The sequence below is a fragment of the Wyeomyia smithii genome, chromosome 2 (genome assembly GCF_029784165.1).
Source record: "Wyeomyia smithii strain HCP4-BCI-WySm-NY-G18 chromosome 2, ASM2978416v1, whole genome shotgun sequence".
Lineage (NCBI taxonomy): Eukaryota > Metazoa > Arthropoda > Insecta > Diptera > Culicidae > Wyeomyia > Wyeomyia smithii.
The window spans coordinates 115,496,097-115,546,640 of NC_073695.1; the positions used below are offsets into that span (position 1 = coordinate 115,496,097).

The 50,544-nt window shown below is 37.4% G+C and overlaps 4 protein-coding genes across 5 annotated transcripts; 2 read left to right on the forward strand and 2 right to left on the reverse strand.

Moving 5' to 3' along the window:
- Positions 1 to 5,725: 5,725 nt before the first annotated feature.
- On the reverse strand, positions 5,726 to 26,091 carry LOC129725167 (acyl-coenzyme A diphosphatase FITM2). 2 transcript variants are annotated; one of them, XM_055680675.1, is made up of 4 exons: positions 25,871 to 26,091; positions 24,435 to 25,657; positions 19,957 to 19,988; positions 13,447 to 19,569 (listed from the first exon to the last, which is right to left on the reverse strand). In XM_055680675.1, exons 2-4 carry the CDS (start codon positions 25,629 to 25,631, stop codon positions 19,401 to 19,403), a joined length of 1,398 nt encoding a protein of 465 aa, XP_055536650.1. In that variant the 5' UTR covers positions 25,632 to 25,657; positions 25,871 to 26,091; the 3' UTR covers positions 13,447 to 19,400. The 2 variants fall into 2 exon arrangements, with proteins under 2 accessions (XP_055536651.1, XP_055536650.1); XM_055680676.1 differs by lacking the exon at positions 19,957 to 19,988 and having other exon boundaries at positions 5,726 to 13,526.
- Positions 14,446 to 21,430, forward strand: LOC129725168 (ganglioside-induced differentiation-associated protein 1). Its single transcript, XM_055680677.1, has 3 exons — positions 14,446 to 14,977; positions 20,289 to 20,481; positions 20,644 to 21,430. Exons 1-3 carry the CDS (start codon positions 14,888 to 14,890, stop codon positions 21,306 to 21,308), a joined length of 948 nt encoding a protein of 315 aa, XP_055536652.1. The 5' UTR covers positions 14,446 to 14,887; the 3' UTR covers positions 21,309 to 21,430.
- A 6,718-nt stretch (positions 26,092 to 32,809) lies between the features above and the next one.
- Positions 32,810 to 34,789, forward strand: LOC129722086 (eukaryotic translation initiation factor 3 subunit L). The gene is made up of 2 exons (XM_055675316.1): positions 32,810 to 32,968; positions 33,068 to 34,789. Exons 1-2 carry the CDS (start codon positions 32,939 to 32,941, stop codon positions 34,655 to 34,657), a joined length of 1,620 nt encoding a protein of 539 aa, XP_055531291.1. The 5' UTR covers positions 32,810 to 32,938; the 3' UTR covers positions 34,658 to 34,789.
- Positions 34,790 to 35,029: 240 nt separating this feature from the next.
- On the reverse strand, positions 35,030 to 40,197 carry LOC129722085 (uncharacterized). Its single transcript, XM_055675315.1, has 5 exons — positions 40,057 to 40,197; positions 38,085 to 39,984; positions 37,826 to 38,022; positions 37,616 to 37,753; positions 35,030 to 36,962 (listed from the first exon to the last, which is right to left on the reverse strand). The coding sequence occupies exons 1-5, from the start codon at positions 40,057 to 40,059 to the stop codon at positions 35,136 to 35,138; spliced, it is 4,065 nt and encodes a 1,354-aa protein (XP_055531290.1). The 5' UTR covers positions 40,060 to 40,197; the 3' UTR covers positions 35,030 to 35,135.
- Between the last annotated feature and the right edge of the window lie 10,347 nt (positions 40,198 to 50,544).

Sequence of the window (50,544 nt, forward strand, 5' to 3'; positions counted from 1 at the left end):
AATTTCTTGTGCCGGTAGGGTTGCTGAAGAGAAGTGATTTCACATGGTTGTCGTCCGGCATTCTTACGATGTGACCGGCCCACCGCAACCTAATGTCTTTCGCCAGGTGTGCAATAGGGTTCTCTCCAAGCAGCGCTTGTAGCTCATGGTTCATGCGCTGTAGCCATTATCCGTCGTCCGCTTGTGCTCCACCGTAGATAGTCACCTTCTGTTCGCCGATAGGCACCTTCTGTTCGAAAATATCAAAAGGACTTCCGTAGAGGACTACCGGTTATCAGGGTTTTGTAGTTTTTTGTATCGAAGTGGTCATGTCCGATCATCACCGTGATTGGTGCGTACGTTTGTAATGTCTGAGAAGAACGGGCCGTCGTTGAGAACGTGGTCAATTTGTTTTGCTGTACATTGGTCGAGGTAAGAAGGGACTTTGGACTGCTAATCCGCGGGAAGCTGCGAAGTTGGTGCATAGCAGGCTGTGCGGGCCGATAACCGGCTTATATAAGTCTATCCTTCCGTTCATGTCCCCAACGACGATCTTGATATCTCTACGCGAGCAGCTATCGTAGAGTTTCTCCAGCTGTGCGTAGAACGCTTCTTTCCCTGTATCAGGTCTTCCTTCGTGAGGGCAGTGCACATTGGGAATAGTGTAGTTGTGGAACCGGCCTTTAATTCTCAACAAACACAACCTGTCGCTGATTGCCTGCCGCTTTGGTGGTACTGTGCCTTGCGGCCACAAATCCACCGTACCTTCTCTCCTTTCAGGCAAAGCTCCTGGAGCGCAACGATGTCGAAATGGCGGGGTTCTAGCTGATCCAGCAGAATCCGGTCGACATCCGGGTCATTACGATCTACTGTTACATGTACTAAGCTTCTAATCGTCGTCCTTATTTCGTCGGCTGGGTCATTGCTGATTGTTCCGGTTCGTTTTGAATTCTTGATTCTCCGTAGTATGTTTATTTCAGTATGCTGCCTTACTAGGGCTGCGATGCCTAGTCTTGCGACGGAGCTGCCGCCATGGATGTAGCCGGCGAGACACCGCATTTCATAGTTCAACCGTCCGGTCCGGATCAGTGGCTGTTTGAGCCGCCCCTAGCCTGTGGGGTAGACGCGCAGACAACCTGCTCTCTAAGGAGAACAACTACCCCACCGGTTCACCGGTTTTTTCTTGGTTGCTCCTATCCCAGTCGGTACCACGTGGAGGTAGGAATAGGGCATTATGCCTTGAACCACAGTGGGGTCTATTTTATTCTAACTAGTACGGGTGAACTGTTAAAAAGCACTGCCCAGCCGTTTACCAAATCTAGCTCTCCTCAATATCGAATCATTGTTGCTGAAAGAGCTTGGCGTTGACGATGTGTTCAAGATATTCAGTACATCTTCGGAGATTCTATCCCGAAGTGATTTTTTTCTGCTTTTCCGATACTATTTTAAGCGTCATTAAAGAAGCATATTCAAACTCTTTTTTCTTTTTTTTAAAATGACATACATGAAAACTAGCCCCCCCTAGAAATTTTCCTTAGTTGCGCCCATGATTTTATTGATGATCATGGAGAAACAAAAACTAAAAATTCTTCAGAAAAAATCCTAATCAGGATTTGGGAAAATTTCGGGAAACTTTTTTTTTTCTTGAAAAGTTTAAAAGAAGTTAAAAATAAATTTATTTCTTTTTCAACGGTTTCTGCAAGACAGTTCGTGCAGCCTTTTAGTTTGAAAAATAATAATTTAAGATCATTTTTCTGATTTCCAGGTTATTTTTCAAGTTTCGAAATCACTTATTTTGAAATGTTGGCCCCTAATATCATTTTTTTATCAGCTTGGCCATTTTGAGCGCTGGATGCAAACAAGTTGAAGATGTTGACAGATAACCAGAGAGATGTAACTTTGATGAACTAGCAAATCAAAATACTGAAAAAGTTGTGGATGCACTTCTGAAGTTTTCAGAATCTATGTAATGTTCCCCTCATAGGTTTTTATGCGTTGATGGGTGCTTATATCAAATTTTTTAGGAGACAGATAGACAAACTTAATGAATATAATAAACAAAATAGCTAACACGATTATTGACTGCTTAATGGAAAATTTGCAAATTTGAGAAACCGCAAAAACTGTATTTAACCTGTCTACCATGGGAAGGCAAAGGTTGCATTTTATGTAACTAATCAACTGTTTGTGTAGAATGTCCCGAGCAAATTCAGTTGAAATGATATGAGCTATTACTTCCGATTTAGGGTCCAAAAATTGACGTTCAGCCGTTGATAGAACATAACCTAGTTACCGTTTCTGACAATCGGGAATTTCTTGCAATCATGCGGGAAAAAGTCGGGAAAAATGTGGGAACTCGAAAATGTAAAATGAGTGGCCACCCTGACCTCACGTTCATCCGTCAAGATTCCTCCGTCCTTATCCCGACACATTTCGGCTCGCGGCACAAAGCTGCGCGAGATGCGTTCAGTTTCTTGTAGAACTTACGCATTTCTTGCGAACGATACAGCTGCTCCATTTCCTCACGCTCCATCTCTTTCAGACGGCGCTCATTGTCCCGGAACAGATAAGTCTGCTGTCTTCGCTTCAGTTTACATCGCATCGCGCTGCATTCTTCTCGTCTAGAACCGTCTGACACTCCTAGTTGAACCAGCCGTTACGTCGATTCCTCTCGACGAACCCTATGGTACCTTCCGCTATGCTGTTAATGGCTGCTTTTACATTACTCCAGGAGTCCTCTAGAGGGGCTTCGATGAGTTCACCCTCTTCCGGCAGTGCTGCCTCAAGGCAGTCTGATTCAGTCTGTTGTGGTGATCTCCAGGTGTACCGATATGGGAGGGTATGCTGAAAGTAGGTACCACGTATGGCCATGTTCTTGGAGGCGGCGAAGTCAATTTGTCGAAGGCCATTTTCGTTTGTTAGCCAGTGAACGCAGAACTACCCAATAACCGGTCTAAATTTTTCCTCCTAGCCTAACTGAGCGTTAAGATCTCCGATAACGATTTTGACGCCATGCTTGGGCAGCTATCGTATGCACGCTCCAGCTGCGCGTAAAAGGCGTTCTTATCGTCATCGTTACTTCCTAGGTGAGGGCTGTGCACGTTAATTATGCTCACGTTGAAGAAACGGCCTCTAATCCTCAACTTGCACATTCTGTTGTCGATTGGCCACCAACCAATCACGCGCTTCTGCATTTCACCCATCACAATAAAAGCTGTGTCCAGCTCGTGTGTGTTGCCGCAGCTCTGGTAGATGGTATAACCATCTATGTACGTGTGCACCGATACTCCCTCCCATCATACCTCCTGCAGCACTACAATGTCGAACTTGCGGACCCTCAATAAGTCGGAAAGAATACGGGTGCTTCCTAAAAAATTAAGGGACTTGCAGTTCCATGATCCGAGTTTCCAGTTGTTTGTCCGTTTCCGTTGCCTGGGTCCATTTATTTATTTATTTATTTATTTATTTACTATTACCAACAGACATAAAATAAATTGTCCTACACACTTAACTGCGTAATGCTTTCTCGGTAAAGTAAAATACCGAACTACTTGAAAATATTTTGGTTTACCGTTGTTCGGTAAAAAATATATTGAGAAATCGGAAACTCAACGTGTTTACCGCAATATCGTAAATTTGTTTACCGAAAAAATCCGTAAAACCGAAAATTTCCGTGTTCAGTAAACAGTAAACACCCGAACTGTTTCGCCGTGTCGCTTCCATTTACTTTCTTATAACATCGGGCTTAGGGAAGTACCGTCTGCACCAACCGCTGAGGCTGTTAGCATACTGCTACTGGTACCCAAAGCTATTAACTCTTCAAATTAAATGTTTTATTTGTCCTCAAAAGAACAATTGTTCAATTCCATATCGGATATGATGCAATCGCATCTGTGTAATATTACCGACAGTGATATTCTTCTGAACAAAATGATACAACTTTTCCATTAGAGCAAGTGCCGACTGATGTACCGCAAAAATCTCGCCCGATCGCTCGCGCTGGCGTTCAGCCTGGCAGAGGCATGAGACGTGGTGACCAACCACAGGGCAAGTGACTTGTTTAATTTGAAGGCAGCCACAGGCGCAACCCGCTGATATTGTCTGTTACTGCAGAGAGCTGATATCTGCTGCTACTGCTGTCAACGTTGTGGACGGTCCATCCAGCTCACTTTCCGACTAATGAATGTAGCTAGTTTTCCCTGAAACACTTTTTTATAGTCGAAGGGTGCTACGAAATAGGCCACGCCTTTCAGTTCAGTCTTTCCATTCCCTAATGTTCTTCAGACGAATGATTCCACAATTCGCATATGATTTTTGTATCCAGCGAATAAACACCGATGGTGCTCTCACACACGCAACGGTTTTAACCCGTATCTTATTGCGGTTTGTAACATCAAGCGATTTCGTTTGCTCGCTGTTGCGTGTTGCATCATGTTGCAACTTGGCAGCTGGGAGACGACGAAATTCTGTTCATGCTGATTGATTGAATCGACTTCATATTAGCGCTGTATAGTCGAACTAACTGCTTTTGTGAATGCGTTCTAACAGGGCAGTTTGTTATTCAAAGTCGGTTATGCTGATCGCAGCCTTTGCGCTGCCCCTACAGTGGGGAGTTTACTAAATAAAGTAAAAATTAGACAACTACAACAGAATTTGATTGCATCCCGCACAGAATGTCTGCTTGTGTTGATGCCAGAAAATTATTAACCTTCAATTACTTGTTTATTTGCCTTGAAAAAGGCATTTTGCGATTCAAAATCGGTTGCTGTTCGCAACCTTTGAGCTGCCCTAACAGTGGGGGAATTAAGATGCACGGACAACAGGCACTGTGTGAATTAGACGGGCGCGACAGATTCAAATTGCTAGGATCCAACACAGAAAGCTTGCTTGCGTTGTCAAAAATTATTAACTTTCAATGACTTGTTTATTTGCCTTGAAAAAGGCATTTTGATGTTTAAAATGGGATTTCCTGATGGCAATCTTCATGTTGCCCCAACACGGGGGAATAATGGCAGTCTGGCGACACACGCTGAGAAGAACCGCGTTGCTCCTGAGACGCGGTGACCAACTGAAGGGCTAGTGCTGCTGCTAAGGAAGGATGACTGCTGTTGTCGCTGTCTAGAACTATTATAAGCGGCTTCGGCTGAAACAGGCTCTTATATAGGCCAAATAGCATGCTTTCAATTGCAAGGTATATGATTCTGTCGACCGTGCTTGGGAAGCAATCATATAACGACCAATCAGAGGTCGAATTTTTCGTTTTGACAAGGCTTGACTATTTTCAATAGTACAATAGTGTGAATAATAAAATTACAATTATCTTCTTTTGGGAAGAATCTTAGAAGTTTTTTCAATCTATTGCTACAAGAACGAAAGAAATCCATCGAATACTAACCGATTTATTAGCATTTGAAATTGGACATATTTTTCACTTTTTTCGGTTTTAGATTTTCATTTCACATCCCTATGTAGCCGAACTTCCTGAGAGAAGTATTCTACTTCAAAAAGGAGCAGGTTTTGCGGCTGCTTATTATTATCTAAAGAAATCTACAAAGATCTGATTAACTAAAATATTGAGTGAGTATACACTATTTTTCTCAGAGCTTGTTTTTTTGCTGCAAAGAAAATTCGAAGAAAACGATTAATTCTTTCTTCACTCAATTTTGCAGGTTAACAACTCTCTTCGCAGGATGGAAGTTGCAGAGTGATAGATGTTTCTTTATTCCTTGGAAGCAATAAAACTCTCCAGTTTTTACAATGCTGTATTTAGTTGAATCAGTTGACTTAGCAAATAATAAATTAATTTGTATATTTAATCGTTTTGATCATACTCTGGGTTGTCTAAAAAAATCGCAAAATATGTACCTCAGTGAATTTTATCGAAGTTCTCGTAATAATTTGACAGTTTAAATTTCAGAGTAGCTCGGCGAAACATTACCGAGAATCTCGTTAAAGTTTGACAGGTTTTTGATTTTTGCTTTTACAGAATCTCGGTGTTTTGATGTATTGCCGAGATTTTTACCGAGATCTCAGCTGTTGAAATCTCGGTAATTTGTTTTACCGCATTCGGTGATAATATCTAAGTGTGTAATGGTTACTGATACAAATATCTCCGGAACAGTGACAAAAATTTCTAACGTATAACTCTATATGATAAATGGAAGTCGAAAACATATGACACTTTGTTGAAAGCACGTTGGATACCTGTGATGGCACTGTTTGAGCTATAGTTGGTTCGGCGAAAGGGCAAGTGCAGAACAGACATCCTTCACAGGGTTCTAGTTGGAGCATGTAGATTGATTTGACGCAGAATGGCAGGGCAGTCGACCCGTGACGTCAAGATATCGGTGACGAGCATAGCGCGTGCGGTTTCCCGACGTAGTTGGAGAGTATCGATCTGGAGCAGCTGACACCGGTCCTCATGTCTTGTATTACGCATGGGCTGTAGCCAGGGAAGCATACGAAGGGCATAACGTACAAACCGGCGCTGGATGTTTTCGATTCGGTAGATGGCATTATTATATTGAGGTACCCAGACTGTTGAACAGTACTTCAATGAAGACCGAACAACCGAACAGTAGAGCGTGACTAAGCAGTGGATGTTTTTGAAATCACGTGTCATTCGGAAAATGAGTCCTAGTTGTCTAAAAGCCTTCGCAACGATAAAAAAAAATAAAATAAGGATATATGTTGTTTGAAGGTGAGTTTTTCGTCCAGAAGTACTCCGAAATCCTTTATGAAATCGACTCGCTGTACTGGAGAACCATTGAGGATGTAGACAATTTGTAGTGGCATGTGCTTCCTCGTAAATGTTATAACGGAGCATTTGGACGGGTTTAGTACCATACGATTTATCTCGCACCAGGAAGCGAATATGTTGAGTTGTTCCTGAAGAAAAACAGTAGTAAGTGTTGTGCGTGAAATTACGTAACTAGTTTGATTTACTCGCCTTAAATTGACTGTTCTCTCCTGGTTTCCCTGATAAAAACAGGACTAGCAAATTTCGAAGCTATATTCAGCATTCTCGTCTTTGAATCTCAATTTGATGGATACTTAGCAATGCAAGCAAACACGTGAAATCTAATAATAAATTGGTTCCATGCATACATACTTACAACCATTTCCGATTTATTTCTACGAGAACCAATCATCCCCTTTCCAAAAGTTCAACTAATGCATGCTTTCATGACTTTAGATTAATACGATGTCTCGAAAGTAATGTGTTTCAGTGTTTATTGACTTACTGTTAGAACCCAATCATGGCTGAAGTCTTGAAGGAAAACATGTTGGTATAAGCAACAGCACTGCTGCAAGCTAAGTAGAGCCGAGTGATGGTCATGGATCCGTAATACCTTTTTTATGAGGTGGCGGGAAAATTTGCTTACAGACACCTGAGAAGATAGCTCAGGAAGTGTGGTTGAACGTAACTACCGAACCCACTAAAATGCCTTCCAGTCCACATACCTTATCTTCCCGGAACTACAGTTAAGTATTAAGTCGGGAAGTAGCTTTTTGTGCTTCGGCACCTTCTTTACTCTTAATGTTGGCGGTTGACCCACACACACGTTGTAAGGGTAAAGGTGCACGAAGCGCAATCCAGATGTCCGGATCTTCGCACATTCTCCGCCCGCTCACTACCATCATGACGAACGAGGGCAAACGAAGAAGACATGCTCAGTGATCTCCTCCACATCCACTGTGTACTTATTACTGGTACCGTAAACTGGGGTGACTTTGATCACTTTTTTGATTGTATCTCAAATATTTTCAGAATATACTGAAAACAATATTATTCGATATTTTTAAAATAAGTACTGGCATGCATTGAAAAAGATTCAGTCACTACTTCAAAAGTTTAACAACATTTTCTGTTTCTAAATATGCTCTAAAAATTTTACACCAATCATCATTCCGGGGTGACTTTGATCACTTCATTATTTTGATGGATTTGGTGTAACACTTTGCTACTTTCACTAAATTGAACAGCCTTAAACGGCTTAAACGAGTTTATAGATATGGAAAGTAATTTGGGGGCCATTCACATTCTACGTGAACAGTTTATAATGGCGAATGTACAAGATTCATACAAAATTTTTAGAATATATATGAATTGTTATCCACTGAGAGAGAAGGTGGTCTAAAATCATCAAAAACTAGTCCACGAGGAATATGACTTATGAAATTGGCCAAATTTGCATGTTACTTCACGTCTTGGGTTTTTGTTAAGAAGAAATATGTAATACGCTGTGGAGAATATTGGGAGTCAACATTGCCTATTAGGAAAAACTTGCAAAAATAACAATAAAATGTATTGTTATAATATTTGTTCATCTTAAGAACTAATCTGGGAGCAAAATAAAAAAACTTTACGTATTGCAACTTGTTGTTTTGAATCTGCTTGAACCGATTGTTTGTATGCAACAAGAATCGCCAAAAATACACTTTATTTTCAATTAATATTTTAGCATGAAAAACACTCTTTAAATAGTAGGAAATGCATGAGTAGTAGCAATGCGAACATATATCCACGCATTCAGTGAAGATTACGACAAGTCCCAAGCACTACGAGCGCTTTTTTACCACATTTTCAAAAAAGAGATACAGAGATCAAAGTCACCCCGGTGATCAAAGTCACCCCAATCGTTAAAAAACTGTCCACGTGGTATGTGGATGGCCCCCTATTTAATTTCTCAAATCGACTGGCAATTTTGGGAAAGTGGTCCTTCCCTCGATGATACAATTAGTTATTTCAATGATACCTCTATTTTGTCGTGTTCAACGTACAGATAGGACATCGCAGTATTCAGCAATTGTTTTTCTTTTAAAATTTTCCACAACTTTACTGAAGGAAGCAATCCGGTATATTGAAAGTTAGAAAAAATATTCTTTTTATCTATCTGTTAGGTGGATTGATCGAAAAACCAAAAACGCCAAAAGTAAGGCCTTGTTCTATGGAGCAATTTTGCTGAAGACATTGAGTACATAAAATCAATTATTCATAGTCAAATCTAGAACGATCACGATTTTTCGAATTTAGACCACTGTGCACTGTGGGATTTTCAAATAAATCTTTCCACCAATTGTAAATGTCTTGAAATATAATACTTGGAATGTGTAGAAACTATTTTGGAAGTTGTTTTATGAAATTGTGGCTGAAAAACGTGCTTTACATTGAGTATTTCGTCGTTTTAATATCATTTTCTTGTACTTTACGGCCTTCGAAAGGGTATTACTCAAAAATGTACCATACGATGATTTTGAAATTTTAACCAGAGGTTCTGGACGTCATAACGAATCGAATGGTGTACTCAGATTCTTTGGTGCATTTTTTTATAATAACGGTCTGTGGGAGCACCGTGATGGGCAACACGACCCCATTCGATTCAGGTCAGCTAGCTTCAACGTCGTAGCAGATTCATTCCATTTTAACAACTCTGTAACAACATTCAAACAAATTTTTTGTAGACGACAGGTTTAATTGTTTTTAAAGTGTGTCTTATCGTTCGTCAATATTAATTAGCATTTAGTTAGTAATCTATATTATCATTAAGACCACCATTGTGTCAGATGCTTTAACAACAATAACATATTCACGGTGCTCCCACAGACCGTTATTATAAAAAAATGTACCAGAGAATCTGAGTACACCATTCGACTCGTTATGACGTCCAAAATCTCTGGTCAAAATTTCAAAATCATCGTACGGTACATTTTTGAGTAATGCCCTTTTGAAGGTCGTAAAGTACAGAAACGTGATATAGAAACGACGAAATACTTATTGTAAAGCACGTATTTCAACCACCATTTCATGAGATAACTTCCAAAATAGTTTCTACACATTCCAAGGGTTATATTTCAAGCCATTAACAATTGATGAAAAGATTTATTTGAAAATCCCACAGTGCACAGTGGTATTAACTCGAAAAATCGTGATCGTTCTAGATTTAACTGTGAAAAATTGATTTTATGTACTCAATGTCTTCAGCAATTTTTTTTCGTAGAACAAGGACTTACTTCTGGCGTTTTTTGTTTTCCGATCAGTCCATCTAACAGCTAGATAAAAATAATATTTTTTCTAATTTCCAATATAATAGATTGCTTTCTTCAGCAAAGTTGTATAAAATTTTAAAAGAAAAACAATTGCTGAACATTGCGATGTCCTATCTGTACGTTGGACACGACAAAATAGAGTTTTTTGTGGAACACCCCTCCTTAAAATCAGTTTTTTGTACTTTACGAACTTCAAAAGGGCATTACTCAAAAATGTACCATACGATGATTTTGAAATTTTGACCAGAGATTCTGGACGTCATAACGAATCGAATGATGTACTCAGATTCTTTGGTGCATTTTTTATAATAACGGTCTGTGGGAGCACCGTGATATTACTTGGCCCCCGGGCCTCCACAACCCTTAATGCGGCCCTGTATGAGAGCGAACGTATATCAGAAAAAAGGGGCTAATCACGTTCGTAAAAATATATCGAAAAGTCATATTACCGTTTAAATTAGTTAATGCCATTTCCAAATTTGTTCAAAGTGATTTTTTCCTAAGAATCACAGATGTAGCTTAGGATGTAGCCGTAGCAAACAAGAATAAGAATGAGTCAATTTTAAGAATTATTTTATTGAAACTTCTTCAGGAAAACTTCTAGCTCAATAAGGTGGATTGTGAATAGAAATAGGCGTTTGAATGACTTTTTACAAATGAGGCTTATCTGTTTCCTGACGCTAGTAATATAAGCTTTTACCTATAATTAGTTGTATCCAAAACCCGAAGCACAACCCCCACGGTGACGACTCTTCCAAAACCGTTCGCAATATGTGAAAGCCTGACAATGGTTCTCATTTCTCAATATACCAATTATTCAATTATTATTTTATTAGCGCTTCTTTTTGTTCAAATGATTCTGTAAAGAAAATGGTTAGGCATCTGGCGATAGCGTACAGACCAGCTGAACCCTCCCAGGGTGGCGAAAAAACTTTTAAAATCAAATTCCCTGATTTCCCTGAAATATAACAACAATTTCCCTGATACTTTCCAGCATTCGGCACATAAAAGTGCAACGTAGATGAACGCAATTATTAAATCTCAGTGGAAAAAGTATTCGATCAGATATGAATCCGAACAGTAGCGGTTCCAAATTAGCCTTTTATGCTGAAGGTCAGTTTTTGCGCTAAAGAGCCGTTTAAAAAGGATTCGTGTACCTATCGGTTAAAAAAATTATCTGTTCATTTTTCAGTTTATAGTCAAACTGGCCACGGACATGTTTTTGAGGTTTCTTCAGGGAAATGTAATTGGCGATATTGGCAGGTGGAAGGTGGCTCGGTATAGTAGTACAGCATCCTTGAAATGGAAGGGTAGAAACACACACACACACATGCACATACATAAACGGAAAGCATGCTACCTACTCCCAATAGTTTTTTTAAATGGGGGGATTTGTTTGTAGCTTAAGTATTTATGATAAATATTATTAAATAGTGAGTATGTGTGTCCAATAACAAATGGTGATTTCTCAACACTGTTAGAAATTCGTAATTTTAATTGTTAAGATTTGTTTGCTTTCGCAATTAGGACTTATCATTCGTAGGGATTTAAACCTACTTTTCAAGTAAGGAATACTCCCAATAGTGATATTACCAATTATATGAAGTGCGGAATTAGAGCCGGATTTATGAGGGGCCCAGGGGGCCCGGGCCCCCACCTTTTTAGGGCCCCCACAAATCACAAAATGATTTTTTCTCTTTAAAAAAGAGATTTAATCAAAAGTTCGATTTACAGTAAGAAAATTTGAACAGACCATTTCAATCTGACACTTTCCTTCAGTGTTATTTTTTTGCGAGCGCCAATATCGCAACTACATCCATAAGAGTTCACCTTGGATTCTCTTGAAATGACACACATTAACACACCATTTGAATCGAACCAGCGCGCATTAAACGCCTAGAGTTAAAGTTTGGCCGACTGTCACTAAAAGCGCCAATCGAACTGTCACAACTCGTTCCAATCGAACATCAGCAATGTTAAAACTATGATGAAAAAACTGTTGACTGTTTGATTGGAACTTTTCAGTGACAGTCGGCCAAACTTTAACTCCAGGGCTTTAGCGCGCATGGGAGGTAAAGCAGAGAAAGAAAATAACCCACAAGTTTTTTAATGCATTGCTTTTGCTAACTTGTCCGAATCAGGGATACCAGATGTGCTTTGCAAAATGCAGATTTTCTGAGCTCGTGTGCAGATTAAATTGTCCTGCAGATATGTGTAGTTTTTTCCTAGTTTCTATTATTGTCAGAGTCGTCTTATATTTGTGCAGTCTTTCTCAAATTGTGTGCAAATTTTTGCCTGTGGATCGCATTTTTTTCAAATTGCGGTAGTTTTTTTTCAGGTATCAAGAAAAAAATGTGAAGATGAAACTTATTAAAAATAGGTTGCGTGCGACTGTGAAGAATGAAAGGCAGTCAAACTTAGCATTATTAAGTTTCGAGTACTAGTATACTGAAGAAGTTGAATGTTGATTATTTAATTAATAAGTTTTCTGCTAAAAAACTCGTAAAGCATAGTTTACAGTTCCAAGCGAAGTGAAAAATTTGACAAGTGAAAAAGCGTAAATTTTCGCTTGCGAAATCTGTCGTGAAAACCCGTTTGTGGAACACGCCGGCATTTCACCACCCTGCAGTTTACAGTTTAGGTGAAACGAAACTCACGAGTTTACAATCCGAGCGAAGTGAAAATTGGCTGCAACTGACAGAATAGAAACGCACGCAAGTTTTTGCTTGCTGCTCCTTTTTTCACTAACGCTTGCATGCGTGAAAGAAATAAACCCAAGTGAAAAAGATAAGATCCACAACCATGGATTTTGCTGGATCGAATTTGTTTACAGTTCCAAGCGAATGAGATTTTTGCAGGTTGCATTTTTCACGAGCGTGAAAAAATTAACATGTTGTATGAGATTTTCACTTCGCTTGGAACTCTAAATAGGGCTTAAAGCATAGTTTACAGTTCCAAGCGAAGTGAAAAATTTGACAAGTGAAAAAGCGTAAATTTTCGCTTGCGAAATCTGTCGTGAAAACCCGTTTGTGGAACACACGGGTTTACGATAAAACGTACGATAAAAAACAATTTTGTTTTATTTTGGGGCCCCCACAATCGTAAATCCGGCCCTGTGCGGAATACAGAAAACACCTGGGCAATATAAGTCCCTGGATGGTAAAGGCCTGGATTGCACCATGCGATCTCTTCTAAAAAGCGGAAATGTATCATAGGTGTAACACAAGTCTGTTCTCATGTTGGACATAATAAGAACTAAGTCAAGTTTCTAGTTTCACTCAAATTTAAGCATAAGTAAGGTAATCAAACAAAAGGAATCGTGTGCGAGTAGGTCAGTTTTGGGCCTTAGATGCAAACATTTATGATTCGGATGGCTTTTGGATATGCATGTTTAAAAATTTCACATGTTTTTGGAGGTTTCTTAGGGGAAAAAACTTTGCTCAGCTCAATTGATGGCGAACGTTCTGAATCATTTTTGGTTTTTTATCAGCATTTTTCTGGAATGAAATGGAAAAAGGTGCTTATCTAATGATAAATAGTTGATAAAAAAAGTTGGAATAGTAAATCATTTTGCAATAAGCACATAGGACAAATTCTACTTTAAGGTATGCTACACTAACACACAATCAGACATACAAATTAGTATCTAAACAAATGTACACAGTTATAGTTATTCCTTTCTCAGACGAGAAAACTGTGATTTCGCAAAAACAGATCAACTGTGTATGCATGCATGCGTTGGCATTAGTCTGTGTTGACTAAGCTTGCTTGGATTTTATCAGCTTAGAATGATTTTAGTATAACTGGTGTGAGATGATAAGTATTGCAGTTTTATTTGCGCAAAAATATGTAGTTGTTTAATCTAGTTTCATTTTGTTTTGAGCAATAGCTTTGCGAAGTTATATTGAAAAGCTGTTACATTCATTTCAGCAGTAAGGTAATTTACAGATGTTGTATTGTTTTTCATAGTTTAGTTTTCAAGAGATTTTTGATTGATTTCAAACATACGAGTGTATATAGAATGCTTTCTTTGAAAATGTTCCCAGATATCAAAATACCTTCCATCAGTTTTGCATAGATTAATATGGTAACAAAAATAACGGAATTATTCATGTATTTTGCACAGGAAGCATATTTTTTCGTCATGATGAAATAACGCAATGAACTCTATCTATTCAAAAAAATCTGTACATTTCTTCATTTCTCCAAGAAAGGTGTAGCAATGTACAGAAAAAACCGAAAATCTAAAAATAATCCAACAGGCTGAATGTTATATACCACTCGACTAAGTTCAACAAGTTGAGCAATTCATGTATGTGTGAGAATGTAACCATCTTCAATCTCTGTAATAGTCTTTATGAAGAGCATCGATTATATATGTAAAATTCTATTTCTTTATGCTTCATAACCTTAAATGACTGCTAAGGCTCATTTTCAATAAGTATTAAGTGTCGTTAATTTAATAAACTAGTAATGAGCATAAATCAAGCTAATAAGCCTGAACTTTGGTTATCGAAGAAATCATGAGGCACATTGGGAAGTACACAAAACTACTAATAGGTGATCTAAAGTTACTTTTTATCCATATACAGCTCAGCAATCACTACCGGGAGCGATTAGTAATGATTAAAATCTCGGCTACACCGAATCTCTGAACGATCATCATCTAACACCTACTACAATATATTACTGCAAACATTTTTAAAGAGCGACGTACAACGAGTGACAATCGAGCATGATAATTACATGTGATAACATGTGACCGAAAAGGGTAGAGTAGCGTGTCGTCAGTCTGGATAGCTCAATAAAACTGTAACGCAACAAATCGTAGCGATCTTCAGTGTTTGATTGATTAAAAATGGAAGAAACGGGAACCAAACGCCCAGAATTTGTTGACGACGGATCGGTTATTCTGTATTGCAACCAGTACAACTATTATTGCCAAAAGGTAAGCTTGAATCAAACTTTTACCGATTATTGGAATGTCGAAGCCAAGTTCAAAATGAATGATGATGATACTTACATAAGTTTTGATCTGGCTTCTCATAGTTGAACGCACAGATTGTTTTACAACCTTTGGCAGTGTCATTGATGTGCGTAAAGCACATGATTTGTTATGTTGTGATAACTCAAATTGATCCATTAGTTGCGCTACATCAAATCCCAGCGATAATTTATTGATGTTATTTACGGTTTATTTTTACGGTTTATTTATTGCAATAAATTTGTTTATAAGTTCTAATATTTTCAGGAAAATGAGCGGAAAAAGATTTCTAATTTGTTATACGGATAAACTATACCTTAAATAAGCATTGTGTATGGATTTTGTTTCGTTTTTATTCGGATAAAATATTGATCAATATTAGGGGTAATCTTGTAGCGTTTGTATACAAATATTTAGTCAGCCGTAAAAAAAATACTCAACTCCGTTAACGTGTATTGGGAGATACATTGGTTGTTAACGTTGAAGAAAAAATAAGCCTTATTCATATATACTTCCATCTGACCTTTTTGGTCTCCATAAATGTTAGTGGATGAGGAAAAACCTGTGCTCGATCGAATGCTCGAACACATGCATTGGTTTCGCTCATGCTCATTAGGCTGTATTTTGTTTCGCTCTTTGAATGCTCATTAGGCTGTATTTTGTCAAGGAGGCAGAATTCGAACAAGTCATATATGAAGCACTTGTAGGGATACTCTATCTCTACAATTTGTCCAAACATTGTATTGTTGAAATTGAAATAGGTACAGCGTAAAGATGAAAATGTTAACGTGTCTACAAATCTATGGAAAAAGTGACGTTTCAAATTTAAATTAAACTACAGTCGCCGGTCGATAACTGCAAGTCTTTTAACTGCAACGCTTTTTAACTGCAAGACCGATAACTGCAACAACTTTGCAGTTATCGGACCGCAATCCGTCAAATCTGAAGTCAAAGTCATATTTGACATTGAAGTGACAAATCTCGCGGGGGGATTCTAAATGCATTCGAAAATAAAAATTGTTGAATCTCTAGAAACATTTCAAAAGGACTTTAAATTTTTCTCGATTTTGTTCGATTCCGTTTACTTGTTGTCTCTTCATTCTAGATGGGAGATTATAGATCTCCACTATTAATCAATGAAGCCAAATCACCATGTTATGTGGTCCACTTTCCGTAATTATTATAAGAGAAAAAAAAATCCTTGTGCATTGTTTGGCTAGCTTTCACGTCACGGATCCTGCTGACATTGATGTTGCTTTTACTTGCGTTATGTCAGCGGTTCCGAGCTTTCTGTCAAAATTTCATTCATGAATTGAGTTCAGAATCGTCTCGTAAAATGGTCTTCTGTAGTGATGAACTTTATCTTCGCCTACATATTGGTTATGTAAAGTAGTTACTAAAACGCAATAAATTATGATGCGGAAATATGACTATCAAATTGATTAATCAAAAAGCTTACTATTTTTAGTTTTCTGCTATTTTTTGCTACTATGTACTTCATTAAAAAAATACATTTCGACATCATTGAAAACAAAAATGGTAGTGACGGACCCTCCTCTAAATTTTGGCATGTGTCAAGTGTTGCGAACGGCATTCGATAACTGCAATGTAAACATGTTGCAGTTAGCGAACGACGACTGTACCACAATCCTTCCATAAGCATTTTTTTGACATATTTTTCCAATGACATATTCCTTTAATGAAATTTTGACAGCAGAAAAGCAGTTGATATAGTTGCAACTATTCGGTGTAAGTGATATGCTTATTATTTATCCGTGCTGATGTTGTGGTATCCTGCCTATTAAGTTTACTCTGCCGTGAGATGACAAAGTGACGTAAAGGCCATATTTTCGAAAATGGGTTTTTCATGCCAATTTGTTCATTATTCGCAGACCTATCGTTTGGTATCTTCCTTTTCGTTGTAACTTATTCGTGCGTTGCATAAAATAAAAAAAAACAAGTGTCCTTGGACATTAGCCTATTTCTACTAAGATTTGAACCCACGTTCACCCGCTGTCGTACTCTGTAATGTTGGGTCTACGCAACTCTTATAGTGTTCGTTTCGACTGGGAGAGTCTTTACGAAGTTATTGCTGTTGACGATCCAGGCACAAACAAACAGACGTGCCACTCGATAACGATTTCATCGACCAGAACAATAACGATTATTTTGAAATTTTGCATTGTGGGTAGTAATGCCGCTAGTGTCGCTATAAGCATGCGTGCACATTTATTATCAAAGACAAAAACCGTCAGTAATGCCGCGGGTGTTGATTTAAGCTAGCGTGCACACCCCGCACACCCATTAGAAAAGACAAAAACCGTTTTACGGAAATAAGTTAGAACCCGCATAATCAACAACCATAAAACGTGCCTAACAACTAGTTCGGGATATAGTCACGACTATATGGGCTATCGTTAAACGATATGGATTATCATCCGTTTATGGTAATTGATTATGCGGGAAGGCAATGGTGGTGCATGAGTGTGACGTTTCGAATAAGGACGATTATTTTTCAGGATTTTTTTATAAAGAGGCACGACTGCTTGTCTGTGATCCAGGTAACTCGTTTAGTGAAACTTTATGCCAGTAGTCTCATTTTTAGACATTTTAAACTTTGTTTAAAGAATAATTTGATTTACAAACACATATTTAAGACCAGCAATGCTATAGGCTGTTTCAACAAAGAAGAAACCGCTTCAAAAAAGCACTCGAATCACGTAGATTGTCTGGCGTTAAAACATTAGAAGCTATGTCAAATAGAGTTATTACCAAACATTTACAAAAATCGTTGCAATCCTCAATTGCCATGATAAGCTATAGCCAATAAGGGACCATCCATTAATGATGTCACGCGTTTAGGGGGGGAGGGGGTTTCGATTATTGTGACATTTTGAAACATATGGAGAAGGGGGGGGGGGATTAGATTGAGTGTGACATCTCAATTCAAGTCTAAAAATAAAAATAAAAAATAAAAAAGTCACATACCTAACCACAGAGTTTAACTCAAAACTATTTATGATATTTGCATCATTAATTTATAGTTTTACGATCCCTTTTTTGTTAGGACTTGCTAAAGATAAAATAAATGACAATTTTTTTTGTCGTTAAAAAGCATAATGTTCGTTGATTCTGTTTTACGGTGCATGTTCGTTTATGAATGACAGCGCAATTTTATTAATTTTTAGTGTCTCTCAGTCCAATCAATTCAAAAATTGTGACAAAACGTAAAAAAGAATGCTTAGCTATTGTAACATGTGTAGAAGATTTGAATTGCAAAATGATTAAAGAAGAGGAACTAAATGTTGATGTTCTTTCAAAAATCAGCAATGATGCTGCTGTTACTATCTCGGCTTTTTATGTCGTAGATATGCGACTCCGTCAACAGCATCCTTGGACTAAGAACTAAACGCCTTTTCTAGTTATCTTCTATAATCTTCTTTTCCTTTTAGTTTCAGTTTTTCTTTCAGTAAAATCGTTCTTGTTAAGAAAAAATGCATTCCTCACAATTTCCCGATTTCTAATCAATTATTGCCAAACGAGGGGAGGGGAGGCTATAAAAACGTGACGTCATTAAGGGGGGGGGGGGGTCAAGAAAGTTGTGCTTGTGACAGCTTGTGACAAGGGGGAGGGGGGGAGTTAGTTTTTTCCAAATTTTGCGTGACATCATTAATGGATCGTCCCTAAAGCCTGTAGTACACTCTTTGTCTAATGGTCAAATATTTGACCTTCTGACATAATGGTCAATAGTTTGCCCGTGTTTGCCCCATGTTAAAATCGGAGAGTGACAAATAATTATCTTTACCAAATTTTTATCTGTCAAAAAGAGACAAATATTTGACGCTCGGTCAAAGAGTGTACTACAGGCTTAAGATAGCAATTAAGGTGGTTGAAACTGCATGCTTGGTTTCGCTCTTTTGCTTTTTGAATGCTCATTAGGCTATATTTTGTCAAGGAGGCAGAATTCGAACAAGTCATACATGAAGCACTTTTAGAGACACTCTATCTTTTCAATTTGTCTGAATATTGTAATGTTGAAATTGCTATAGTTCCATAGCCAGAGTTTTTTTTATTTTCGTAGGTACCAAAAACGAAACTTTTCCGGTTTTGCAAGCTCGGCCTCGGTGTCGGTGTCCCAATATTTTTTGTGTTTAGTCATGAGTCATGAGAAGTGAACTTTCGGTGGAGCCCTCGAAGTGTGAGGACCTGGAGGCTATGACCCCTAAGGGGTCCCGCTCCCCCATAATCTAGCTATTGTTGTGTTGTTAATAATAGAAGTGCAAAATACAGTAAATCATATCGAAAAAAAATGCCGAAGATTTACAATGAATGAAGGGGAACTTCCTTAAGAAGGATCTTTATTGGTTACTCCTGAGTATATATGACCTTATACATACAGTAACGATTGGCTACTATTTAAACTTTCGGAAGGAAACAACAAAATGATTACCAAGCATAACTTATAGCGAACTTCCACTTTCGAACAAACTTTCTTCATTCCCAGATCCCACCTGGGCTTGCATCGTAAATCGCAATATCGTTTCTCTATTCCCGCGTTGATTTCTACTGATCCAGTGGAATGAAGAAATTTGTTATTAGACTTTGCTGCATCAGTTTATGTTATTATTCTTGTAACCTCTAGTTTGTAATAGGCTCCAATTGCTGTATCCTGTATGTATGGTGTGTAGGTATGTTTTTTTTTCAGAAGTTGTATCTAGGTGCATTCTCACACGAAGAATATACACTAAGGTCGTTTTTTTTACGCGGGGGATGCGTTCCAAATTTGTATGGGCCCACGTAAAAAACGACTTTTTTGAGTTGCAAATATAACAAAGAAAACCGTCCTAAAACGTTTAATCTTCGTTTGAATATGATAGTGGCCAACCTAGAGACCAAAATGCAATATTTTAAATTTTGAGTATTTACACTAAAAATTGTGATTTTTTTTGAAAACTGATATATGATCACTCGTGGCCTAAAACGGAAAACGTGATTGAAATTAGGTCGATATCTTGTACCGTTTTCGAATAATTGAGGAAAGCAACCCGCGTAAAAAAACCGCGTAAAAAACGACCTTACTGTATAACGAAGAACATTCTCTCCCCAGCAGCAATAACTATTACGAGATGTAAAATTCAAAGCTCGAATTTCGGTTTTTTTTTTCAATCACATGATTGAAAAAGGTTCAGACTTGTAATTTTGTTATAAATTATTTTTACAGTTACAAATTTGAATTCACTTGATACTTTAACTGCAGCTTTAACTACCGTTTCAGGTTAAATGGGCACTCCTGGAAAAAGATATCAAGTTTAACAAGTACGAAATAGATGTGTCGAATGACGAACATTTTTCTGATTGGTTTCTGAAAATGAACCCCCGCGGAGAACTACCAGTGTTGCAGAACGGTTTGCTAGTTGTAAATGGATCAACCAGAATTTTAGATTATTTAGAGGAAAATTTTCCAAAAGGTAACTTATAAGAATTTAATATAATATAATATTATAATACAATATGATATTTTAAACTATTGTACTCAAATTAGCAACGTAAAATTTGAACAGAATGTATCCTAAATTTCATTATTCCTTTTAATATTTAGAGTTCTCAATAACGGAAGTTTGTTTTTCTAGCTAAATCCTTGGCTGTACCCAGTAACGCAGAAAAGAAGATACAGTTTTTCAAAAGTACGATAGACAAAATACCGATCGGAGTAATAACAATCGGTTCCTTTTTGCATCCTAAGTCAGTAGTTTCTCCTAAATCACCCTTCGTACAACCAGTTCGTTACACAATTCTAGAACGCGATGAAACAATTAGCAATCGATTGCGAGCCTGCGCTGCTAAATTTCCGGCATTCAGTGACGTGTTGTTGAAGAAAGCTGAATTCCACGACAGAAAAAGAGAAATTTTGATGACTGAAGAGTCTTATTGCTCCATGCTGAATAGATTGGACGAGCTTATGTGTGAGCTAGAATTCCATTTAGCAAAGATCAACATCGTGCACAGCTGGATAGCAGGCGAGAATATTACCCTAGTTGATGTCGGTTTGGGATGTTTATTGTACAGATTGTACGTGTTGGGATTGGAAGATCGATTTTGGGCTGGCGGAAAGAAGCCGGAGTTGGCTAAATATTTCGAAAAAATAATGATGACCAGTAGTTTTCAAAACACACTGCCCACAAAAACTTCTCTTTTGAAAACCATTTGGCTTAACACTCCCTCAACGTATAAGGCTGGAATTGCTGCGTTCTCCTTTTCATCGATGATAATAGGATCTACGTTGCTGAAGAGATAAAACTGAGTAATGCAATAAAATAAATATACCAGCGATTGTTTAGAAATTAAGATATATAACCTTTTGCTCGGCACAAAAAATAAAAACGTAAAATACGAAAACTTCTACCTAAAAATCTCAAATATATTGCAATGTTTTAAATTGTAATTGTAATTGTAATTGATCGATTATCACTCTGGCTGGCCGCTGCCTGCCCATCTGCTTTCGCTGAGTGATAACCTACTAAGCCTATCCGTTATCCTAGGCAACGATGAGCATCGTTACTTTGGATATGCGCTAGACCGTGTAGCGCACCGGCTTCTTCCACTAGCAGGCGCAGGTTTGACGCTGTCCCACTAGTTTCAGATACATTGCAGAGAGAAGGTGGAAGATGAAATCATATGACAATGTATTTGGTTGCAAATTTCTTTTTAAAAATCAATAGGTGTTCATGTAATGTGAGAGTGATGGTAGCGTATTACGCTGTTTTGATAGTTATGAATTGGTAGTGACAAGTGTGCTCGCAATGATAATCATGGTCGTTGTTATGATCATGACTTTCAAATTGTGAATATGATATAATAATAATAATAATGATAATAATAATAAAAATAATAATAATAATAACAATAATGATTATAATAATGATAACAATAATAATGATAGCAGTACAGGTCGAACTCAATTATCCGGAAGATCAAAAAAAAAATTCATTCCTGATAATCGAGTTTTCCGGATAATCGAATCACAGAAAAAAATATTCAAATTTGCCATTAACGAACATAAAACAAACATTTTCTTATATCTATTTTACTTGTACAATGTAGTGGCTCAACCAGAAATTATTTCTGTGACGAAAACGGGTAAAATCTTGAGAAGCGAAAAAAAATTGGACATTGATTATTTTCACTCAATTCGAACATGTTCCAAACATGCAGTGAGTGACACAAATGGTCACAAATATGCCAGGAGGTAAAGGCAAAATTTCGAAATGAAAATTAACAACGAACAATAAAAAAAAACAAATAAATAAAATAAAATTCCAGGTTATCGAGACTAAAATTCCGGATAATCGAGTCTGCGGAGAATCGAGTCCGACCTGTAATAGTAATTGATGTTAGTGATAATATTAATGTTAATACTAATAATAATAATGATAACAATAACAATAATAATGCTAATACTGCTAATAGTATTAATAGTAATAATAATATTAATAATAGTAATGATAACAATAGTAATAGTAATAATAACGATGGTAAGAAATACGTTAGTAATAATAATAATAACAATAGTGATGATAATAATAGTAATAATAACAATAATAAAAATAATAAATAGTTTGCTTATCTGTTCCTCCTTCGGTGCGCAATGTTGTGCTTTCCATTGGTGTCGTCTCCGTTATGTTCCTTGTTATTTGTTGTCATGTGCATGTGCTCGGGTGTGTTTCAAATTATGATGGGTGCGGAAACGAAAGGAAGGAAAGAAATTGAAGTGTTAGTAACGGGTAAAAAAGGAAAAAAAAAGAAAAGAAAAAAAATAAATAAATAAATAAATAAAAAATAAATACAAAAAAAAAGTAATAATAAAAAAGAAGTAATAATAATAAAAAAAAGGTTGGTTAATTTGATGATTGATTTGTGAAGGGGCAGCATAGTATCCCAAATCCAGCCCAGAAGAGTCCGGTGAGGCTCCCCTGGCACACCTTTCCGTTGTCATACGTGTTCGTCCATTCTCGCTCTCATCGTTTAGCGCCACCCAGGGGGGACTTGGCCCTGTCTCTCTATCGCCCATCTATTCGCAATTGCTTGTGATACAGTGGACGAAATATCATTATTAGAGATAGTTTGCAGACGTTTTCCAGTTAGGAAGATCGACAGGTAATTGGTGGGTGTCCACCTGGCTCTCCGTAGTATGTGCTACGGAGAGGGCCGGAAGTTTTGGTGAGCTTTCCCCCCCAAATATATTGCAGTGTTTTAAATCCGAATAAAAACTTTAAACAAGGTTTAAGTTTTTCTAGTGAGTATAACGGTAACAATTAGTATTTGTGGTTCATTTTTTGAACCAATAATCTGAAGCAAAAAACCAGCACGTTTTTCTCTCCTCTGAGGTTGTGAACTGGTAAGCGTTATTCCGAGAGTCCGAGAGGAGTCAATGTTACAAATTAACTAAAAATATTATCAACAAATGCATGTAAAATGTAAAAATGCAATAGATAACATAAAAATATTCATCACGCTATTGAGTTTGCTGCGACTATTTTAATATCGACGTTTTTACAAAAAAGTTATTAAATGAGCAAAATAATAACATTTGCTTAATGTTCTAAACTGAGTCAGCTGACATATGTTAGCTTTGCTCCACAAAGTTGATTAATATTTGTTGGATTATTCTATACAGAAAGTCTGGCGTTTTCTGCTATTAATGGCCCTTATATATTTATTTTCGTTATAAATTATCCACATCAACCAAAAATGCGCTTGTCAGCATAGTCAAACTACGAAACTACGTTTGAAGTATTATGACTGCTAGTTAGTTTCTTATGCATGTTTTACAAGACAAAAAAGAAATAATAAAGAGAACAACGCAAGTTTCAAAATAAAATTTTATTAAACCCATTCGACACAAAACACTAACAAAATTAAGATTACATTATACAGACATCCATGCCCAAGTATAACCATCTAATATATATCTTCTAATTACATACTAGCGAACGATTGAAAGTAGAGGACCGAAACAACAAATATAGAAATCCATTAAAACATTAGCAAAAGTTAGCGTAGACAAAAACCTAATTAGATGCTTAATTTTTTGTTGCAAGATCAAAATCTAATTTCTTGCTAAGTCATGCAAGGTAAATATCGAAAGGATGTTCGGGGAATATTTCGATATCAGTTTTATATGCTATCCTGCTCTATCATCTTTGGTCATTTGTAGAATGCACTGGTAGATGGTTGTCGAGTAACTAGCTATTTACAGCAGAAATGAGTTCGAACAGCTAAGTCTTTGATTTGTTTATTCATTCTGATCTGCTCTACGATAGGAACTTTGCTGAAAACGACTTGTTGGATTGATATCGAAATATGCCCCTCCCGATGCTCTTAGTCGAGATGCATTAATATTGAAGGAACCGGAATTACTTACAAACGTTGATGACGAAGCTGTTGTGCCCGCATCCATCGATGACACAAATCCTTCAGTAGTATTGGCACTGGAACCAGGCTGTTGTCTTGCAGCATACAGAGGCATACCCATGAATTTTGGTACGTCTTGAGTTTGAGGTGAACTCGATTGCAATAGACTGGCTCGCCTACGTAAACCGATTTCGGCTGATCGTGACGTAACCTGGTAATTGAAAAGTCCTTTGCCTACTGGATCAGGTAATAATGTCGATGCAGGATACCAAGCACGGTAAGTTATAAACCACGTGAGAACAGCGATGATACCACTCACGACTTTTTCAACCATTCGGTGATAATAAAGCATCGTTCCAACTAACATTATATCCCAAAGTAATTGAAGCATGGTCATTCCTACAAAAAGTAATCTTATGGTAGGTGTGAACCGTGTGTAAAAGTATTTTAACGCTTTTAGGTCATCATCTTTTAAGCTTTTAAGGGGATTCGTTGCCTGCGTTGTGTCATTTTTAGTTCGATTGTGTTCCTCATTACGAAGGTGCTCTTTGATACTTTCCCATCCAATAATGGACCGAGCTTCCTCCATTAGAATCAGGCTAGAGTAAATTAATATGAATGCATGACCGGAAATATCGAAACCGCTCCAAAGGTAGCCAGCCTTCAAACAGCTAGATTTTGAGTCAAATCCTCTGCCGTTACAACGACCATATGTCGATTCAATAACGTTGAAAAGTTTTGTCCATACAAACCAGAAGCATGTAGCAATGCCTAGTCTGGGAAGATGATTTTTAACCAGCTTTTGATGATCACCACAACAAACTGTTACTGAGGTCATTGCCAAAAAAGGCAATGAGAATAACAACGTCCAGGCCCAGCCCATCTTCACGAAGTATACGTTGAAGAGATTATCCGATCTTGCCAAATAGGTTTTAGGGTAAGGTATAAAATCCCCAATTAGAGAAATGAAAAATAAGCTACCCAAATACAGTGGCACTTTGAGATTCGTGTCGAAAAATATAATCTTTTTGCATACGTGCAGCACCATCATGGTAAGAACTTCTTTAATAGATGTTGGTGTTGCAGTTGGCCGTGTTCCTTTCGCTTCAGCACGAGCTGTTGTATCGTTAACGCTAGTCCGGAAGTTCATGTTTGGTCGCGGTGTGCTGCCCGTTTGCGTGTGAATAGGTTTGCGCTTTGTAGCCATTTTTCGGTTGCAATAGTTTGGAAAATCTGAAATGATCGATAACAAAGCTTAACTTAGAGCGATAAATTCCACCTACAAAGGAAATCTTAATAAAGCAAAAGTGCATAGCCGGAAATCCCAGCGCAGCGAAATTGAAAATAAATGTTATTATACGAGTTAGTGCGACTATGTGAGATCCAGCTAATGGCAAAAGGTCCAAAAATAAAAGACAAAAAAAAGTTTGCGGAGAGGGCACTTACATCAGATAAATACGCCTTGAGATCGAACGTTCTGAAGATCACCACGATTCTGTTGGCACACTAAGCTTTTAACCTTATTCACCCTAGTTGGAGAAATAATCTCAAATCATTATTGTTACTATTGCGAAACGCAAATATGAATAAGTAGGAAGCTCCTGTCTATCTTCCCAGACAAAAGACGTCACACCTCGCCCCCATAACTAATCAAAACTTTGACGTTTCACTTCGTTTCACAACTAAGAGCAAGCGCACCCATCGTTGCAATATATCATTGCATATACAAAATAGAAACGGTCACGCAAAATTTGGAAAAAAAACCATCTCTCCCCCTCTCCCTTGTCACAAGCTGTCACAACTTCCCTGATCCCACCCTTAATTACGTCCCCTTCTTTGGAAATAATTGATTAAAAATCGAGAAATTTGTTAGGAATGCCTTTTTTCTTAACGAGAACGATTTTACTAAAACTAAAAGGAAGAGAAGATTGGAGTCGCATATCGACGACATAGAAAGCCGAGACAGTAGCTGCAGCATCATTGCTGATTTTTGAAAGACCATCAATATTTAGTTACTCTTCTTCAATCAATTCGCAATCCAAATCTTCTCCAAATGTTACAATAGCCAAGCATTTTTATTTACGTTTTGTCACAATTTTTGTATTGATTGGATTGAGAGACACTAAAAATTAATGAAATTGCGCTGTCATTCATAAACGAACATGCACCGTAAAACAGAATCAACGAACATTATGCTTTTTAACGACAAAAAAAATTGTCATTTATTTTATCTTTAGCAAGTCCTAACAAAAAAGGGATCGTAAAACTATAAATTAATGATGCAAATATCATAAATAGTTTTGAGTTAAACTCTGTGGTTAGGTATGTGACTTTTTTATTTTTTATTTTTATTTTTAGACTTGAATTGAGATGTCACACTCAATCTAACCCCCCCCCCCCTTCTCCATATGTTTCAAAATGTCACAATAATCGAAACCCCCTCCCCCCCCTAAACGCGTCATTTATAAACGAACATGCACGGTAAAACAGAATTAACGAACATTATGCTTTTTAACGAGAAAAAAAAGTCATTTATCTAAAGCAAATCTTAAGCAAAAAAGGGATGGTAGAACTATAAATGAATAATGCGAACATCATAAATAGTTCTGAGTTAAACTCTGTGGTTAGGTATGTGACTTTTTTACTTTTTTTTTTGAGTTGAAATGTGATGTCATACTCAAGCTAACCCCCCATATGTCACGAAATGTCGCAATAATTGAAACCCCCTCTTCCCCCTAAACGCGTGACATCATTAATGGATGGTCCCATATAACCTCACTTTTTTGATATTTCCACGGGTTTGTTTAGAAGGTGATAGATTTTTATCCATTCTCCGTTTAGTGATAGGAGCTTGGGCCAAGACACTAGTGATATATTACAGATAAACGATAAATACCAAAATATATCTACCAATATCGAGTAATATTACCGAAATATTTTTCATGAAAATAGGGGCTTGACCCTAGGATAGGAGTGAAAATGAATGGTACGAGTGCGAAAAAGATCGGACAGCTTTCCGCATATGCGAATTCGTTACTAACAGGCAGTAAAGCAATTTTGAACAACACACTTTTTCATTTCCACTCAAGCCTTAAAGGTCCAAATACACCCTCTGAATAAAATCACTGTTTGAGTTGTTTTTGAAGGCAGTGTACCTGCGCAGCCCTGCATTTGTCTCGTTCCTCCTCGAAAAATGCTGCATTGATTTTGTAAATAACTTTTTGACAGTTCCTTATGGGATTTTCTTTGGGGCTCGATAAGGCCGAGAAAAAGAAAATTCATTTGGTTCATTATTTATCGAGCAGTTTGACAGGGCGAGGTACGGAGTACTATGGGGCAACGTGTACTAGAAAAAAACGCCAGTGTTACGTATGTCTTATGTATGTGGTAAAACTGTATACATGTACACTATGTACACACGCTCGGCAAATTTAACTCTAAACTGAGTGAGATGTCACTCACTTTCGTTAAAAGTGAACCTACTCTGAACAGAGTTTTTATGATATTACTCATTTATGGGAAGAGTCACCATGTGTCAGAAATTGAGTAGAAATCACCCTCTTCTTAAAAAACCGCTTTGAAATGAAACTGAATAAAAGCTACTCAGTTTGCTCGTTTTGACTTTTGATCCCTTTGATGAAAGAAACTGCCAGAGGATTGTTCCATAAAATTATAACAAAATCACAAGTTTTTTTTAAATCTGTATTTTGCATATCCATATATGTATTAAAAAACAAACCTTATCATTAGTGTATCTTCTGCCTTAGCAGCTTCATTAAAAACCGCAGCAATACGGTTCACTGTTACCCAGGAATTGTGACTTGAGGTTTTTAATAGTACACATGCCAAAAATCCATAACCATTCTCATATCTGGAGGAACTCTAATACACAAATAAAAAACACTTTTTTCAAACAACAATACAACATGTTTTTCCAAACAACAACTTATTTTTAGCGAAACGTTTTTAAATGTTTTCAATACCACTCAAAAAAATGTATGTAAGTAAAATTATGACAATCTGAGTAACTGTAACTCATTTCGTTAAACGAAATTACTCGATTTTTGACGTTTTAATAGACAACGTAAAACTCAGTCAAAGTTGCTCAATTTAGAGTAAAATTAAAGGAGCGTGCAGGGAAAAAATCTAAATATTTCAAGGTTCCAGCTACGTAAACTAATGATAACTCTCTGCAAATAGAATCTTGATAAGTAAAATGCTACCTGCAAATCATCGTCATCATGTTAAGTGCAGCGCCAGCTGTCAATCGAACAGTCATTTCAATCGTCTGTTGCTTTGCAGATATTTGCAGATTTTCCATAGTTTCTAACTATTTTTGTCAGAGTCTCCTTTTATTTGCGCAGATTTTCTCAAGACGTGTGCAGATTTTTGCCTGCGCGGGCGATATTTTTCGTACCACGGATAGATTTTTTTCCAAATTTCAAGCGGATTTTTGCAGGGGGCTCATGTTGCTGTCAAACTCCATACATTTTCCATCTACCACTCATTGATTCTGGTACCAGCGTTTCTGGTACAAACTTTTTGGTTGGTATGCCCTAAAACAAGTGAAATAGAGTAAACGTCCCATTTTGTCGGTAGACATATTCTCGAGTAAATGTCGTTTTAGATGCGAAAAAACAAGATCTCAATATTTGTTTTGAGTACAATGTGCACTTTCAATGAATAAGATAAGTTTTGTAATCATTTGAAATGACATATTAGGGATCATTCAAATAATACATAACGCTCTAGGGGGTGGGGGGGTATTTAGCGGAGCGTTATATTGCATGTGGCAAACATGTAAAATTGCGTTACATGGGGGTAGGTGGGTATTGAAAATTGTCAAATTCCGCGTTATGTAATATTTGAATGGTTCCTTACCGCCGTGATGAATTTAAGATTGGTACACTATAAAAAAATGTCACGATTACTTCAAGTGTTTTTGCACTTGACTCAATTCGTCACATCACACTGCAAGTTGAAGTGATTTAGTGTTGATTTCTCGAAGATTAACACTTTCCAATGAAATGATCTTGCGTTTGAAACAGGTTAATGGAAATCACCATCGTATTATAATGAATATCTCTTGTATTATCACCACTGTTTAAATCAATTGAATTACAGCTGCAATTCCAATTGACAAACGTCAAAACCATAAAGCGAAACAAAAATGTGACGATGGCGAACGGCGCAAGCAGCACATTAACCCAAAGATCAAAATTTTATTCGAGCGTAAGTTTCATTGAATCTTTTAAATTAAAATAACAATAAAACGACTTTTTACCACATCCCTGTCACGAACGTCATCCCCATACATTTCGCTTGAAGCCGTTTTTCTCTGGCTCTCTGGCTCGATTATACGTCAAAAGGCTGTCAGTGCTTGCGAAACAGCCGATTAAGCACCGTCCGTGCGAGATCAACTGTTGCTGCAAGTGGGGTGAAGAAATGCAGAAAGCGAAAAACGATTGTTTTGTTTTGAACGTTTTATAGATTTTGCGCAGGACATAAATGGTCACGTTTAAACATGTTTCAACACGTTCCGAATAGCCCTACATTCGATGTAGTTAGAAGCACGCAAAAAATCCATACAGTAACACATGCGGCACAATGCACGGAGCTTATGACCATATTTCCAACAGTAGCGCCATCATCATCGGCGGCGGCTTCAGGAAACTGTTGCCATGACATCGGTCTGCTTTTTACAGACCCTGAAATCTATTTCATCGATACAGTGACAGGGATCATCTCTAGGATCATCTTGTTATTAAATTAAAAATCTAAAATAAAATAAAAAGGAGAAATCTAAAAAAAAGGAAGTCTCTTGAATTTATTGTGAATTTATATAACTATGCAACTGACCGACATTCCGTATCTCAAACATAAGTATATCAACAAAGATTAACATAACAACAGAAAATAAAGTGATTTGCGGTTGAATCCATCGTTCTTTGCATAAATATATTTCGAAAGATTTTCATTCAACTCTGAAATGTAAAGCAAGTAGTGCGAATTCAACAGCAAATCACTTTACTTTGACGTGATTTTTATTAACAGTGTAGGATTGGCACTCACGATACTAGAGCTACCGATCGGATAACATTTGTTTTTCACGCTTCTGGATCCGGATTGCATCCAAGTTGAGACCGATCGAACATACATAAAGCTGTCATAAGTTGAAAACAGACTGAAATCAGCTGATCGCAACTGTCTCGTGGATTGCCTTATAGGCCCCTGGATTTTTCTGGTTATTCGAGCAGTTGGGAATATTTTCCAAAAACATCTGGCATCTCTGCTTCCGTCAATTACACGGAAAACGAAAAGTACCCATCTTCATGTCAATTTCACTAAACGCAGTCATTCCGTGCAGGAAGCCAATTTTGAGTAGTTGTCGATTAATTCAATAGTAGGTATATCGCACTAGATGTAATAATCCGTCAAAAATACCCAACGTTGAGTTCAATTTTTTAAACTATGTCTTGGGTAAATTTCACTCAATGTTTTGGGTAAAATTCATTCAATTTCATTCAAATAAAAACCAAAATGTTAGAGATGATAATTATAACATTATTTATTAAAGAATCAACGATACGATTTACATGAACAGAAACATTTCACCGATTTAGTCTTCCTTTCTTCTCCCCATGTATGACATGTCTACGCAGGTTTATTAAATACTCCAGCATACCTTAATAGCTAGGGATACCATCCGTCCTGATTTAGCAGGACATGTCCTGATTTAGAGATCCTAATTAAGAGTCCTGATTTATTTTTCATATTCTGGCATTTGTCCTGATTTTCTTGAAATAGTCAATTTCGTAGCGTAACTTCTACGATTTCGGAACACAACGCTCACTGCGAACGAATTTTTTATTCTGTTGAATCTCAGTCAAGTGACGAAAGAAATCTTCTAGGTGTTTAAATCGTTAAACATCTAGTAATTGTGAAGTAACGAGGCAGTCCCGCGTTTCAACAAAATGTCCTATTTAGAAATACGTCCTGCGGAACGTGTCACACGCCTTTAAAATGCCCCGCGTTTTCAACAAAATAGAACCACCCGATGTCATATTTTACACTGCGACAGTAATACTACAACCATTCTACTCATTTATTTCCCCCTTTACATCTAGAACAGTTAAATATAAGAAGCGTAGATCAAATGGAAGGCAAAGCATAGGTACTAACATTACACTGTCGAAACTTGACCTTCCTGTTTATTTGACATATATGTACTTTGCGGCCAACTATAAGAATACAAAACGATTGCGGGACTAGCGCTCCGATTTTATCACAACAATCTCTCCAAGGGTGGGTGTTGAAGCTATGACAACTGGCTTCTTAGCCCAGCATCGTACCTTGAGACAAGCTAGGAGGTCTTAGGCTTAGATCAAATTTGTGCCGAAAAAAAGGGTGTCCTGATTTCTTCCTCCGACTAGATGGTATCCCTATTCATAGCGGATCCCGAAACCTGAAATTCCACCATTGCGAACTTTTCCATAATCTTAAGACGATATTTGTGAATGCACTACCAATAGAGTGTCACTCATTCCAAGTGACAGTGAGGCTTTGGCCTATCGCACAAACTTTGTTGGGCTTAAATCCTCAATCAATGTGCGAATCCTCCATATTTTTTAAAGGAATTTTTAATTCCTGCTAAAATATCGCATTTAAATCGATAAACGCTGTGAAAATCTAAAACGAAAACAAATTAGCAAATAGCCTTCATCGCAACCTTGTAAATCCTACTTTTTAGTTTTCGGCAGAAAATCTTCCTGATAGACGCTTCAAATGGCACGACTCTTGGTGGTGTTCACCCCGTACGTTGGAATAACGGATCCCTAATATATATCGATTGATTGGTTCGCTATCAGCGCCATGTGCGCATACTTCTCCGGATCTAGTCTCCGGAAGTAGTCTCCCAGCGTACGCCGGCACTGTTTATTCACTTTCCGCAACTGTTCGGGAGTATGGTCTGTTCGCTGCTTAACCAATGCAACCAAATCACTGGAGATAGGGGATTAACAGAAACGAAAACTTTTGCACTTGTCGTTAAACTTCTTTTTACTGACGGCTATTATTTCTTAAAAACAGATGCTCGTTAACCGTTCGTCACACACAAACTTAAAAAAAACTCTGTCACTTTCAAGAAAGCAACTTGTTGGTCCAAGTTTCACCTAGGTTATGAATTTTCTCAACCAGTTTGATTTTTAATCCAACATTGGGTTCAAACTACTCAACGTTGGCTTTTTATCAAAACACCACTATTGAGTAAAAGCATCATTGAAATCTTTTAAGTTAAATCGACTCAGCCTTCGCATTGCAAAATTACCCAACACGTAAGTTGTATAAGGTTTACATCATTCCAGGTAGTTTTTACCCTCCGGTTGGGTAGATTTTGTTTTCCGTGTACGGGTTTTGCTTCTTCTGTCTTTTCACGTAGGCAGTGTTGACTGCGTGTTTCCAGTTTTTGCTATTTTGAGTGAAAAATCCTGTAATATCCCTGAATCTGCATTTAAAATGTACTCCAACGACGATTATATAGATGGCGTGAGTATTGCTGTTTTTGTACAATAGTGAAAATGATTTTTGTTTTGATAAAATGTAACATTGAATTTGATACTCAAACATAACCTCTTTGCGTTTTAGGGCTACGATGACTACAGTTATGACATGGAGCCACTAGATGATGGAATCTACGATCGGTCGTATTATCCTATGCATGAGGACGTTAAAAAATTCTTGGTGTATTTTTGCAGCGTTATCAAAGGGGGTGTGGTGTACGAGATACAGAACTTGTATGAAAATACGTTTCCTAAGTTGAGCGAGCAGCACTTTGAGAAAAAGGCTTGGCCTAGCGAGAAAGAAGTGGCTATTTTAGTGGAGAATGATAGTTTATTCATGATCTTGTATAAGGAACTGTATTATCGACATCTGCACGCTAGAATTCAAGGCGGACCGTCACTAGAACAGCGTTTGAATTCTTTTTATAACTACTGTAGCTTTTTCAATACTATTCTTCCTTCGATGGAACCGGTGCAGCTAGAATTGCCGGATATCTGGTTGTGGGAACTAATCGATGAGTTTGTCTACCAGTTCCAAAATTTCGCTCAATATCGTGCCAGATTAACGGACAAATCTGAAGAAGAGATGGACACCTTGCTTAATAACAACAGCAAAGTTTGGAACATTCTATGCATTCTGAACGTACTTCATTCATTGGTTTCAATGTCGAAGATCAAGGATCAATTGGAAGCTGCTGCTGCAGGTCGCGATCCCGAGGAAGTAGCTGGTGAATTCGGACGTCATTCGTTTTACAAAATGCTTGGATATTTTAGTTTGGTTGGATTGCTACGTGTTCATTCACTGCTGGGTGATTACCACCAAGCTATCAAAGTGCTTGAACCGATCGAGATACATAAGAAGAGCCAATATTCGCATATTCCGGCTTGTCAAATTTCTACTTCATACTATGTTGGATTTGCATACATGATGATGCGGCGTTATTCTGATGCTATTCGCACATTCTCCTCAATTCTTTTATATATTCAACGAACTAAACAGCTGTATAGCGCACGTTCTTATCAGAATGATCAAATCAATAAACAAACGGACCAAATGTACCATCTCTTAGCAATTTGCTTAGTGCTGCATCCACAATGCATTGACGAATCAATCCAGCAGGTGCTCCGCGAGAAAAATTACCACGACAATATGTACAAAATGCAATGTGGTGATTTGGATACTTTCCGAAACTTTTTTGTGTTTGCTTGTCCAAAATTTGTATCACCTGTTCCCCCACCACCAGACGCACCTATTGAGGATTATGTGAAGGAAGCATTGGAGCATCAGACCAATGTTTTTATGGATGAGGTTCGTCAACAACAGGAATTGCCAACTATCCGATCATACTTGAAGCTGTACACAACATTACCGCTACTGAAGCTAGCTTCTTTCATGGATCATATTCCACAGGATGAAATCGGCGAACAGAAAATCGAAAATTTGTTGACACATTTATTGTGCTTTAAACATAAGATGAAAAACATTGTTTGGACCAAGGGTTCTAGTGGATTGGAAGGTAAATTTCAGTCGGGATCAGAGTTGGACTTCTTTATTGACAAAGATATGATTCACATTGCTGATACAAAAGTTTCACATCGTTATGGTGATTTCTTCATCAGAAAGATTATGAAATTTGAGGATTTGAATCGCCGCCTCCATAACTTGAAGGGATAACTTACAGTTTGCTGTCGAACTGTGCAACAAAAGGCATGTTTAATAGTAGATTAAACTTTTTATTGATGCACTTTTCGAGTATTAAAGCGAATGTAATTATCAATTTCAAATAAACAAATATATTCAACGAAATTGTGCACTTGATTGTTTTTACGGTAGTGAATTACCATTCCTTAATTCCAATTAACAACCAAGTCTAATTACTGGCAGCGCTTCCAGTAAAACTGGAAATCAGACAGTAGTATGTTCCCCTTTTCATTTAACTTTTAAAAAAGTGGCAAAGCACTAAAAACCTACGTTTTTTTGGTAAAAATTTCTTCTCTTCCGAGTTGAATTTTCTTTGAATGTTCTTTGCTAATCAAACAATAAATGTAACTTGCTTCCTATTTATCTTTTCTATTGCATCCTATTACAGTAGCTTATAAATAAAAATCAGCTAAAATACCTGATTTTAATTGATATTTATACGACAACAAAACTAATCGTTTGTGTTTTTCCTCTGAAACTGCAGCTTACTTTTGAGTATTGAGCGAATTTTTATCAACGTACGGAAATTGGCTTTTGACATGTGACCTTCGCGAGCTTGACAGCAGATTGCCTCGAATTTTTGCTTGATCGAAGGACAATCAAGCTGTTTTACCATCAACCTACATTCACTTAGCAGTGACTCAACCTTTTGTTTTTTGATGGAAAACTTAGCATTTTTTGGCATAGCGTGTTGCTGTCGAATTGTTGCGATTGCTGCTGATTCGATACTTACTGCTGAAAGTTCGGGTTCGTTCGATAGAGCGCGTTGATCAGGTAGAGCTATAAGTTGATCAGATGTGTTTAGGATAAGATCTTCATTGTGTGATTGTTCGAAGCTTGCGTGATCCTCGAAGTTGAGTCCTTTTGATAAGTTGAACGAATCGTCGCTATTGCCTCTGTGTGTACATGAAACGTTTTTAGTCGATGACGGAGGCAATAAATCTAAGTCTTCGGCCTTTATTTTGTTTAGTTTTTGACTTTTCCTCAGGTCTTCAAACTCGTTAAGGATATCACCATAATCCGCATGATCGTAGGCTGTGAAAATGTAGCGAATGTGTTGATTGATTTCATTTCGAAAATCCATAGACACGTTGATATCTTTGCTGCTTCGCAATGCTCTGAGATTAACCTGAAGCTTATTAAGGTGATCTCTTCCTTCTCGTAAACCAAATTGTCCAAAGAGAATTATATTGAGATTTCGACGAATTTTATCAGCGGTTTTGCCGTTCCCACCTTGTTGCTCGAAATGCTGATAGCGTCGAAACATATTTTTAACATTTTCATATGATCGCGTAAGTAACCGCAAATGTTCTACGATGTACGAAATTGTTTTATCGGTGAGTTTAGGAACATTGTTAATGCACATAATTTGTTCATTTTGGTGGGAAACGTCATTAAGAAATTTTATTAACTCATTATGGAAATTGTCTTGATCTTTCGATAAACCATTAATCGTAAGAACATTTCCAACTGATTGAAAGAGAACACTCAATTGAAGCGCAAACTTGTCCGATGCATTTTTAAGGAAGGCGGCTCCATTTGGCCCCAGTAGTAATTTTGCATGTGGTTTAGCAAGAAAAATTTTTGCCTCTGATTTCATGGGTACAATTTCAGTTATCAAAGGTTCGGATGGTGCAACAGTACTAGACGTTAGTGGAATGAAATCTGCCGAAGACTCTACTGTTTGCATAGTTTGGGTCACAGAAGGGTCTTCGAAAAATTCCGAAAAACTATAGTTTGAATCTTCTTGAATTATGGCTTTTTTACCCTCTTCAAGCGAAGGACTTATTTGGAGCTCAATTGGAGTAGCATATTTAGATTCTTCGCCTTTTGAAGCTGTTTGTTTTGAAGGCACTGGTTCAGCAAGATTTCTTTTTTCTGCCCGTTGAAGTATTTTCTTTGCTTTCCTGCGAATTTGTCGAGCCATCTCTTCCTCTCTCCGCTTTTTTTTCTCAAACAGTCCAACAGACTTTGCGAACCGGTTATAAAAACTTTTTTCATTCATTGCAAAGGCACTGTCAAAGTGTAAATGGTAATCCGTCAAATCGCTAAACATGTTGAACTTTTGCCCCGTGTTTTGATTCCGCTGGTGACGCCATTCATTGATGTTGTACATTGGCTGATAGCTTTTCACTTCCGTGGTCGGAACTACTTGACCAAAGATACGTAATGCAGAGTTGCACATGTGTGCTTGATGACCTGGACGTGAGCAAATGCAGCAATGTTTCGCATTTGGATTGCGAATGAAGGATTTCGATAGCGGTACATTATCCTCGATCTACAATGATCATGTTTTGCCCCAGCGAAAATAATAATTCAAAGATCGAAGGAAAAAAATGGTTATCGGAGATAAATACGATTAGACGAAATATTGCTATCAACGAGAATACTGGGTCAGGTAATTCGGGCATGCTGATCGCGCAAAGAGAGCCAATTGGATCCGTCTTAGTTAACAAATATCATTTCAATTTCAGTGCTATACATACTACATAGAATCCGATAATACTGCTTTGTTCTTTTTTTCTAGTATACAGAAACTGCTCGAAACTAGCTGAGAATCTTCAATGAGAGTTAACTGTTACTTTTTAATGTTTGCCGAATTATAACTATTTGCGAATCGGAAACTAACTTATTGAAGGCGGAATGTTTTCTGCATAGCACTCAATATTGAATGTCGTTTTACGTAACTATACTTACCTGCATTACTCGCACACTGCGCAACCAGCACCGTTATCACCATCCCACTCAGCATTGCTATCGTCAACAACATAATACTTCGAGCACGAAAGATCACAAAAAAAACTTGTGCTTCCGCTCAACACAATGAATGTAATAATTTGAAAAGTGTTCAAAGGTAACCGATTGCACCACCAAGCAATACATATAGGCACCTTACATCCATCGTTATTGATCTACAAGAAAAATACTTACCGTTGAATGATATCGTCGCCACTTGTCCGGACAGTTGCGTTGGCTATGACCCCGGACTCCACACATATGGCAGGACATGTTTTGCTCTCGAGCGCATGACTGACATCCTCGAACAAAATTTCTCGTCTTTTCTCCACACTGTAAACATGTTTCAATCACATAAGAACAATAAAGAAAAATCACGTCATTTTTTCTGTCAAAAATAACAACCTTAAGGCACAAAGTGTTGGGACAGCGAGGCTCCTGGTGCCCCGTTTGTCCACACATATAGCAGATTCCCGGCTTAGGACGATTACGGCATTTGTAGCGCATGTGACCTCGTTCCCCGCAATTGTTGCAAATTATTTCTTTCCGTGGAGGATCTGGATATTTATCCAGATGCACAATTGGCCAGCTTTTACCGGAACCTGGAGTAAAAATTGCTAATATCCATACTCGAGGTAAAATTGCAAAAAGGGGAAAAACTTACGTGGCATGTTAAACATAACCGTTGAGACGTTAAACTCTTCGCAATTCCAAGAACTATGATAAAATTGTTTCATTTCATCATTCCAGCAACATTCCGGATCATCTGTCCCAACACCTAGACTTTCTTCATAATTAACATCGGTTTCGTATGATTCGGTTAAATTGATAACTGGCGCAACTTCGGCAGATTGGCCTGATGCACTGCTAATGCATTTGGATTCAGCGGAATTTCCAGATGTATCTGATGAAATGTGTGTTTGTTGTTCTATTCGAGAAACATTTATATCTGCTTCTTGATTTTTTGTAGAAATTTTGTTAGTGCCCTTGGCATTCAGTACGGTTGAGCTTTCTGCCGATTGCGTTGATGTCACATCAAAACTAGGCGTTTCGAGCTGCAGTTTGGGATTGTCTTCGGAATTCTCACTTTTGTTTCCACTCTCAGACATTGCCTGTACGATATCGGTTAGCATCAAAGCAAAATCCTCGTCGGAGTAGTGTTCAGTATCTTGCTTACGACGTTTCTTTCGCGATTTTTTCAAACTTTTGCAACTGCTATCCGAATAGTTGGATTTGGAACGCTTTGAATGTGCAGAAACATTTCCACTGTTGCTGTCGTCTGACGAATCACTACTGGCAAGTTTTTCCGTATCTGTTTTGGATTTACGGTTCGATGTGGCAGTGTAAATACTATCAGTATCTGCCGATGATTGATTAGCAGTAGAAATGGATTGTTTTTTCAGGGGTAGAAATTGTTTTGGCGTTGAACTATATTTAGGTAACATTACACGCTGACCAGAGACTGGAGGTTGACATACAGTTGTTTTTATTGCACTCCGCTTTTCAGGGTCCGTAGTATCGCTACTGGTGGCAACTGTTCCTTCGGAAGAAATGGACGGGGCACGATTCAAACGGGAATGATCAGATAAATCTTGATGATTTCCGGACAATAGTGATCCAACTGTATGCTGCACTGAACAATCCAATTCCTCGTCATTCGTGATTCCTTCTATAAAACTATCGTTAAGTCTGGCACGCTCATTTTGTCCGATAAAATCATCCGACATTATAGAGCTATTTGAAGGACTCAAACAACGCGGAGAAATGGCCTTTTTCATTCTGGAATTTTTTTTCGTTCTTGTGTTTGGATGAGTGAACTTTTTTTTGTCAGTTTCATCGTCACTGCTCTCGATACAAACAAGAGGAGGAGGTGCAGATGGAATCACGACAACTTCGTCTGGATCTGAATCTTCCAAGTCCTGACATTCTATTTTTTGTTCCTCTATTTCTTGTTTAATAGGATCTGGCGAACGATATTCTCCATCTTCTTCCGAGGATGATTCTATTTCGATTGTAGCTACCAGGCGCTCGGGATTAGCTTTTTGTCGACTTTTTTGAGCTTTTGCTTTTTTTACTCTTATTTTTGATATTTGTTCCATTTTTCTTTTTCGTTCGGCACTCACACTTGTGCCGTTCTTTGTATTATGTGCTATTCTTTTTTTCTGTCCAATAAACGAGAATTCATTTTCTCGCATATCGTTTGTTGTGGGGCCTAATATTGATTGATAAGGTGTAAATGTTTGCTTTATCCCGGAAGAATTTGTGTCGTTGATAACGGGGTTTGTAATGGAAGGTTCACGATAGATTTTATTTCCCTGGATTCCTGGATAAAGCTTTCCTTGGGTTTGTTGTAGCGAGCTCCAGTACCGTTTCAGCTTTGAATTAGCCCGGCGACCATTATTATAAACTGTTCTATCAGTAACTAAACGATTTTGAGAGTTGGCTGATACATTAGTGTTGGATAGCGAACTTCCATCCACTGTATTGCACGGTTCTGTGCTGACATGATGTACACTAGAATAGAGCCGTTCTTCCAATTCGGCCAACTCATGTTCGTTTAAATCCTAAAAGGTTGATTGAAAAAAATAAATGAAAACACTTCTTCTAATTACCGTTCTATAAGCTTATCAGCTTACCATCACAGAAATAGCAGTTTTAACAATTGCAAATATGACCTACGATTTCGTTAAATCTATCTGCTAATAATATTTAACATTTGTATTCCACGAGGATACTCCAGAAAATTTTAATTTTGACAGATCTAGTATTCGTGTCAGTGATGCCAGATGTTTTTGAAAAATGTCTGTACTGTTCGAAAAACGAAAACTAAAAAAAATATGCGTGCACTGAAAATAAATCGCACGCTAATCCCTAATGCTCTTTTCATATGAATGTCAATAAACGAATCTAATCATTCTATAATGTCGACCCATATCGATTTTTATTGGAATCCACGGTATTTTAACGTGTTTTGGCATTTGAGGTGTGTAAGCATTGAAATCTGAATGTTAAATGATTGATTTTGCTATGCATGACATGGCAAACTGAAGTGTAAGTCACTTGATTTTTTTACAGTGTGGATCGAATAAGCTTCGCTCGCACAGGCAAAAGTCTGCAAAAATCTGCACACATTTTATGAAAGTCTGCGCAAATATAAGGAGACTTTGACAAATATCTGCAGTAACTATGGAAAATCTGCAAACATCTGCTTATCTATAAAAATCTGTACACGAACTCTAAAAATCTGCGTTTTGCAGACAAATCCGCACATTTGGTATCCCTGATTCGCGTTGAAAGTAGGGGGATGACAGGGTATGACTAAAGCCCTAGAGTTAAAGTTTGGCAAACTGTCACTGAAAAGTTCCAATTGAACAGTGAACAATTTTCTCATCATAGTTTAAACATTGCTGATGTTCGATTGAAACGAGTTTTGATAGTTCGATTGGAGCTTTTAGTGACAGTCGGCCAAATTTTAACTCTAGGCCTTTAGGTATGACCACATACATGAGACATACGTAACACTCAGGAAGAAATTTTCCGAAAAAGTTGGTACAAAATGAATTACTCGAATGGTACCACACTATTAATAAAATCACTAATCGAGTTGTTTTTGAAGGCAGTGTACCTGTGCAGTCCTGCATTTGTCTCGTTCCTACACTCAAAATATTTTTCACGTTATTGTTACGTGAAATTTCCTGTACTTATTCATTTTCTATCACTTTGCATGATTTTTGTGACAAACATAACATTTACGTGAAAATCACATGCATACCACATGCATAAGACATACGTAACACTGGCGTTTTTTTCTGGTACTCGTTGCCCCATAGTACTCCGTACCTCGTCCTGTCCAACTGCTCGACCAATAATGAACAAAATGAATTTTCTTTTTCTCGGCTTTATCGAGCCCCAAAGAAAATCCCATAAGGAACTGTCAAAAAGTTATTCACAAAATCAATGCAGCATTTTTCGAGTAGGAACGAGACAAAAGCCTTTAAAAACAACTCAAACAGTGATTTTATTCAGAGCGTGGTACAATTCGAGTAGTTCATTTTGTACCAACTTTTTTGGAAGATTTCTTCTTGAGTGTTACGTATGTCTTATGTATGTGGTTCGCTCATATACCAACTGTCATTGTAGCGATTTAGAGCGAATTTTAATTCTTTATTTAAAAATCGAAGGATAGTGATATGAAGTTTTAAAAAATCACGTTTTGCTCAGAAAATTATACTCTTTTAGATGATATATAAAAATCGGAAATTCGTGAATAGCTAAAATCCCAATTCTTTGTGATTAACTGATAGTATCTAAATGATCGACATTCCATATCTCAAACATAAGTTTATTGATGCCTTGTTCGACTACACCGCATGTCGCCAGATGATATCGGATATCACTTCAGGTGTTCACACTACAGTCAGATGATATGGTTTGACATTTGCTTTGGTAATTGAAAAGAGAAGAAAACAAAAACAGGTCGAAGCAAAAACAAGACAACAAGAGCAATGTTTTTAGAATAGATATGTCAGCTAGTTGGCTCGCACCAACGCGAACTCTCATGTGCAATAGGGGGTTTTAATTTTCAAGCATTATGTATTTTTTCTTAAATGTCTGCGATTTTTCATTGATTGGTAAATTGAAAAATAAGGTTATTTTTAATTATCACTAATTGGCAAGTAGTGCATAAAGTGACACTTCTGCTGCTGGAAAATATAACCCTGACAGAGCACAAAGTGACATTAATGCTGCTGGCCTGTGGAAATATAACCCTGGTTCGCGTGTTATGACAGATATGCCAAATGTGAAAACCTAAGACAAGACGCGACAGCTGGTCACCGTTACATTCAACCAATTTGAACCGGCTGCTGATTGGCTGAATCCGATAACGCAATCGTCACGTAGAAAATACAACGAGGTTACTTTTCACTGTAAAGCAGTGGTGCTGGAGAGTCATAATTTAGCTATTATAATTGTTCATAAATAATGATGCAAAAGTATGCAAAGTACACGATATTACCGAGTAATGTATTTCACTGTTATAACTTTAAAAATACATTGATTAATCGTTTTTTACTATTTCGGTTGAAGTCCAAGAAACTTAGGAAGAAAAAATTTGGGTACCAAGAAACTTAGGAAGAAAAAATTTGATAGTAGAAGTATGCTTTATTAAACATCAAATAATAAATAAAAATTGAGTATTATTCGCCTATATATTGCAATTTTAATTTGTTTTATTTTCATTGACCTGCAGAAGTTGTTAAAAATAATCATTCTGGCATCAACGGTATGGAACGTTCAAAAAAATTTCGACGGGGATGACGGCCGTTACAAAAAGAAAAAAAAGACGCCAGCTTTCGCGTCTTGTCTTAGGTGAAAACATGTCTTTATTTTGAAGACATTAGAGCTCGTGTGAAGAAGTGGAAGCCTAATACCCCGTTCACACTACACCGCATATCACCTGATATCAGGCGATTCGAGGCCATATCGCCATCCATATTACCTGATATCCCATACAATCGAGCTGTCAACGGATATCACCTCGGCTAGAGTGCCTATATATAACTAGAGTGGCGCCGTGTCATCCAAAGTAACGCTGGTAACACTGGTAACACTGAACATCCTTTCTCTTTTCCCCACACGTGTTTAATAGGTTGTTTGCTCAATTGGAATGACACTGACAGATAATTTTTATTCCAATTTTGACAGTGTCGCCACTCTATATATTTACAGGCACTCTAACCTCGGCTACATGCTATCGCGGATATCATGTTCGAAAACCAATAATAACCACAATTCAAGCAGTTGGCAACATGGTCAACAGACAATTGATGCCACCCCCAAGTATGATGACAGTTCTACAAGGTATGCTACATTTTTGTCTATCCACGCACACAAACAATTCTCGTTATGAAAAATTTCGCGTTTTGTATGGAACTCGGAACATTTTTAGAAATTTCGCGTTTTATGTTGTTTTATATTTGATTTTTTTGGTTGGAGAGTGAATCTTCAGTTGAAACACACTAGAAATTGATATTAATTTAGATTTAGTGTGAAAAATTGCGACAATATGTCGAAATAAAATATATAAAAATGCTATATTTCTAATAGTTGGAGCATAATCTTAGTCATTGTCATAGCTCATGACTTTTGTTACTGTATGAAACATAAGCGACTCTATTTAGAAACGCTATTAGAGTACAAGAAAACAACGAAAAGTGCAAAAAGGTTACCGGCAAATTGATGAAAAACAGCATATTTTACCTAAACCGCAACATGTTTATGTATTCCCCACAAATAAATCATGTTTCAACATCATTTCTATAACTTTTCAGGAAAGTATGTTTTATAAGTTTAGTTTAAAATGCAAAATCATTTCAAAGTTCATACAAAATTGGAGAAAGTTCATAACGATCACTAATACTAATGCATCGACGTGAATAGCATACCTTGTAGAACTGTCATCATACTTGGGACGCCACCCTACAAATTTCGAACTTCGCGTTGCATGCGAGGAAAAAGGAAAGAAATATTTTTACTATTTTCATCCCGCACATGTTGACAATTGCATATGAGAGTTCGCGTTGGTGCGAGCCAACTCGCTGACATCTCTACCATAATCCCATTGCTCTTGTTGTCTTTTTTAGCTTTGACCAGTTTTTTTTTCTTCTCTTTTCAATAACCAAAGCAAATGTCAAATCATATATGCTCACTCTAATACCCCGTTCACACTACACCGCATATCAACTGATATCAGGCGATTCGTGCTATCGAGACCATATTACCATCGATATTACCTGATATCCCATACAATCGAGCTGTCAACGGATATCACCTCGGCTACATGCTATCGCGGATATCATTTTCGAAAACCAATAATAACCACATTTCCAGCAGTTGGCAACACGGCCAACAGGCATTTGACGCAACCCTACAAATTTCGCAATTCGCGTTGCATGCGAGGAAAAAGGAAGGAAATATTTTTGCTATTTTCATCCCGCACATGTTGACAATTGCATATGAGAGTTTGCGTTGGTGCGAGCCAACTCACTGACATCCCTATCCTAATCCCATTGCTCTTGTTGTCTTGTTTTAGCTTTGACCTGTTTTTGTTTTCTTCTCTTTTCATTTACCAAAGCAAATGTCAAATCATATCAGCTCACTCAAATGTGAACGCTCGAGGCGATATCCGATATCATCTGGCGATATCAGGTGATATTCGGCGTTTCATGGTATAGGGGTCTTTAAAATTGTAGCTAAACCTTTTGATGAATCCTAACATACTGAAAGCTTTATTGATCATTGTATTATAGTGTTCCACAAATGTTAGTTTTGAGTCAAGTATTACGCCTAGGTCTCTAAACTTGTAACTCCTTTGAATCAACTGGTTTCCTAAAGTGAAACTGAAATCATGATTGGTGTGTTTTTTCGAGTAGGATATAATGTTGCATTTGTTAATTGAAGATCCAGTAGGCTTTTGGTACACCAATTGAAGAAAACGTTGATTTCATCCTGAAAATGTTGCAGATCTACGCTGTTACGTATTTCATGTACAATTTCATGTCGTCTGCATAGATGAGTACTTTGGCGCATTTCATTACAAGATTGACATCGTCGATAAACATAATAAATAATAAAGGACCCAAGTGGGAACCCTGTGGAACACCAGAAGTGACTTTAATTGCTGTCGAAGTTTTATCTTTAAAACGAACGAACTGCGTTCTATTCGTCAGGTACGATTCGATCCATGTTAGCAGTGTCGCTCTTAATCCCATACGTTTAAGCTTAATAAGCAACAGCCGAATATCAACTCTATCGAACGCCTTACTAAATTCAGTGTATAAAGTTTCAATGAAGTTATTCCTGTCCATCGCCCCTAAAGAAAAGTTAACAAATTCTAATAGGTTTGTAGAGGTAGATCTACCTTTGAAAAACCCGTGTTGGTTATTGGAAATACTATTCTTGACTTGACTGAACAATTTTTTGATTTACGATTGCCTCAAACATCTTGGGGATCGACGAGATGATTGCAATTCCCCGATAGTTCTTGATATCTGACCGCTTACCAGACTTAAATATTGGGATCAAAAATGATTCTTTCCAGGCTAGCGGAAAAACGCCTGACTTAAGAGACAGGTTGAAAGCCAAAAAAAGGGGTTTAACAAATGAAGTTGCAAATGTTTTAAGTAATGATGGCGGTATCTGATCGGGACCCGGTCCTTTATTGGCTTCAAGGCCTTCAAGTGACATTAGGATTTCTTGAACAGTAATATTGTCAACTGATACGTCATTTTCTTGTTCTTTTAGGTAGGAAAAATAAAATAGTTTTATAATTGTTTTGAAAAAATCGCGCAAACTGGTTACAAATATCACCACTATTAGTTCCATCAAAGTCTTCAAATTGCATGCGGGATGGATAATTAGAAGTTTTCATTTTTTCGTTCGCGAAGCGCTTTCGGATCGGATTTAATGTTGGCTTCTACTTTTGCATTAAAACTCTCATATGCTAAGGATATTTCTACGTCAAGTGCTCTGCAAATTTCTATATAATTATTTAAGTTCTGAGAACTTTTGTCTTTCTTATAAGCTTTATGTGCCTTTTGTTTTCTGTTTTTGAGATTTCTAGTTTCTCGTGTGTACCATACCGGATATTTATAGTTTGCCTGTATCCTTTTCTTTCTCTTGGGCACGAGTTCATTGATAATTGAATAAAGGCTGTTACTAAATATGCCGCCAGCTTTGTTTATGTCTTTTTCATTTTTCAGTAAATTTTGCCAGTTTACATCGTTTAGTCTCCTATCAAATTCTTGATAATTAAGGTTTTGAAAATTGTGAACAAGCTCATAGTCGGTATCGCCAGGGCGCTGTCTACGAGAGTCAGTGAACAGTGAATACTCGATGGCAGTATGACATGCTTCGTTTCTCCATAATGGATCTACGGCGGCATCAATACAAAAGTCTTCAGTGCAGTTGGTGAATAAAAGATCCAAATAGCAGTTAAGTTGGTTACGAACATGGTTGATTTGATAAAGTCCAAGGATTAGGATAGAGATGTCAGTGAGTTGGCTCGCACCAACGCGAACTCTCATATGCAATTGTCAACATGTGCGGGATGAAAATAGCAAAAATCTAAGAGAAGAGTGGCCAAGTGGCTTCTTTCTCTTCTTCTTTGCTGTGAAACATATCCCCGGTTGAACATTATTTTCGTCTGCCTTACGCAAAATCCAGTGCAACCAGGAAAATTTATTTATTTGATATTTTTATTTAAAAAAAAGCACAACAATGAAAATTGGATTAGAAACTACATATAAAACAAAACAACAAAACTTCGTCCATTCTTATAGCATCATACTACCACTGCCAAACTTTTTTTTTTGTTTTTCTGACTTCTCCGGACTTTTTATAGAGAGCAGAATGAAAAATATTTGGCGAAACACTTAATTCCTGTTGCAAAATCAAGGGGAAAATTGCTTGTTTTCAAGAAAAGCTTGATTTCACGTTACCACGAACAACTAAATAAACAACATAATAATAAAAAGAAATACCTTCACTGCATTTTCGACTATTGCGTGAGATTTTAAAATTTGGAATATCTTTTTCAGATTTTTCGCATATTTTTAGCCACTGTCGATAAGGTTCTGCATTCTTGGGAAATCGATAAAATTTCACGACCAAACTCTTGGCACTTCATTCAAATTCTTTTTTGCTTTTTTTGTCGCAACGAAAACAAAATTGTGTCCACAATATTTCACTTTTACTTACTCAACGATTGGGTCGAACACCAGCTGCTTAGCAACACGGCAAACTGAACCCCTTTTGAATATTGTCACACACGCGTGCTGTCAAAATCAACCAATCACGTTTAGAGCAAAAAACCTGGAGCACTTTGCGTTATTTATTTCGTCAAGCAAATGTAGACTACAGTTATAATAATACAATGCTTTCTTATATTCTATACATTATTTCCAGTAGTTTGTCGTTTTTTTATTTGATTTCTGCCCATGGTGATGTCGATATTTTCGCAGTGCTGGTTATAGTGACGCATCATGCGATTTATTGGGCCATTTTTTGAGTAGTTTGTTCTGTGAGAATTTTCCGAAAATATTTTACGATTTCTTAATTGACGACTGGGTGCATAAAAATTTAGTTGTGATAATAATTGAGTAGATTGCACGCGTTGAGAAATAATGTCATTGATAAAATAAAGCATTGAAAGATCGCGGCGTTCTTTAAGTGCTTGTATGTCTATAAGCATGCAGCGTGCTTCATATGATGGCAAGGGAAATGATGTCCAATTTAGCTTACGAAGCGCGTACAAAAGAAATTGTTTTTGGACAGATTCAATGCGTTCTTCATGTGTGGCAATATAGGGATTCCATACAATGCTACAATATTCCAGAATTGGTCGGACGTATGTAATATATAATAGTTTGATTGTATATGGGTCTTTAAAATTGTGGCCGAAGCGTTTTATAAAGCCCAGCATACTATTTGCTTTGTTGATAATTGTATTATAATGTTCTATGAATGTGAGTTTGGAGTCTAAGATTACGCCTAGGTCCCTAACGATTTTGCATTTTTCTACTGGTTGGTTTCCTAAGAAAATGTTTGTTGGTGGTGTTACTGTTTTTCTGCTAAAGGCTATTGAATTACATTTTTTAATGTTGAGTTGTAATAGGCTTTTGTTGCACCAAGTGTAGAATACATTAATTTCGTTCTGGAATATTTCGAAGTCTTCTGCATTGGTTATTTCTATAAAGAGCTTCATGTCATCAGCATATACAAGCACATGTATTGACTTAAGAAGAAAGGAAATGTCATTTACGTATAATATAAAAAGAAGAGGGCCCAGGTGGGAACCTTGAGGAACCCCAGAAGTTACTTCTATTGGGTTTGAAAAGGAATTTTGAAAGCGGACTATTTGTGTTCGTTTTGTTAAGTATGACTGCAGCCATTCCAAAAATTTTGTTTCAGTTCCGTATTTTTCGAGCTTGAAGAGTAATAATGGTATGTCGATTCTGTCAAATGCCTTGCTAAAGTCCGTATAAAGAGCTTCTACGTGGTTACCGTTGTCCATTACAGTCAGAGTGAAAGTTATGAATTCCAAAAGATTTGTGGTAGTTGATCGGCCTTTGTAAAAGCCGTGCTGTTGAGTTGTAATTTGGTGTTTTACTTGTTGAAAGATTTTTTCATTAATTATTGATTCAAATAATTTTGGAATGCATGAAATAATGGCAATTCCACGATAATTACGAATGTCAGATTTAGCGCCAGATTTGAAAATTGGCACTAAATATGAGGTTTTCCAGAGTTCTGGGAAAATTCCATTCTTCAGGGACATGTTAAAAAGGTGTTGTAATGGTGTAGATAGTTCTTCTGCCAAATTTTTGAGAAAAATTGGAGCTATTCTGTCAGGTCCAGGACCTTTCGTAGCGTCTAAATTTTTAAGTGCGTTTTGAATTTCGAATTCAGATATTTGATTGACAGATAAAGAATTCGAAAATTCAGGAAAATACGAGAAGTATTCGCGGTCGCGATCTGTTTCTTCATATTTGGTGTAAATTTCTTGAAAAAAAGTGGCAAAAAGACTTTCGAACATGATATCCGCGATTGCATGTAGCCGAGGTGATATCCTTTGACAGCTGGATTGTATGGGATATCAGGTAATATGGATGGTGATATGGCCTCGATTCGGGTTATTCGCGTTGAAAGAGATTTTGAAGGCTATTCGCACCTACGTGAACACTCATATGTAATTGTCAAAATGTGCGTGATGACAAAAGCAAAAATATTTCCTTCTTTATCGCATGCAAAAACCAAACAAATATCAGCAACACCGTCAACGCGAATAGCACGAATCGTCTGATATCAGGTGATATGCGGTGTAGTGTAACCACAATAACCATAATAACCACAATTCAAGCAGTTGGCCACATGGCCAACAGACAATTGACGCCACCCTACAAATTTCGAACTTCGCGGTGCATGCGAGAAAAAAGGAAGGAAATATTTTTACTATTTTCACCCCGCACATGTTGACAATTGCATATGAGAGTTCGCGTTGGTGCGAGCCAACTCGCTGACATCTAATCCCATTGCTCTTGTTGTCGTGTTTTAGCTTTGACCAGTTTTTGTTTTTTTCTCTTTTCAATAACCAAAGCAAATGTCAAATCATATCTCCTCACTCTAATGTGAACGCTCGAGGTGATATCCGATATCATCGGGCGATATCAGGTGATATCCGGCGTAGTCTGAACAAGGCATAACGTTTTGAATAAGGACGAAGATTTTTGAGGATTTTTTTTCGAAGAAGCACGTCTGTTTGTCTGTGCCTTCACCATAATTGATCATTATTTTGTTGACCATACCAAAGCTGTGAACCATCAGTTAAAAATCACTATGATAAAGCAAATTTTGGAGCATTCACAATTTATTGTTTAGTCATAGAACACTCGATAGAACACGAAAAACGAGTGAAAATAAAAATATTCTTTATTGTACCCAGGGGGATGGCAACATGCTATCTCTTTCTATGTTGAATGAGTGATGAGTCTTCCCGACTAAAGCGAAAAGTGTATGGAACTTTTGCTGGACGTCTGCCTCGGGGCTTTATTTTTAAATAAAGCCCCGATATGTTGCCTACTGTCAAACGTGTAGAGTTTACATAGTGCTGCCATCCCCTTGATTGTACCAGATTGCAATACCTCTCAATGTGTTACCTTTCTTGTTCGTTTGGCTCACAACATTCTCTTCGCATATCTCTTCCTCTAATAGCGAATTTCTTTTTTCCACCAGCTCACCTCGTTTTGACCTGGAAGTGCACTAACTGCTGTCAAAACCCTTCTTTATTCGCTCGATTTTGACCCAGCTTTGACCTGCCGTGCTGCCCGAAGCGCACTGTAAAATTTGTCAGCTTCAACCCACCACCGCATGTGCTAAGATCGTAAACAATTATCTGGCATCTCTTTCTTACTTGCGTCTTAAATGGCGATGACGTTTTATTATTCCTCGGCAGTTTTGCCCGCACACAGTGGAATAAAGAAATTCGCTATAAGTATTGCTACTGAAAACTTTGTAGAAAAAAAGCAAAAATGACTAGAACAAGATACCTGACTCTTGCAGAATTC

What these genes read in the sequence shown, in the direction of transcription:
- LOC129725168 (XM_055680677.1), top strand. Translation starts at nt 14,888, where the DNA reads ATGGAAGAAACGGGAACCAAACGCCCAGAATTTGTTGACGACGGATCG. An exon ending in ACAACTATTATTGCCAAAAG is followed by an intron (nt 14,978 to 20,288) that starts GTAAGCTTGAAT and finishes CTACCGTTTCAG; the next exon opens with GTTAAATGGGCACTCCTGGA. An exon ending in AGAGGAAAATTTTCCAAAAG is followed by an intron (nt 20,482 to 20,643) that starts GTAACTTATAAG and finishes TTGTTTTTCTAG; the next exon opens with CTAAATCCTTGGCTGTACCC.
- LOC129725167 (XM_055680675.1), bottom strand. Translation starts at nt 25,631, where the DNA reads ATGGCTACAAAGCGCAAACCTATTCACACGCAAACGGGCAGCACACCG. An exon ending in CAGCTTCGTCATCAACGTTT is followed by an intron (nt 19,989 to 24,434) that starts GTAAGTAATTCC and finishes TTTCCGTTTTAG; the next exon opens with GCCACGAGTGATCATATATC. An exon ending in CATATATCAGTTTTCAAAAA is followed by an intron (nt 19,570 to 19,956) that starts AAATCACAATTT and finishes AGTAGAAATCAA; the next exon opens with CGCGGGAATAGAGAAACGAT.
- LOC129722086 (XM_055675316.1), top strand. Translation starts at nt 32,939, where the DNA reads ATGTACTCCAACGACGATTATATAGATGGC. An exon ending in ACGACGATTATATAGATGGC is followed by an intron (nt 32,969 to 33,067) that starts GTGAGTATTGCT and finishes TTTGCGTTTTAG; the next exon opens with GGCTACGATGACTACAGTTA.
- LOC129722085 (XM_055675315.1), bottom strand. An exon ending in GGTTATGTTTAACATGCCAC is followed by an intron (nt 38,023 to 38,084) that starts GTAAGTTTTTCC and finishes TTTTTACTCCAG; the next exon opens with GTTCCGGTAAAAGCTGGCCA. An exon ending in GGCGACGATATCATTCAACG is followed by an intron (nt 36,963 to 37,615) that starts GTAAGTATTTTT and finishes TGATCATTGTAG; the next exon opens with ATCGAGGATAATGTACCGCT.